The sequence below is a fragment of the Mustela putorius genome, unplaced genomic scaffold, assembly GCF_011764305.1.
Source record: "Mustela putorius furo isolate JIRA1106 unplaced genomic scaffold, ASM1176430v1.1 tig00003983_pilon_pilon_pilon, whole genome shotgun sequence".
NCBI lineage: Eukaryota > Metazoa > Chordata > Mammalia > Carnivora > Mustelidae > Mustela > Mustela putorius.
This window is the reverse complement of record NW_025422123.1, coordinates 10,417,003-10,487,483: the sequence shown is the minus strand read 5'-3', so window position 1 is coordinate 10,487,483 and position 70,481 is coordinate 10,417,003. Positions and strand designations below refer to the sequence as shown.

Below are 70,481 nucleotides of genomic sequence, written 5' to 3'. Positions count from 1 at the left end.
CTCAGGATCTCCGGGCAGGTCAACTTCATCCTTCCGGTTGCTCAGACCAAACGCCTTTGCCATCCCATTGCCCTCGTCCCTTTCTTGCACATCTCCTGGCCAATGTGTCAACAGATCCTGTTGGCTCTACCTTCACAACATAGCAGACTCCAACCATTCCTCTGTCACTTCCAGTCAGGTTCAAGCCACTGTTATTTCTCGCTTGGATTTTTGCAAGAGCCTCCTGACTTTTGCCCTCTTGCTCTTTGGATCACTACAGTTTCCCTGCTCTGCCCTCCGTCTATGCTCAGCAAAGCTGCCAGAATCAGCCTATGAAAACCCAATTCAGACGCCACCCCTCCTCTGCGCAGACTCTCTGAGGGCTCCTGTCTCAGAGTAAAAGTGTCAGGCTTCTTGAGGGCCCCCACAGCCTGCACCATCCAGCTCCCTCCCGACCCCAACCTGTCTCATCTCTTCCATGCTCCCCCTCCCTCTCTGCTCCTCCAACGCCCAAGCATTGCTTCAGCCTCCGTGGCTTTGCAACAGCCTTCCCTCTCTAGAAAGCCTCACAGCTCCCTTCCTCCTTTAGGTCTTTGCTCAAATGCTACCTTTTGAGTGAGGCCTTTCCTGGCAGCCCCATTTGGAATTGCAACCCCACTCTCTGGTACTCTTTATCAGCCTTCCCCACCTAATTTGTCTCCATAGCACTTTTTTTTTCTTTCTAATATGCTATATATTTTTTTCTTTATTATTATTATTTTTAGATTATTTATTTATTTGGGAGAGTGAGCGAGAGAGGCTAAGAGGCAGACACTTAACCAACTGAGCCAGCGGGCGTCCCTGTTTTTCTTACTCAATTTGTTAGTGTTGGTCTCCTACCAATGGAGTGTCAGCTCCAGGAGGGCGGGGACTTTCGTCTGATTCGCTCACAGCTGTATCCCTAGTTCCTAAAGTAGCACCTGACACATAGCAGATAGTCAATCACTATTTGTTGAATGGACAAGACGGGACTAATGACGGAGCCCCTGTGGCATCTATTGTCCTTTTCTAGACCAATGTGGATTTATTAAGCAACATCGTTGACCTATGGCCTTCTAATATATCACATAATTTACTTATTTGTTCTGGATTTCATTCACTGTCGGTCTCCTCCTGTAGAATGTAAGCTCCATGAATGTTTGTTGAATGAATGGATAACCATTTTTCCAGCTACTGACCCATAAAGCTACTTGAGGATCATGGCTCTATTTCTCCATCTTGACCATCAAAGCATCTGAGAGATGTTATCAAGAACTTTGTGAAGTTCCTGCACTTCCCACAATTTCTGCATCTACCAGTATCCAACCCTCTTGGGAGTCAGAAAATCCATTAGTCAGAAATATTCTTTTTTTTTTCTTAAGACTTTATTTATTTATTTGACAGAGAGAGATACAGCAAGAGAGGGAACCCAAGCAGGGGGAGTGAGGGAGGGTGAAGCAGACTCCCTACAGACAGGGAACCTGATGTGGGGCTTGATCCCGGGACCCTGGGATCATGACCTGAGCTAAAGGCAGACACTCAACGACTGAGCCACCCAGGCGCCCCCATTAGTCGGAAATCTTAATAAGAGAAACGCATATTAAAACTAGAGATTCTGTCTATCTGACGGCCCAGCACCAATAAGAACTGAAAGTTGGAAAACACAGAGTTCACCCAAATATAGGGAAACAGACCCTCTCGTATATGAAGATGGGGACATGAATCCGCACAGCTTCTGTGGAGTTGGACAATTTGACAATATCTATCCAAATCAAATGTGCGTAAATTCTCTGCTCGGCAACTCCCTCTCTGAGTATTTATTCTATAGAAATGCATACATATCGCATATGTCAAACATGCAGAAAGTGATATGTATGCAAAGTTATTCATTGTAGACATGACAATGAGAGAGAAGGCCTGGCGGCTGTAGGGGGCCGGTGGGATAAATGACAGGGCGTCCTACTATGGTACTCCCAGGCTGTCGAAAGAACAGGCAGCCCCACTTGCACTGTTGCGTAAAAATCTCCGCAATCTACTGTTAGAGGAAGAGAAACTTCGATAAAATGTGGCAAGTGAAATATGCCACATTTGCCCTTTTTAAAGAGTAGGTAGATGGGTGCGTCATATACATGACTGGAGGCCTTTGAGGAGCGCAGCTGGGGGGCTAGCAGACAGCGGGGAGAGGGGGACTCTGCTCTGTATACTTCTTGGTGCTTTTTGAATCTTATTCTGTGGGTATTTCTTATCTACTTTGCAACACTCTTGTTTTTAATTGGTCTGACACGCTAGTCACGGAGAGCCCCTGCTGGGTCCCTGACACCACCCGGCCACCTCCCTTTCTAAGTGCTCATGAACCATCCCTGTCCCAGTCTGCAAGGATCCTGGCCCAGAACGGCCCTCAGCTGTGAAGTTATAGATTCCAAACCTCTCTTTTTGAAACTCAGAGCCACATTTCCCCTGCACCCAGCCCCGTGCTCTGAGCTTTCTCAGAGGGGAGCAAGAAGACCCAGCAGTCTTATCCAGAAGATTCCCTTGTGCCTGAAATGTTTTACGGTGAGAGCCCCCCTGCATCCCCCAGGAGCAGCTGCTGGGAAGGGCTTCTCTTTCTTCTCCCAATGTGGCCTTGTCTCTGGTCTCTGTCAGAGGGACCCCGACAACACAGCCCGAGGAACACCCCCTTTCTCCACTCCCCATTGCTTAGGCCTGGCCTTGGCCAGGTCTCCACGGGCTCTTCAGTTGCTCCTGGTATCTCACAAAGTTCTGCCTATTTTTGTCTTCCAGGCACTGTGTTCACAGGCTCATGGCCCCGTCTCGGATTTGCCCTTCCCTTCTTTGCTCGAGCCTTCCTAAAACAGCAACGCAGCGCCGAGCTGCCATGCCGCCCACTGATCTTAGCCGCCGCTCCTCTTTCTTCAGCACTGGGACATAGACTACCCTGCGTGTGATTGCACAGTCTGATGTACATTTTGGGGAGCTTCCCAGCCCTCTTGAGACATCTGTCCCTCCAGAGATTCGTGCCATGGAATCCTTCCTATCTTGTCGCTGAGATATTGGCAGGCAGATTTGGAAAATCTTACTACAGGCCCTTAGCAGCTCTTGTCTGGATGGGGCAGGAACCTCCCTGCTTCCGCCTGAGCTTCTCCCAGCCTCTCCCATCCATTCGCAGTGCCCCAACTTTCTTAAAATCCCAGCTCACCAGGCCCCTCCTCTGCCGAAAGCCATTCAAGACCCTACAGGATAGAATCCAAGTAAGCAGCCGGACTTGCAAAGCCCACTACGGTCTGGTTTCTTGTCACATCTCCACCTGCATCCACCTCTACCTCTCTGACTTCTTTCTTGAACTTAATATCTAACTGTGCACACATGCCTGTGCTTCTCCTCCGGCTATTCCATCCACCTAGGTTCCCCTTCCGACTGGTCTTGATAGATGTGCCCCAGACCTTGCTCAGGGATCACCTTTTCCAGCACCACTGCCCCCCCACCCCCTGCTAACTCTGCAGGGGGCTAACTCTGCCCCTCTGGTTTCTCTCTGCATCCCTGGCCTGATCTTAGCTCTTAATGCATGTAGAAAACACTGTTCCTTCTACCTAATGGCCCAGCACTTCCTCCAGAACCCCCACCTTTCAGGTGGCAATGGATCCAGGCCCCAGGAATGAACCAAGGCTCATCTAAGATGTCACGAGCATCCTGTCCGCCCTCCCCCACCCCCAATGCCTGACCCTCACTTTCCCGGTCTCCCTTGCAGCGTTGCCTTTCAGTCCTGGCCAATGAGACATGAAAGGTCCTTTTCTGTGGAGTTTCTGGGAAATACTTTTCTTCCCTGATAAAAATGCAGCCTCATTTTCTCCTGGGCCTTTTTGTTTCCTGCCTTGAATATAATTATAGGAGGCGCTGCAGCCACCATCTTGCAACCCTGAGGTAACACGCATGTGGACAATAAGTTCACGGGTTGAGGAGAGCAGAGCAGAAAGACAGAAAAAGCCTGAGCTTCTGATAACATCACTGAGCTCTTTCACCAAACCTGGAGCCATAGTATGTCCTAGAAAATGCTCTTGTTGGAGTTCTCCATGGCCATATGATAGGCTCTTGAGGACAGGAATAGTGCCTTAGGCCTCTTGATGTTCCCAGAATGTGTTCCTAACACAATGACTCAGGAAATGACGGTTCAAGTGAGTTGGACCGAAGTCCCTTCCCTGACAGTTCTGAATAAGGGGACAGGTTCACTTTTATCCCACATTTCTCAGATCACGGCCATTCTTTCCACCAATCCTTCTTCCTTCATTCTCTTCCCCCAATCGTCTGAGACATGAAATGGTCTCCAGCACCAGGCAGAAACGAGCCAGATGCCTGGCAAGTCTTCACAGTTGAGGGGCCCATGCACTGGGTCCTGCCCTGGGCCAGGGGGACTCCATGGGTCAAGAAAACACCACCTCCATCCTCTCCCTGTCCCCGTGGGTAAGGGCACAGGACACACACTGTCAGCTTAGACCAGGCCTCCAGACCCGGATCCTGACTGCTTTCAGGGCATCTCCTCTTTGCTGTCTTCAGGAAAAGAAGTTCTTCAAAGGCAGAAGCCTGGCCTTCAAGATGGACCCCAGCCTCCGAAAGTGTAGACACACAAAGAGGGCACTGCCTCCGCCATCCCTGACTGCACTGCCCGCTGCCCCTCCCAGGGCCTGGCTCAGGAAAATGCGAAATTCCAGAATGAACTGCCAGCCCTGTGCCTCTGTCTGGCTCTTTATTAGTGGACTCAATGATTTGAGTTACGAAACATCCTTTTTTTTTTTTTTGAACCTTTTTTTCCCCATATACCCACTTTTCTTTATTATTGTCTTTTTTTATTCTTCTTTCTTTCTTTATTTATTTGATTTCTTTTCAGTGTACCAGAATTGATTGTTTATGTACCACACCCAGTGCTCCATGCAATGTGTGCCCTCCATAATACCCACCACCAGGCTCCCCCAACCTCCCACCCCCCGCCTCTTCAAAACCCTCAGGTTGTTTTTCAGAGTCCATAGTCTCTCATGGTTCGTCTCCCCTTCCAATTTCCCCCAACTCCCTTCTCGAAACGTACTTTTTAAACCTAATTGATGCTGGGCGCCTGGGTGGCTCAGTGGATTAAGCTTCTTCCTTCGGCTCAGGTCATGATCTCAGGGTCCTGGGATCCAGTCCCACATTGGGGGGGGGGTGTCTCTGCTCAGCAGGAAGCTTGCTTCCTGCCTGCCTCTCTGCCTACTTGTGATCTCTGTCAAATAAACAAATAAAATCTTAAAACAAACAAACCTAATTGATGCTGAGCACTTAAACTACTGATAGCATTTCATGTTGATTCCCAAGGGCTCCAACTACCTGTACTAAATATTGAACACAGACTCAGTCTTCTGGTAATATATGACAGAGAGCGTCACGCCGCAGCCGCGCACTCTGCTTTGCCCACATTCTCAGCAGGTAACTCACCTGGCCTGGGGCTCCATTTGCTACCCCTCCGCTCTCTCCGAGAAGCCTGCAGATCGATGCCCACCATCCACCCCAGGGGGGATCAGCAACATGCCCACCACTTTGGCTCCCACAGCCCAACCCCGGAGGGGCCTCAGAGCCACTGTGTTTGTCCTCAGACCTGTTTGTCAGTGGCTCTTGTTAGTCATTGCACAATTTAGTCGACTCCGGCTTAACACAATGAAGTATGACTGTGAGAAGAAAGTTTTCCTGTTTTCTTAAAAATCCAAGTTGAATGTTTGGAAGAGTCCCGTAACAGCAAACCACTGAAAACACGGCCATTGAGTTGGAGGTGTAAAAGGCAAACCGCAAAGAGTGGGGCCAGCAGGCCACGTGGTTGTGGTTGCTCAAAATCTAGAAGAATCCTCCCCTTGATTAGTTCTTAAGAGGTGTGATGTTCTCCCTGTACTTTAAACCAAAACTAGAACCCAGAGAAGACAGCGTGTCACAGGATGGTTTGTATGAGAGAAAACATTCAGGGCTCAGGAGGGGCTGGGCCCAGAGGAGGCCTCAGTCATGTATCAAAAGGCTGGCAAATATGAGCGCATCCATTGGTCTCCAGTTAAAATGAGCTATTCGCCCCGTGCATGTCTATGAGCCCTGTGCTAACCAGCCGATTGCAAGTCCTGATGGAGAGAGGTGTTAGGAGGGCTTCCCAGTGCCAAGCGTAAACCCTACAGCAGAGGACTTATCACTCTGAGCCTCCGTGTCCTCATGGGTGATATCCGACCCACTTCAGAAGGCTAGGAAGATTAACTGGGACGGTGAAGTGGTTAGCCTAGTGCCCAGCACATAGGAAGCACTCCAATCACCAGCCAACCAATTAAGCAAGTGAGAAATCTCAGACCTGCTCCTCATGGATCCCTCTCCCACCCCTCCCAATGCCACTCCAGTGACCCCGGAAACCCCATGCGGGCTGCTGCTGAAAACCTCTTGACGAGGTCCTAGGGGGCACCCTCCTCTCTCACAGGAGGACAGTCCACACATCTCTCCCCACCTCAGATTCCATCCTCTTCCAGCAACAAGAAGGGTGTTTTTATTTATTTATTTAAAGATTTTACTTATTTATTTGACAGAGAGAGAGATCACAAGTAGGCAGAGAGGCAGGCAGAGAGAGAGGAAGGGAAGCAGGCTCCCTGCTGAGCAGAGAGCCCGATGCGGGGCTTGAACCCAGGACCCTGGGATCATAACCTGAGCCAAAGGCAGAGGCTTTAACCCACTGAGCCACCCAGGCACCCAAGAGGGGTGTTTTTAAAATGCAAATCTGATCACATCACTCCTTTGCAACGTTCCAGGCTCCTTCCAATAGCTGAGAAGGCACTCTGCACATACGTGCAGGCCCTTGTGTACGCACACGCGCGCAAGCACAGAGAGCACTCCGGCCACACCAGCCACCTGTCAGCTCCTCAGAAATGCACTCTGCCCCCTCCTGCCTCAGGACCTTTGTACATACTGCCTGTACCTAGAACAGTACTTACCTCTTCTCAACCTGGTAAATGCTCCTCACCCTTCAGGCCTCTACTTACATGCCACATTCTTGGGAATACTTTCTCTTTCACTTCTTTAAAAAAATGTTTATTCAGCACCTTCTACGTGCCAGGCTTGTTCTCACTATTGGGGATACAACATGACCATGACAGACAAGAATCCCTGCCCTCATAAAGATGATATTCTAGTGTGAAAGAAAGATAATAAACAATCAGATAAATAATATTTTCAGGCAGTGGTGATAAAGGAATCTGATCAAAAACAAGATTCATTTTATTGCCAGAAGAAATAAAGGGTTAGAAAAAAAATGATTTATATTTTTTTATTTGTTTAAGCAAAAATTAAGATTCACCAGTATATGGAAGGCATTTTTTTGATATATGTCAAACATGTGACACAGAATACACATACATGTATTTGCCTAGAGTAATATACCAATTTGCATTAAAATTTAGTTCTAGAATGTTGTTTTCTGTTGGTGTAGTTTTGAGAAGGTGAGTCTGGTGCGTTCCACGACTCAACAGGTAAAATCCAATACGATGGCATTGCTTCTGTGTATACACACACGAACACACGATACCTGGAAACCAGCTTGCAGAGCCCGTCACAGGTGGCAGACTCACATGTGTACATACGCAAAGATATTATTAACATCACACACACACACACACACACACACACACACACACAGAGTGATGAACACAGAAACCAGGGTCAGGGTGTGAGCACTCCCCCCCACAAAAGCTGGTGCTCCCACCGGAGGTATGATTGCTGAGAGAGATGAGTTCCTCTTCTCTTAAGATGTCATCATTCAGATGATAAGCAGCAGCTGGGGTGGCAAGTGGAGGCCCTAAATCCCCCCCCCCAACAGTTACCCAGCAACCTGATCCCTGGCAAAGGCTGAGGTTAAATTAAAATAAAGAGAGATCAAGGTACATTGTAATTTTGTGGTCACTCTTTTCCCTGGCCTGCACGCAGCCCCCAAGCCCAGTGGCACATTCACAACCCACCCCATCACTGACAGAGCCCACCTCACCCACAACACGCACACACACAGTCCCCACACCTCATGTGATCCCCTCATGGATCCCCCCTGCACTCGCACCCACAAATCACACACTCCTACATCAGCCCATCTCGCACGGCACACAGAAACACAAGGCAGCCACCAGACCTCCCTCCCCCACCCACACATATCCAGTGCCCCTGCCCTGCTCTCTTTCTCCTCACCACTGCCTGCAAGAGGTGACTCACTGCTCTTACACCCAGAGCCAGCCATGCAGGGCAAAGTGGTACCCCCACCCTAGCCCCAAGCCAACATCCAAGTCTCCCCACTGTCCGCTGGCACCTGACCTTGCTGCCGCACTGCCCATAAATACCCAAAGAAAGGCCAAAGTCTTTGGGGACAAGGTCTCTCCTAAGTGGGGCGGGGCAAGTCATAGGATCTGAGGTGACATCAGAGTTCTTGGGACATCAAGAACACAGGGAGGGTTGAACCCTGGGCAGAGCACAGAGCTGACCACCCAGGTCCCTGTGTGCCTGGGACCCATGGGCACAGCTGGTCATGGCAACAATGTCCACGAATAGAGGATAGTGGGGGGGTCCACAGAGGAGAGATCCAGGGAAGTCCCCAGGGAAGGATCAGGAATGATCCTTCAACCCTCACTCCAAGCCTTGGCTCCAGGGGGCCTCTGGGAGTAATAATGCCTAGGAGATCATCAGGAAAGTCATATCAGAGAGCATCTGGAAGGAGACATGGCCAGGACCCTCTCCAAATGCCAAAGGGTCTTCTCTTCTCTCTGATCCCCTGGTTCCAAGGGAGAACCAGGCAGCCAACAAGCTAGAAGGAAAACAGGCACAGAATGGTCCAGGCCTTCCTGGGGGAGGAAACCAGCACTGAGATTCTATGATTCAGTGACCTGGCACAGGGGAACACAGGGGAGGAAGAAAAGGAAGAGTGGCTGCCTTCCTCCAGCCCCAGCCTCTCCTGACCTGCCACCCCAGGCACACAGCCCCTGTCCCAGCCCAGCCTCAGGATCCCTTTACTAACGGCTAAGAACCAGCGGTTTACCTCCCCTCGCAGGGCGGGGGGGTGGGGGCTGGGGAAGACCAAGAACCAACCATGAAGCAGATCGATAGAGAACAGGGCAAAACAGGCCAGGGAACTGCCAGGAGAAACTAAGGGCGGAGTAAGGAAAGACTGCCTGATTGACAAAAGACACTAAAATCCAATTAACAAATAGTGACTGAGTACCAGGTCTGCACTGGGCACTGGGCTAGGTGCTAGAGCCGCCAAGATGTAGGGAATGTGTTCTCTGACCTCAAAGAGCTGAGACTATAATAAAGTAATAATAATAACAGCCAGGACCTGTATCATCTTGGTGATATGTTAAGTCTTGTTTTATGAGTCATCTGATTCTCATAACCAGCCTTCTAAGCTAGAAACTGTTATGCCTCCTGTTTCAAAGATGGCAAAGAAACTGGGGCATAGAAGGGTTAAGCAACCTGCCCAAGACTGTACCACCAAGAAGAGGATCTGAACGAGGCATTCTGGCTCCAGAGTCTGTGCTCTCCTCCATCTTGTCTTCCCCCCATGGACAGCCATCTCACACCCATTCTCCACAGCACCGGAAGCCCCCCATCTCTCCCACCACGCTACCCCCAGCCCAAATCATGGGTCATTACAGATCATCTTCCTTTCACCAAACACACACATAGAGCACCTGCTATTTGCGGGTCCTGTGCTGGTATTGGTCATGTGTCCCTCAACCAGGCCAGGGCCTGACTCCTAGGGGGCTCTGTGTTTGGTGGGTGAGGCCAGCCAGGTGGTCCCACTGTCAATGCAGGGAGACAGCCCTAGACGTGACTCTGGAAACTCAGGTGAAGTAGCCAGCCCCAAGCATGGCAACATCAGGAAGAAGGGTCATTCGTGAAACTTAGAATCTTCTCTGCATCTGGACACCTGGCTGTCTCAGTAGAGCATGCGGCTCTTGATCTCGGGGTGAGTTCAAGTGTTGCACTGCATATGGAGATTGCTTTAAAAAACAAATTTTAAAGAATCCTTGGTGCATCAAAAGATTCTATCAACAGAGTAAAGAGGCCACCCCCCAAATGGGAGAAAATATTTACAAATCATATATCTGATACCCGATAAGAGATTAATACCTGGAATGTGTAGAGCACTCCCAAAACTCAACGAAGAAAATACCCAATTCAAAAACAGGCAAAGAACTTAAAGAGACGACATACAGATGGCCAATAAACACATGAAAAGACGCTCAACTCCACTCCTCATCAGAGAAATGCAAATCAAAAGTAGAATAAGAGACACCTGAGTGGCTCAGTGGGTTAAGTCTCTGCCTTCAGCCCAGGTCATGATCTCAGAGACCTGGGATCGAGCCCCACATCGGGCTCTCTGCTCAGCAGGGAGCCTGCTTCCCCCTCTCTCTCTGCCTGCCTCTCTGCCTACTTGTGATCTCTCTGTCAAATAAGTAAATAAAATCTTAAAAAAAAAAAAAAAAAAAAAAAAAAAAAACAACGTAGAATGAGGTATGCCCTTACACCCATCCAGATGGCCACCATCAAACAACCTGAGAATCACAAGTGCTGACTAGGATGTGGAGAAATTGACACTTGACGGGAACAGAAGATGGTGCAGTCTTTGTGGAAAACAGTTTGGTGCCTCCTCAAAATATGAAAAATGGACTTACCATATGATCCAGCAACTTCGTTTCTGGGCATATGACCCCCAAAGAATTGAAGGTAGGGTTTGAAAAAGGTATGCACAACCTGCGTTCATAGGGAGGACGTGGCAAACATTATTCACACTGGCTACAACGCGGAAGCAATCCAAGGGCCTCTCAGCTGATGAATGGATCAGCCTGAGGTGGTCTATACAAACTATGGAGTATCATTCACCCTTCAAAAGGGAGGAAACTCTACCATTACGCCACAACATGGACGAACCTTGAAGACGTTTTGCTAAGTCCAATAAGCCAGCCACATAACGATGGACACTCCACTGTGAGCTACCTAGAGTAGCCCAATTCACTGAGACAGGAAGTACACGGCGGCCGCCAGGGGCTGGGGTCAGCCGGGGAAAGGGAGTCCGGGAGTCCGTGCCTCATGGGTACAGAGCTGCAGCTGGAAAAGATGAAAAAGCTCTAGAGAAGGATGGTGGGATGCTTGCACAACAATAGGAATGTACTTAATGTCACCGAACTGTGCCCTTTAAAGTGGTTGAGGCAGTAAATTTTATGTTAAGTGCGCTTTACCACAATAAACAAAAATTAAGTAAAAGAATTAGAGGCAAAGTGTAACTCCAAAGCGAGCGAGCCTGAACAGAGAAAGTTCTTTGAGGGAGGGCTGGAGAAGCAGTGTAGTGGGAAGCCGTGTGAGGCCCAGGCTGAGGAGGGCTGGTCGCCCACCAGGGCTCTCTAGGCTTCGGTCACAGAACTTCCTCGCTCCAGGGCTCAGTGTCTTCGTCTATCTAGTGGGATTAATAAAACTTTCTCTGCCAAAACCCTAAAAAATTGTGTGTGCAAAGGGCTTGAGGAAGGATAAGCTGCCAGCCTGTGGTCTTTGAGCCAAATGATAATAGTTAAAAGCCACAGGCAGGAATCTGGGGGAAATCATTAGATTTCAATGCCTGCAAAAAGACAAAAGTCATGAATTGCTCTGTGAACCATGAGTAGGAATGGAGAGTGAACTTGAGTAAAGCCTTCACAGAAAGAGGGACACTCCTGTCCATGGCAGTCTCTCCTGTGAGGTCATCTTGTCCATCCCTCTGCCTCTTCTGGGCCTGTGCTACTGGACAAGCCCCCTCAAGGCCCCCAGGCCCTCCCGTAGGGAACCCCCAGATGCCACAGCCACTTGCAGCCACAGAGCCCAAGGCAGTAACAGACAATGCAACATGGCCAAGCTTGAGGCCACGAGATTGCTGCTGTTTCCCACCCTGGCTCGCACACACTGACATCTGGGACTAGTGTGACCCCATCCTGCTCTTCCTGCGGATTTGTCCTTTTGTGACCGGAGTAGCGCACTTAGCAAAATGTCCTCCAGTTTGATCTACGTTGTGGTGTCTGGTAGAATTTCCTTCCTTTGGAGGGCTGAATAGTCCTCCATTGTATGCACAGACCAAATTTTGCTTATTCCTTCATCCATTCCCAGGCTGGCTAGGGCAAATCATGAAAGCCTTCTGGAGCCTTGACTGAGCCAGTGTGCTGGAGAAACAGCCGGGCCGCAGCCCATCACCCTCTGTGGTAAAAAACACAAACCTTTGATACAACCCAGACCAGGGGTTGAGTCCTGCTCTGCCCCTGCCATGTGTGTGATCTCAGGCAGTTACATAAGCTCTCCAGGCTCCCTTCTCCACTCTGGGAAACGTGGGGGTGAGATCCGTACCCTCTCGCAGGGCTGTTGATAGGATCACAGATGTCTCTCTCTCTCTCTCTCTCTCTCTCTCTATATATATATATATATATATATATATCCTCAGGGCCCAACAAAGGGTGGCCCTTGTTATCAATACTATTACTTACTATTCTGCTTCCCGAGGCTGGAAGGGTGGGACTGAGAGGGAGAATGGAAGGGCTGGGCAGTTCACGGGTGATGCTGGCAAATCTTCCAAGTGTGGGGGACATGCATATGTCTAGTGGTTGAGGATGAGGGACCCCAGGGACCTGCCTAGCCAAGGCCTGACCTCCTGAGGGCCCAAGACCTGCTCTCCCCTCTCATTTGGCTGGAAGACACCCCCCCCACCCCTACTGTGGGAATTCTAAGCCTCGAAAGTTTTTTTGTCTCCCAAACCGCTCTCCTGTCAGAGCTGGGGGTTGAGGGGAGCAGCGCCCTGGACTTTACCCTCCCTTTCAGGCTCACAAGTTCCCTGGGCTGTCTGCCCTTAAAGACACACATGGGCCAAGTCCAGCCAAGAGGGGAGGCAACCCCAAGAGGTATGTTCAAAGGGCCACGATCCTCCTCTTCATGTGTCAGCCCAGCACCGCCCCAGGCCACCCCTCTGTCTTCACCTCCCACCCATCCTCGTACACACTGTCCTCCGGGGCTGTTGGTGATCCAACAGGTAACCATTAACCCCGAGTGAAGGTGCTGGCCCTTTAAGGCTACCCTGGGAAGAAATGACAAAATCACCCCACTGGACTTTGTGCCCTGAGGCTGTGGGGGGGGTGGACAGGAATAAGGCCTGGGAGCTACAAGTAGCCGGCTCAGGCCAGCTGGCAGCCAACAAGTCCCTTTCCTTCTCCCTTCCTCTGATAGGTTAGCCCTGCTCGTGAGAAATGGGACCTCTGCTGTGCACACAAGTGTCCAGGAGGCACACTCTCGCTGAAGAACATCCTCTCTGCCCCAGCTGCTTCTTCATACCCTTCTCTTTCCAACAGGTATCTCAGCCTGGGCCATCTTTTCAATGCCTATCTGCCACTGGGCGAGGAGGAGACCCTGGTAAGAACCACTTTCTCTGTGCCCCACCTCCAGACCAGCCTGGTGAAGGCACTGGCCTCGTGAAGGAAAAGGGACAAAGGGTGACTCTGGGAGGGACCTCAGGGGGGAATCAGAACACTTGCATTCTGTCCCCTTTGGGTTCTGGCCACATCGCCCCATCCGGACCAGACCTCGGGTTCTAGGTCACTGCGGGACCTCAGGAGTATCTCTGCCCATCTCCGAGCCATCATGTTTGGCAGTAGGCGACGGGCCCTCTCATTGCAGGCTGCTGGCTGTGGCTCCTGATGGGGCAGGGCTTGCTGGGGAACAGCCTACATTCTCCCCTTCTCCAAGAACCAGGCCCCAGGCTGGTCACTGGCATATCTTGGACTAACAGAGATGAGCAAGGGCTCTCTTAAACACCTTGACCACATGAATGGTTGTGTAAGAATGCTTTAAGGGCCTCAGGGGCCACCTCCTCAGGGAAGTTTTCTCTGACTGCCCCAACATTTGGCTCCAATGCTGAAGACTGTTCTGGTAAATATCTCACCTCCTGAGGTAAGGAACTATATCACCTCCAACTCTGAGAACCAGAATGAGCACAGCGCCTGGCACATTGAAGGCTCTGGCCGAAGGTCTTTTTAGTGAAAAATGCATGAACATCAATAGTTTTAAAATATCAGCACTGCACACCAAAGGGGCCCCAGCTCTGAGGAAGGATGTGCTGGTTGGGCCAGGACAGGCCCAAGCTCTTAAACTACAAACTTGGGTGACCTTGAGAGATTATCTGACCTTCCTGGCCCTGCTTTGGCCCAGATCCCACAGGCCAGTTGGTTAGTAAGCATCACTTAGGAGTCTACTGTGTGCAGGACACAGGGTTGGGGTGGGGATCAGGGGGTGACACGAGAGAATAAGAAGACCCAGTCTCTGCATTCACAGAGCCTACCTGTGGTTGAAGGCACCCACCTAAAAGAGCAACAGCGAGCAGAAGTCGGGACAAGATAGAGAGGCAGACCAAAGGCAGGAATGAGAAGATGATAAGAGCAGTGTGGAAGCAAGCCCGGCAGGTTTCCTGGAGGAGGTGAGTTCTGAACCGTAGACCCAGGACGTTAATCTCAATCCTCCATTCACCAGTCTATTGGACCAGATGTTGTCACCGGCCTGTGAGGACACAATGGTAAACAGACACTGTCCTCACAGATAAGTGAGGACAGCCTTATGAAGAAGCCAGCATCTTGACTCAGGTGACCACATAATCTGAGATGAGGCCTGATAGATACAGAAACCACGTGCAGAAACAGGAAGTGCATCTCGGAAGGTCAAATGAAGAAATCTTCCGGGAGAATCTGAGCTTCTAAGGAGGCAGGAGACAAAGTTAATGAGAAGGGCAGGAGGAACCTTATAAGGCAACAGGTACCTGACAGATAAACAAGGTTAATGAGGACCTGTTGTTTCTCCAGGTTCTTGGTGACCTCACCTTTGACCAACAATTTCCTGGCACTGGCTCAGGCTGCCAAGCGGGGTAGAGGGGGAGGAAGAGGAGTATAAACAGCAGGTGAGGCCAAAGGTGGTTCTGGAAGGCAAGGGGCACATTCCGAAAAGTCTCCCCAGCCTGAGGCCTGTGGCAGAGCCCAAAGTCCGATAGCGAACCCACACCTGCATTCCAGCCATCCAAAGGGACCATGAGTACCTGAGAACCCACCAGAAAGGATGGCCCCCGGTGCCTGGGAATTCCTCCCCTCCCCAGCTCCCCAAGTGCCCCCTTCTCCAGGAGGCCTTCTGGGTTCAGTGGAAGGAACTGAAGATTTCCATCTGGGCATGACCTCCTTCCCCGTCGGCCTCCTCCTCTTCTCCCTTCTCCTCACTCCCCCTGCCCAGAGTGCCAGTGGGAGAACCTAAGAGGTAGTTGCTGGCTCCAGGCCCACGCTGCCAGTCACAGTCTGTGTGATCTCGGGCAAGTCACCCAGCCTCCCCAAACCTTGGGTTTGTCATCTGGAAGACAGAGCTGCTGACAGGGAAGGCTTTCACAGGGTTTTTAGAAAGAATAAATGAGATAATGTACATGAAATAAAAGTAGACATTACTATTCTAAATGCTGGGTGTTATTCTGGTATCACGCAAACTTCTCATTTACTCAAGAGGAAACAGGTCCAGAAAAGACATGAAAAAAATTGGGGAATGGGGTACTCTCTCTCTCTCTTGCTTCCCCTTCCTCCTTCTATTACTCATCTTAGTCAGCCTGGCCTTCTAAATATGGGCTCCTAAGCTTTAGGGCGCACAGAACCCTTGGAGAACGCAAGAGCAGAGAACTTTCTGTCCCCCAGACACATTCATTGGCCTACCCCCCAAATCTGTGTGAGTGATTTCAGGCAGCTTATTCTTATTTGCCTCAGGCTGGAGGTGCTGTCTCTGTGACAGATGAGAAGGAGAGGCTGCCACAGTCTTCAGGTCATGCTTCCATAGTCACAGCTCCGGGAAAGTGAGAAATGACAAGGGGCAAAGCCCCAACTTCAGGGAGCAAACCTCAGCTAGAGGGTCCCCCAAAGCCCTGGGAAGGAAGTCCTATCTGAGACCCCACCCCTCCAAATAGCTCACCAGCCTCTTCCTACCCCCCCCCCCACATTCCCAATCCACAAAAACCCCTGAGCTAGTTCATTCCATTCTGATCCTTGAAAGTCAAAAAGTCAAACAGAATCTGAGAGGCTATCTGTGCAAACCTCTTTATCTTTCCAGATGAGGAATATAAACAACAAAAGATAGACGGACTTGCTTGAAGTCACCTGGATAATCAGTACAGGAGCCAGGCTGAACTAGCCAACGCCGTCCCCCAGTGTGCGCCAAGAACCTACTGTGTGCTCTGGGCCCTGCTGGTAGGGGTGGGGCCGCCAAGAATTGATGAGCTGCAACTTGATTGGCCAAGCAAGCCTAAAATCCTTGGAATGAGAGCACAAACAGGTTACCAAGCTCCTGATTGTGTAAGAGAGCTTGCAAAATCTCTTCAAGTTAGCAAAGGCAGAACTGGAACGTCGGTCCATCCATCCATCCATCCATTCGTTCATTTGTTCATTTATTCAACAAATATGTATCAAATCCCAAACGCTAGGCATGAGCACGCAGTGGTAAATCACCCAGACCAGGTGCCTGCTCTCCTGGAACTCTAGAGAGGGAGAAAGACAATAAACATGTAAACAAAATTAATTCAGCTAGTGAGGAATACTACGGAGAAAATAAAACATGATGTAATGGTTGGCGTGACTGATATCGTCGAGGGGAGGTGCTCAAGGGAGGCCTCTTGGAGGAGGTGATATTTGAGCTGACTCCTAAAAGATGAGGAGGAGGCATACAGACAAAGGTGTGGAGCTGGAATGTTCTAGAAGGAGGGAACAGCAAGTGCAAAGTCCCTAAGGCAAACATGAAACTGATATGTTCAAGGAACTGAGAGATCAGTGTGTATAGGGGGTGAGAGGGGCCTCCAGGAGGTGGAAGAGGTGGTCAGGAGGCAGGTAAGGAGGGCAGGATTTATGCGGCAAGTGCAGAGGGTTTAAGCAGAGAGGCAGTGTGATCCCACATATGGTGTCAAAGCTCAGCCTGGCTGCTGGGAGGGGCACAAATTGGAGGGACTGGAGGGGAACAAGGAAGCCACAGAACCCAGGAGAGACGGCAGGAAGAGTGGAGCAAGGGGTGGAAATATTTTTGAAGTAGAACAGGCCCCAGGATTGCTGATGGATTTGGATGTGGGGCTCAAGCAAAAGCAGAGATCAAATATGAAAGCCAGGCTGTGGGCCTGAGCGACCATGGGGGTGGCGGTCCCATTTCCAGGTACAGGAAAGTAACAGGTTCCAAGGGAAGCCAAGGGTTACCAGTTGTGTTTCAGGACAAAAGAGCCCAGTGTCCTTTGCTCACAACCTTTTCCATTAATGTCTAGCATAGAAGAGTGTCCACATGACAACAAAAGATAGAGCCTTTTCAAGAATTCAAAGGAGGTTGTAACAGAGGATGGGGAAGCAGAGGCCTGGCTCTGAAAATGGTCAAAATCTCCAGAACTGTATCCATCACAGTAGAATTTCAAAATTATTTTCCTTCTGGGTTTTCTACACAGTGCAGCAGGCAGCCGGGCCATGCGGCCGGGGACAGCGGGGCTGGCAGGGCACCCTCATGTACTGGTGTTCGTGGTTCTCTTGCTCACTCTTTCAGCCCATTTTCATGTTAAACAAATGCAATTGCTGGATTTGGGCATGGTTGCTTTTTCTAAGTCGAGAGTTTCTTTTTATCGGAAAAAACTACCAGCTGGGATCAAATACAAAACCACACTCTCGGTGTCACCTTCTGAGGGAAACCCAGGTATTAGACCCTGCACCCAGAGCTCCCACTGGGGGCCTCCTGGGTTGCGGGGTGACACTGACCATCTCCCCTGTGCCTGTTAGGGCAGACCCCAGAGAAAGGTGACGGATTTCTCATCTAGGGATTCTGGGTGGGAAACCCAGCCTCTTTCTTCCTGTATCCTGTAAGGCTTCACTGGAGCCCCCACCCCCATTAAGCCCTTGGGGTTAAGCCCTTCTCAGCCCTGCCTCAGCCGTGCTTCTCACCTGGGCCTCTGCTAACTCCTGCCACATCCTTCCTCTTTCTCTTCCTCCTAGTAACCACCCTATGGTCCTTGTCTACTTTTTTTTTTTCTTTTAAGATTTTATTTATTTATTTGACAGACAAAGAGAGTGAATAAGAGAAAATAAGCTATGGGGGGGCGCGGAGAGGCAGAGGGAGAAGCAGTGTTCCCACTGAACTCAATGAGGGGCTCGATCCCAGCACCCTGGGGTCATGACCTGAGCCAAAGAAAGATGCTCAACCGACTGAGCCTCCCAGGCGCCCTGGTCCTTACCTACTTCTGACTAGAGGTGTCCGACAGTCTTCCTCATGTGCCTTTCTCGCACTAAGCCACCTCCTCCAGAAAGCCCCCAGTGGTTAAGCCTGATGCCATCATCAACCTGGTAGTACAGTTTCTGGCCTTCCCCCCCCCCCCCTCTGATCTGGATACAGATGTATGATCATCCTAGGGAGAGAGAGAGCAAGAGCGAGAGAGCTTCCCCTTCAGACGGGGGAGATCTTACAGGGCCTCAGAGTGACCAGTGGACATGCCCCAATTCTCTTCTGCAGGAACTGCCCTCCCCCTACATATGGGCTGATTCCTGGTCATTGTCCTGCCTTCCTACTCTCCCTGGTCCCTTCCATTCAGCCAACAAATATTTACTGGATGCCTCCTCTGAGCCAGAGAAGTCCCAGGAGCACACCAGTGAAGGAGGAAGACAAAGCCCCAGGTGTCTGGGGGACTGTTGTTCCAGGTGGAGGGACAGGTTATAAACGGAGACATTGATGGGGGAGGGGTGAGAGGGTAAGTAGAGGCAGAGGGAACAGGTCCCTCCCACAGGGATAGGTGCTAGTCCCTCTCTCAACAAAATGAGCATCTACTATGTGCTGGATCCTGTTCCAAGGAAGGATTTAAGATACATCAGTGAACAAAACAGAGACACTTGCCCCTGTGGTAGTTTAATTCTAGTTGGAGGTGAGGGGAGACCAGCACTGTATCATGCACATAACAAAAGCTTTTTATAATGTGAGGGCATTAAAAAGTGATCAGCATTTAGGAGACAGAGTAAGATGAGAGACAAGAGCGTGGGGGAAATGTTGCCATTTTTAAACAGACAACTCCAGGGAGGCCTCATTTTGCAGGTGGTATTTGAGCAAAAATTTGAAGAAGGTGAGGGAATGAATCCTGTAGACAGCTGGAGAACATTCCAGGCAGAGGGGGAAGGTTGTGCAAAGGCCCTGGTGCAGGAGTATGCCGCATATGTTTGAAGGACAGCAAGGAGGCCTGTGGAAAGGGAGGACCTGAAGACCAAAGTCAGGGAAGAAGCCAGGCTGGGAAGGGAATATGGAGGTCCTTGAGGGCCATGTGAGGGCTTTGGCTTTTACCCTGAGGGAAATCAGGAGCCGCTGCAGGTATCTGAGCCCGAGAAAAATGTGATCTGAGCCACCCTTTCCTCACTAAGGGGCATAATTGTAGAAAGTGATGGAGGAGGAGGCTGCTGCTTGAGGTAATGAGATCAGTGGGTCTCTGAGGAAGAGCATCTAAGCTGGGGTCTGAGGGGCAGAGATTGGGTGCCCCCCCTTCTTCCCCCTCCTCATCCTCGGTCTGTCAACCAGGCCGAGCCTTCTGCTGTCAAACTGCACCTCTCTCTTCTCCCCTCACATCTCCTTTCTGCTCCCTCATCCTCTCTCTCCCTCCCTCTCTCCTCCCACCCCCTTGCTGACCCTCCCTCTCTCCTCATCTCCCTCCTTCTTCTCGCCTCTCCTTGTCTTCAGCCTTGCCCCATGGGGATGAGGGCTTCCCCCTTCCCAGAGTTCCTAGGAAACAATTGTAAAACCACTAGGAAAGGCCACAGCAGGCCCTTGGCAGGAGGGAGGAAGGCAGATTACAGTGTCTGGTCCTGGATGCTCACCCTGTAATCAGCAGGGTGTCTTAGGTGGACAGGGACACTGGGGCAGGCCCTGCCAGGCCAGGACTTCTCATCCCCAGTCCACTCCTTCCCAGCCCCCCACCTCAAGCAAGAGCGGGGAGAGAGAGAGAGAAGGCATCTTGCAGGCTTTCCCTCAGCCCAGTCTTCACACCTTAATAGGGGGAGAAGCGAAAAGAAACTTCCAAGGTTTCCAACACAAACCCTCATGGTGCAGAGGGTGTGACCCAAGGGCAACAGTGCAGCCCCGGGTCTCATAGTCAGATTCAAACCCAGGATGCTGTCCACAGCCCAGACTGTCTCATCCTGTGGCCCAGTCCTCAGGATCAAGCAGCAGGTCAAGGCTTCTCCAGGAGCCCCTGCCTCGGGCAAAGAAGACAGGGCTGGCAGACACTCTCTAAGAGCAGAGCAGGATAGCGGGTTATGGGCTGCTGGCTGCTGTCTCCAAAGGGAAAACTCTCCCATTGACCGTGACCCTAATCCCACACCTCTTAGGGACAGTGGAAATGGCTCAACACAGCAGCTCTCCTGTCCTCTAGGAAAGGAGCCTCACAAGGTCAGCCTCCCGGGTCACCTGTCTGTCCAGGAACAGAACCAGCTCTTCCCGGCTATCAGGTGCCACGCGTGGATGTGGCCTCCAGCACCTGAGTCATCTGTGACTCATCGCCCTCTGCCCTAGGTCCCAAGAGGGTTGGGCTGGGTGGACTCGGCTTGGGAATGGGATAAGACCTGTCCAGTGTCCCTGCTTCAGGCAGGCCTGTCCCTGTCCTCTCTGAATTGAGACAGAAAGTGTCAGACCCCTCATGGAGGACACCCAGGTCAACACACATTTGCTCACAGAGGAGCCAGAGCCCTCCCACCGTCACACACACATGCACGTGCGCACGCACACACACATGTACATACACACACTCCCTTGCAGTGCCTTCTCACTCACACATGTGCTGTGTAGACCCACATCCCCTTGAGTTTCCATCTAGCCCAGAGCACAAGTCTGGGAGTCAGGGTTTACACTTACTTCCCTGTATGACCTCAAGAGAGGATTCTTCCCCTTTCCAGGCCTCAGTTACCTCCTCTGATCTGGGACTCACAGACCTCCAACATCCCTTCTATTCCTAAATCACAAGAGGGATTTTAGGAAGTGACTTCAGACCTGTGGTCAGCCAGTGAAGGAGAGAGTTAGCAGGGTGAAGGTGAGCATGGCTGAGAGAAAGGACACTTCCCTGGTACTCTCCAGATCATATAGCAAGAAAGGCTATAGGCAAACACTGCAGGGAAGGGGATGGTAAAGCCTCTTCCCCAAACCAGTCAACTCAGGGCCTCCAGGGCCCCACTGCAGTCAGCACCCCAAGGAGAAGAGTCACAGAGATAGACTTCCACAGGTCTCCCCCTCAGACTGGGGCTCCCTGTGGACCCGGCTGTGTCTACACCTAAAACTGCGCCCCCCTGAGGCGAGGTTGTATCTGTCCCTCAGACAGGAGCCCTGAGGGCTCCCTGAGGGCTCCCTGAGGGCTCCCTGAGGGCTCCCTGAGGGCTCCCTGAGGGCAGGGTTGTGTCTCCCCACCTCAGACTGGGGTTCCCTGAGACAGAGCTGTTCTTTTCCTCAGACTGAAAGCCCATAGGTCAAGAGCTTTTGGTTTTATCTTTTTTTCCCAAACCAAATCGTCCCCTCCCTGAGTGAGCCTGACTCAGCACCAGGACCTGTTCCCCATCTGCCTGTTTTACCATACGTGAGTCGGACCCCCAAGAGGACAGCACCTACAGAGATAGAGGCAAGAAGTGATATAACAATCTAACAGCCTACCAACTTCCCAACTTTCTCCCATCTTCTCCTCAGATCCTCTCCAGAATGTGGGTCATACCTGGTCCTTATTCCCCAGAGGAAAGGGCAGTGAGTTTCAGAGAGCCCGAGATCTGTCAGGTCACACTGCGGAGGATCCCCAGACCCTCACCCTTTCTGTCACGTCCACCCACCCAGACCCCACAACTACTCCTGGAAAGGACCCCTCCCCCAACCCTCAGGAAGGGGTTAATGAGTTTTAGGGCTGGCAGGGTGGAGGGCAGTTAGGAAAGTTAGGGAGGGAACAGTGTTTCTCCACTTGGCCAGAGCTTCGGTTTCCCAACACAGTATTACTGTGGGGCAGAGACAGGCAGCCAGACGGGCTGGGCACCACCAAGCTGAGGATCTTAGCACTTTCCTCTGTTGCACTGGCTGGGGAACCAGCCCCAGCCCCTGAGAGCCCTCAGTGGGGAGGGGCCTGATCTCTGGAGAGGGTGGGTCGGTGCCCACAGAGGCAGGGCAGGAAGATACGACTACCACCTGGGAGAGTGACCCCTCAAGAGGGAGCTGCCAGCTGGCCTGGCATCCATGAGGTGAAGAAGAGTAGCAGACACCTACCTCCAGGTCTCCAGCTGCCCCTGCCACCTTCTGTCACAGCTTCAAAAATAATGTCCTCCTGACATTTTTGTTTTACCATCATCCCTGTGAAAAATACAACCTTCACTGTGACCCCTGAACACGTATGAACATACATATCCCAAGAGTTTCAAGAAATAATATTTACCCTTACTACACGCAAGCCTGTCGAATATTTTATATTCTCTTTCAAATTTAAGAAAAAGCATAATGCTGCTGCAAACCCTTAATCTGACCTCCTGACCTCCTGACAGATCACAGTTCATGGTTTGGAAAACACTGTCCCAAGGTCAGCAGGCTGGACACATTGCCACTGTACACAGAGGGTCATTGAGGCCCAGGGAGGAACCAGAGCCTGCCCGGGGTCTCAGAGCCCCATCCAGAGCTCAGGTGGCTCCCACCGCAGAATTTCCAGAGCCTGGGGACTTCTTGAGAGCACTGCCTGCAAAAACAAGGCTGAGGGAGAGGATTACCACTAGCAGACCCTCAGAAAAGAGGAGAAGGAGGTCTGCTGAGAAGCAGGCTCTCCTAGGGCTCCCCTAGGTCCTAGCACTTGAGACATCAGGCTTGGGCGTAAGGTTCATTTCCTCCAGAGATGGTCTTAATCATGATGGGGAGGAGAGTCGGAGGTTCCCAGTTGGAGGGGCGATGACACAAAGCCCCTCCCCTCTGGGAGTGCCCAGTCTGAGGAGGAAGACCCTGCCTGCTCTCAGAGAGCTCCTCATTTGTTTCACATCTCTGCCGCAGGCAGAAATTATGGACATATACAGAACAGGGGCCCAAATATAATGTCTACACAGGGAACCTTGCTGGCAAAGCTGCAAGAAGGATGAGGAGGAAGGAGAGAAGGATCAAAGCACCTGGACGGGGGCGCCTGGGTGGCTTAGTCTCTTAAGTGTTCAACTCTTGATTCTGCTCAGGGTCATGAGATCGAGCCCTGAGTTGGACTCTGCACTCAATGAGGCACCTGCTTCAGACTCTCTTTCCCCCCATCCCTCCTCACTCTCTCTCTCTCTCTCTCTCTCACTCGCTCGCTCTCTCTCTCAAATAAATAAATAAGTCTTCAAGGCACCTGATGGAATTGCCTAGGAGGAAAGTCTAGCCACTCCTTTCAGGTAGGCTTGCCAAACTAAGTACAGGATGCTTAACTAGATTTGAACTTCAGACAAATAATGAAAATGTAACTGGGTTTCCTGTATTATTATTTTCAGAGTCTGGCAACCCTGCCTCCAGGATATTTCCTCTTTGTACCTATCAGGGTCGGGGTGAACAGGAGGCACGTGTAGGACTAATAGCAGAAGCTCAGATACCCGGTACCCAGGGCTATGGGGGGGTGCGCAGAAATAAGAGTCCCTAGAACCCCTTCAGTCTCCAGCATACCTCAGACCCACAGACACCCCTAGCTTGAGCAGCCACCTTCCCTCTCTCCCCCAGAAGTGTGGCTGGGATGGAGAAGGCCAGGAAGAGCCTCTGGAATGGGCATGTGGTGGTGGGCAAGGGAGCGAGTGGCTTCCTTCGCTCCTTCTCAGCAACCACACCAGGCCGGTTGAGATAAGAGTCTTCGGGGAAACTTCCTTTTAGGCCAAAATCAACGGCAGGGCCTGGCACCTGTGGGCAGTTTCTCTGAAGTCATGGGGTCTGGGGAGGGTTTACCAGCATCAGGAGGAACTCTTTCCCAATTCATGTCTCTTCTGCCCTCCTTCCTCCCAACAGCCCCCAGCACACAAACCCACAGTTTGGGCTTTTAGCATGGCCACTGGCTTTGCGCAGGGCAGAGGGTATGGCTGGGTGGCCACAGCCAGAAGGAAAGGAGACGAGTCCACCGGCCTCACTGGGAGGGTATTCTCTGAGTTCTCATAACCTCTGTGGGCACAAACATCCCCTCTCCCAGGCCCAGGAGCAGGGCTAAGTGCTGGGTCCCAGATCCTGCCTATCCCCCACTCATGACTAAGAGGAAAGGAAAAGCTGTTTCTGTCTTCCCTTGTGGGTTTCTACACTGGCTATTTCCACACTTCTTACCAACCAAGGGAATAAATCATCTGAGATGCTGAGCCTTTGTTGGGTCCTGTAGATCAGCCTCGAGGAAGCAAGCCCAGAGTTGCACCCCCATCCTCAGAGACTCTATCCCAGTCCTTAGGGACCCTGACAGAGGGATGTGACTAATGCTCAGTCTTTTTCATTCAAGGAGTACTGTAGTTACTGAACCCCTCTTAGGTGGCAATCACTTCATATTGTTACCTAACTTAACCTGCATCAACAGCTGAGAGATAGGTCTTATTATGCCCATTTCACAGATAAAGACAATGAGGCCCAGAAAAGTCAAGTAACTTGCCCCAGGGTCGGACGGCCAGAAATTTCTGCTGATGTGAAAAGTAGAGCCCAGCTCTGTGGGATCCCAAATACTCTCTTCCAACCACCCTGTGCCCAGTGACAGCAGCAACAACTGCTGACCTTTCCTGCACACCTACTCCATGTCAGCCACCGCCTTAGGTCTATCCATGTTTGCCAGATCCTCAGGGTCATGACACCCATTTAACAGCCAGCCACTAAGACTCAGAAAGGTAATTCTGCCCTGAGACACAGTTTAGAAGTGGTCAGGGTTGGAGCTGTCTTTTAGGTTTGGTTTTGGGGCCTTGGCAACACAGAATTAGCAGCCAGGATTTGAACCCAGGCGGTCAGGCCAGGCTGGACCAGAAGTGACCCGGCGTTATCAGTCCTGTGGCCGCCAGACAGAGGGTTATTAATATCCAGGAGGTGCTATTGCAGAAAAATCAGCAGCTCCCAGAGGGCAGCTCTGGGCCATGGGACGACAGCCAGGTCAGCACCCGCGCCCCCACCCCCAGCCCCATGGGGGCTCAGCCTGAGAAGCCGGATCCCTCCGAGGAGCCTCACAGCCCCTGCCCTGGGAGCCCTTACCCAACCAGGCAGCCACCCCGTGACTGGTAGCCGTGACCCCTGTCACACTTGCATGTGTGCGAGCCTGTGGACGTGCTCGTGTGCTAGAAGACCTGTCTTACCCCAGGAGAGAGGATACCTTGAGGGTGTCTGCTGGGGATAGGCCTTCCCCCACAGGATTCCAGCCTCAGCAGGCCCTAAAGGCAGGTCCAAGCACCTTCTCTATTTCTCAAGTTGGATGGAGGGGACTGAGAGTGGGCCACCAGGAGGAAAGCCTTGGGGAGTGAAGCAGAGGGGATTGAGGTTGGAGATGGAGATTCCTGTGTCAGAAGCAAAACCAACCACAAACACCCTCCCTGAATATTTCTCCAGAAGACATCCTCCTGCGGCCTCCCCAGGAAATGGAAGTTTCCAGCTCTCAAAGTCCCAGGGAAAGGCTCCTTCTCCCTGCTCCAGTCCCAGAGGGCTATACCTAAACACAAACCTTCTCCCCCACAAAGATCCTAGAAGAACAGGGCTTCAGTCTTGGCAGGTTTCTGAGGTGGGCCCCCTGAGAGCCTCCTCCACGGGGGGCCCCTCAGATGTAATCTGGGAACAGTCCGAGAGCAGTTAGCCCAGGCAGCCGCACCTCAGGCCTGCAGGTTTTCTGCCCAAAGCCCAGCTGTGTATAGAAGCGTGGACACAAGACCTCGTCTTTCAGACTGGAGACCTTTGGTGTGTTTGGGGAGACACGGAGAAAAGAATGGCCTTGTGTTCTAGTCCTGTTCATTTGTTCCTTAATTTCTCAAATACTCATGGCAGGCCCACTTCACTCCTTGCCCTGGATTCGGAGCCCTATAGGGCATCATCCCTTACCCGGGGGGGCTCTCTCCACACCCCCTCCCCTTAGTGCGACCCCTCTTCCCACTCCTGGGCTCCAGGGCTGGACTCGCCTTGGCTTGCCTCACTTCTCACTGAGAGAGAAAGGATCTCTACTCACAGATTGGTAAAAAAAAAAAAAAAAAAAAAAAAAAAAAAAACCCGGTTGTGGTATTTCAGTTTAAAAATTTTTAAGTGAGGGGGCGCCTGGGTGGCTCAGTCTGTTAAGCAGCAAATTCTTGGTTTCAACTCAGGTCATGGTCTCAGGTCTGTGGGACTGAGAACCCTGTGGGGCTCTGCCCTCAGTACAGAGTCTGCTTGCCCTTCGCCTTCCCCTCTGCCCCACCCTCCCCTTTTTGCAAGCATACGTGCTCTCTCTCTCAAATAAATAGATAAAATCCTAAAAAAAAAAAATTTTTTTTTAAGTGAGAAGGAAAAAACCTAGCCAAATTACACCAAAGTAGGAACTCAGAGAAGAAAAAAACATTGACGTGGGGACTAGACCTACGAACATAATCATAAAGACTGGCTTTGAGCACAATCTCCCTACCAGGTGCTGTACTAGGTACTTTGAGATGTCATCCTCACCTCTTCTCCTCAAGCTCACATGCCGGTGTGATTGTGCCCATTTAAGAGAAGAGAAAGTTAAGGCCCAGAGAGGTGATTTAGGCCGTAGCCAACCCAGGCTTCTGACCTAGATCTGTCAGAAGGCTTGGAGGGGCTCAGGGCAGCACAGACTGGCTCTACAGGGGCACCAGGCAGGGCCCGCAGACCCACACCTCCTCACCTGGGAGACTTCCAGTCCTGGGATGATGGCGTCTGCTGTACACAGGATGGGGAGCAGGGATATGGTCTCCCTGCGGGGAGTCTGAGAAGGTGGTGAATGAGGTTCTCAGACCTCCCCAGCAGAGGGGACAAGCAGGGCCCCAGGGGGGGATCAAGGTTGGCTTCTGTCCCACTTGGAGCGAGACCCAGAGACCATGAGGGGATGCGAGTCAGGGCCCAGACTGGTAAGCTGCGCTCAACTCTTAACAAATGGACGCCTGGGTGGCTCAGTTGGTTGGACGACTGCCTTCGGCTCAGGTCATGATCCCGGAGTCCCGGGATCAAGTCCTGCATTGGGCTCCCAGCTCCATGGGGAGTCTGCTTCTCCCTCTGACCTTCTCCTCACTCATGCTCTCTCTCACTGTCTCTCTCTCAAATAAATAAATAAAATCTTAAAAAAAAAAAAAAAAAAAAGGACAGAGAAGCCTTGAGGGACCTGTCAATGTGTGTTGGGAGAAGAGGGAAGGATGAGGGTGAAGGTCCCAGAAGGGCTCAACAGGCACCCATACCCTGTGATTCCAAACTTCTACCACAGCCAAATGAAGGCACGGGAGTACCTTCCTGAGAGTGGTTTCCATCTTAATCAGCAAAGAAGTGTCTGCCGGTGGGTCTTCTGTCTCCTCCCTCAGACTAGAACCTCTGTGAGGACAGGGCACTACCTGAGGGCAAGGGCCGTATCACTCCCTCAGACTGGGAGTTAACTGAGGGCAGTCCTTTACTTCTTTCACTAACAGACTCTCATCCCTCCATCCAACCACCATCAATACCGAATGCAACCTTTTAAAAGCTATTTCAGATCTCAGGCCTCTTGTCCTGAGGAGACTCAGACCCAGGCCTTCTCCCCTAGGTGTCTCAGCCTGATGGGTCCTTTCCCTTTGAACTACTGCTCCTCTCCATTCTGGCTCTTCCCACTTGTGAATGGCTTCCGTCCCCTCCTCTGCAGATGCTCAGCCAGGCTCCATCTTTGCTTTGCATTTTTCCTTTCCAAGTAGATAATAAATATTTACCGATTCCTTCTTTCCCCTCTCCTATTTCTTGAGTCCTGATGCCTGATGGCCTGTGGATATGGCTGAATTGTCTCTCTCCCAACAATTCTGAGGCCAACCTAGCAGGGCCTCTCAAGAGGATCACCTCCTCCATTCCCCCATCTCTAGGCTGGGATGTGCTACAACCACCCCTAGTAAAGGAGAGGTCACTCCATGCCAAGGAACAGCACATCTGACTGGTATTCCATAAATCCCGGAGGAGGGGAGGGAGATGGAAGGGAAGGGGGGAGGAAGATTCTATTGGCATTTCCTCCAAATTCCTTGTGTTTTTCTCTCTGCCAGTTCTCCTTAACGTCTAGTCTCTCCCCCTCATGCTGTAGATGGGGTCCCTCCCTCCTGGTAAGCCCTTGGTAGAACTGTCTTGCTCTCCTCACTCCAAAACTTTGGACAATACTTTGTCCTGCTTGGGACAGCCCTTGTCCTGAGTCTTCCCACCAGAATTCCTAACAAGATAGACCCCTGGTCTCTGAGTCTGTTATACATATGTCCTTCCTTCCTTGAATCTCGATCTAGCCCCCCAAGACCATCTCACATACCAATAAAACACTATGGGTGGGAAGGGACAAAGGACCAAGTCCTGAGGAAGTGACCATTTAGTTGGATGATATAGTTATGATTGCTTGGTAATACTCACCCCAAAACATCATAGCTTGAAATAGCAACACTCCATGTATTTGCTCATAACTGTGTACATTTAGGCAACGATGGCTTCTCACTCTATGTGTCCTTGGCAAGAGCTGCTCCCCTGGGCCTAGAGAATGCAAAATGGCTTTGCTCCCGTGTCTGGTGTCTCATCTTGGGGTGGATGGAACAGCTGGCAGCTGAGCCTCTCTCTTTCCCTCTGTGGCTCTCTCCCCAGCAGGGTAGTTGGACTTCCTCACAACATGGTGGCTTCCTTCAAGGAGGACAAGATGGAAAACTGCGTTGTCCCTTAAGGCCTTGGCCAAGAAGCCCTAGAACGGCTCTTCTGCCACATTCTTTTTGTCAAAGCAAGTCCTATGACCAGCCCAGATTCAAAGGAGGAAAAACGGACTCTGCTTCTTGATGAGAGGAGCGGCCTGTGTGCACAGGGATGGCAAGAACAGTTGGCAGCCCTGGTCTCATGCAGGCCACCATGATGGTCCTCATATTATGAAACTGATCCAGAATCAGCCAGGTCTGTATGGATCTACCCAGCTTCCTTGTGGGGGTCAGGGGGTGGGGGAAGAGAGGAGGCTGGCATTGTCCTTGGAGAAGCAAGAACTCGCAAGGCCTTCAGGGCTAAGGCCAGGGTCTGTCACTGCTTAGGGAAAAGGGAGGGGGAGTCAGGCTGGGAAGATCAGAGTTGAGAAGGAGCATTGTGTATCTCTGGGGAAAAAAGTGGCCAGGCCAGAGAGAAGGGTGTGAGTCCCACAGAGGGGAGATGATTTGGAACAGCTTGGCACTAGGCCTCGCACCAGGTTGGGGGTTGAGCAGGTCTTATACAACTGGAGGATGCAACATTTTCATTTTATCCTTCTTTTCCCCATGGTCTATTTAAAGACTGTTTCTCTCCTCCAAGGCTGCATGTTGCAATTTCTTTCGTGCTTAGGTTTCGGATCTTCCCCTGACAAGCCCCAGCCCCTGGAGACATCTCTTGCCTCGCCTTGCCTTACCACACTTGGGGACTCTGGATTTCAGCCCTGGGTTTTGGCCACCACCACATCCTCCCCCTGTCCCACTTTTCTTCTGGCTGTTTGTATTCAGTCTAGACGATTCATTTTTACTTGTTGATGATCTGCCCTAGCCTGGGGCAACCACGGTGTGGTGGGACCGAGCACTAGAGTTGGAGTCAGGAAAGCTGGTTTAAATTCTGGCTGGGCCATTTACTGGCTGTGCATAATTTCGGGCACGTTATTCACGCTCTCTGAGCCTCCTGCTTCTCATCAGCAAGCAGAAATCGTGAGCCCCATCTCCAGGGTGGCTAAAAGCGGGAAATCGTGCCTACCACTGGCTTCTGTCCCTAATCCCTGCCATGGACTCATTTCTGTCCTTGCCCAGCCCTGTTCAAGTGTCTCCACCTATCAGTGAGCTCCTCCACCAGACACCGCGGCCAGCCTCTCCTGCCTCCACGGCCTTGGGATGAACCCCTTGGTTGCCTCGGCTTCAATTTCACAATGTGTCATTCAACAAACGTTAACTAAGCATGTGCTATATTCCAGGCACTGTTGTGGGAGCTAGAGGTACAGCAATGAAGGAAACAGACAAAAAATCTTTGCCCTCACACATTGCCTGCATTCTAGTGGGGGCAGGGGTGGGGCATGAGGGGTGAGGGGAGAGACAGACAAAAGGGAAAGTAAATTTTAGAGCTACCTGGTCCAAAACAGTAGCCACTAGCCAATTGTGTATACTGAGCCCTTGAAATGTGGCTGCTCCCAAATGAGATGCACGATTTAAGAACAAAGCACACATCAGATTCGAAGATTTCACTCAGAAGAAAAGGGAAAACTCTCTTTAATAATTTTTACATTGATTAAATGCTGGAAGTTAGGGTTAAGTAAAATATAGTATTAAAATGAATTTCACCATTTCTTTTGACCTTTTGAAATCTGGCTTCTAGAAAATTCCAAATCACCTATGTAGCTCACAGGGCAGTTCTCCTAGACACCACTCTTCTAGGGTGGGTGAGAAGATGGCACATGTTATGGGGAGAAGGGGTGATAAAAGGAGGATCCAAGTGTAGAGTGAGGAAGGGTTGTCAATTGTAAATGAAGTGGTCAAGGTGGCCTCCCTGAGAAGGTAACAAGACTTGAAGGTAAGACAGCCCCCACGTTGCCAGGATTGGAGAAGAGTGCTCTGGGAAGTGGGGACAGCTAGTGCAAAGGCCCTGAGGTGGGAGAGTACCCAAAGTCTGAGGAACAGAGAGGCCACAGTAGCTGTTGTTGAGTGGCCAAGGGGGTTCAGAAGTCATAGAATCAGGAAAGTAGAGGCTGCCCAGATGGTACAGGGCCTTTTCAGGCCATTGTAAGGACTTTTATTTTTTTTTTTCTCTGAGTGAAATAGAGTCTCTGCAGAGTTTTGAGCCAAATGGTGACATGATTTGGCTCACAGTTTCCCAGGCTCACTCTGGCTGTGGTGTGAGAACCAACTTAAAGGGGGTGAGGCTGAAAGAATTAGGGAGCCAGTTCAGAGGCTCCAGCAAATACCCACTTGGGATGAAAAGAGCCCCTATCGCACAGGGCTGTGGTGTGGATTCCGAGTTAACCAATGGAAAGCTCTGTAGGACAGAGACCTGGCCTCCCATCTTCCTCATGCTGTAGTCAGGGGAGGCAGAAGTCGCCACCACCCCCTCAGCACTTCCCCCTGGAGGGAGACCACAGTCTCCTTTTGGCCTCTGTGCCTCCTGCCTGCCACAATGCTGGGGTACTCCTTCGAAAACCCCTCAATTGCTGCTCATCCCTGACAGGCCAGAGGCTCCTGGCATGGCATTGCAAGCTCACTGCGAGCCAGCCCTGCCTCTCCCCTGCCTCCACACCTCACCCCTGCCCACCAGAGTCCCCACTCACACTTTTGCTCATACCGTGCCTTCTGCCTGGGATATCTGCTTCAGCCGTTCCTCCCCTCCCCTCCCTGCTCTATCTTCTCCTACCTGTTCTTCGAGGGGCTACAGAGAAGTAATGTCAGGAGAGGACCCCCAGACTCTGCCACCCCCAATAACCCCCAAGCTGGACAGGTAGCCCCCTCACATGTTATGTATCTTTCTATTCATGGATTTATAGTTTCTATGACTCCTCAGCCACCCACCCTCACCAGACCCTTGAGGAGTCCTCTACCCTAGCGTAGCCCCATAAATATAGTTTGAGGGAATAAAAGAGAGGCAAGAGGAGGTAGATTTGGAAGCTTTGCTTATAAATGCCAAAGACCTAGACAGTGTCTACCCTCGCCAGGACCACGGGAGAGTAGGCTCTCCACAAGAAGGCGGGGCAGGGAGTCCTCTCAGGGGCCACCAGAGCTGCAGGTCTATCTTCCAAGGGCTCAAGGAACTCCAGGACCCACTCTGTAAAATTTAATTACACTCTAGGGTCACAGGGTGCCCGTGAGCACCCCTTGCCACTCCCAGCCTGTTGCAGCCAAGGCCCCATAGCCAACCTTGGCCCTCTCCTGTGCCGCAGGCAACAAGCTCAGACACATGGCCAGTCTCTTCCTCCTCCCAGGGACTAGGCCTGGATCACGCAGTTCCTGAAGGCAGCACTGCTCACTGCAGGCCCTGGCTCCTCTCTAGTGGACTGTTTCTCCCTCCCCCATTGCGGAGCCCCCTCCCCGCACATCATGGCAGAAAGTGGACGGGCCGGCACCTGCTCAGCCAGAATGTAAGTGCTATAACCCCCAGCACAAGAAGGTGGGCCACCCCATCACCTGCACCCCTGGGACCCCTTTCCCAGACCTAAGACAAATGCCATTTTCCCCAAGGGAGGAGGGAAAGGGGGCAGGAGGGAGTCTGGAACAAGGACCCAATGGAGAAGGAGAAACCAGGAGGAGCTTTGAGATCAGAATTAAATTCTTTAATACAAAATGCTTTTTTTAAGATATATCTGTATTTCTTTGTTGTTGTTTAAAAATAAATATGTACTACGGAATATCTCGAAAAACTGTACTAGAGACAAAGATGTGATGTTAATATCTTTTTCCCCCACAATTATTACGGATAAACAGTAGCACCAATAAATAAATGATAACAAATATTAAAATTAAAAAAGGAGAGAGATTTAGTATGTAGAATTCTCTATTTTTTCTTGTTTTGTTTTTACATATAAAAAACAGAATAGCAATGTCTATTTTATCAGAATCACATATATACATAAACATATATATATATATATACACACACACACACACAAACGCAAGTTGCCAAATATATATATAGTATGTAGATGTATACTGAAACCTTATTTCAAAGGAATGTGTGGTGGGGAGCCAAGGGAAATGGGAGGGCAGAGCTGAGTGTTAGCAAAATTAAATATCTGTTCAGGACAACCTAGTGACTGTCACCCATCGGGGAGCTAGAGATTGGAAACATGAATTTTAAAACACAAAGACCAGTACAAGTAAGCGCAAGAGAGAGCAAGAGAGAGAATACATCTCATAAATAGTTGAAATTAAATATTAACCAAGAATACTGAAAAAAACCCTACTCTTTAATTAAATTAACTGTTTTAATTTCTAATTAAAAAGGAATATTAAATAAGTACCGTATATAAAACACTTTCTCTGCCTCCGTGGTGGGCACGTGGATCCTGCCCTGTCTCTCTGTGCCGCGGGAAGGGTGGGGTCTGGGGACAGGGGAGGGGTGAACCACTCACACACACACAGCCAGGTCTCCTGGGGGGACAGAACTAGTGGTTTCAATGGTCTGAGGACATCAGGCCCTCCAGGGCTGCACCAGGGAAGGGGAACTAGGAGAAGGCCAAGGCAGGAGTCCCCTCCTTTGGAGGACAAGCTGCCGCCAGGAGACCCTTTCCCCACCAATGTCTCTCTTCTTTTCGCCAAGACTTCTGCGGGCAGTGCCCTGGGCCTCTAGGGAGCAAGCGAAGAGCCGGTGAAGGTTGCCCAGTCTCCTGAATCTTCCAGGCAGTGCCCCTGGAGGCAAGATGCCTGTGCAGCAGGCGGAGAGGATCCCCAAAGTACAGTAGTGTCCGGAGGCTCCCCAAACTCCTGGTCAGAACCAGTGTCCTCATCCCTGTACCTGCTGTCTGCCCATTTGACTTGGGGCCAGGGCTGGGTTTGTCGGTGTTCCCAAAAGCAGGCCAAAGTTGCCCCCGTGCCCTGGCCACGCACGTTCCTGGGCAGGGAAGGGGACCCTGGCCTTCCTAAGAGTAGGATTGCAAGATCATGCCAGAGTCTCCCCTCCCATCCTCTTCCCTGTTGGGATCTGGGTAGGGGCATTCTCCTTCCAACTCAAGTCCACAGCAGTCAAATACATCCAGTGAAGACACCAATAACATTAGCAATGTTAATTTAAAAAAAGAGAATATATATATTTTATATATATAAAATATATATATTTATTTTTATATATATATAATATATATATATTATATATATATATAAATGTATGTATGTGGGTGGGTGTGTCTACAGGAATCCCAGAAATAAAACTCTCTAATCTTCCGGGCTCGGTGATTTAGCAGCAAGAAAATAAAATGGCGATCCAATTCCAAGAGGGACCGTGCTTGGTCACCTGCCCGGGAATGCTTCTGCCGGAGTCGCGCCCTCCGGACCCAAAGTGCTCTGCGCAGAGTCTCCTCTTCCTTCATGTCAGGTTTCTGGATAAGGATTGTTCTGGTGACGGCGGCGATGGTTGCTGTGGTGGTGGTGGCGGCGTGGTTTCTGTAGTGTTCTGAATCAGGCTTTCCCGGTGAGAGGTCTGGTTCCCGAAACCCTGAGGGAGGCTCCTTCTTCCAGCCCGGCTCACCGCCTGGGCTTGTCACATCTGCGGGAGATGGGAAACAGAGGCTGGGGTCAGGGCCGGCCGTGGGGACGCAGTGGTGAGGCAGGCAGCCTCCCCATCCCAGGAGCTCCGAGTCCCCGGCCAAAGCACCGTGCTGCCTCGAGGAGCCCAGCATAAGGGGAAAGCCAGCCCTTGCGTCCAGGGCACCCCTCTGCCCTCTAGAGCTTATAGTCTAGTTGAGACAGCACAAGGACACAGGGACATGTCATCAGAGGCAACAAATGAATCCACACTCAAAAGTCCCTCCTTGACATTTAAGAGCTGATGGGGACCAGAGTTAGGCTGAGTTAGTCAGCGAAGAGTGCCCACAGAGAGATGTGCTTCGACTCTGCCTCCTCTGTGGGGCTGGCTGGTGGGAGACAGTGGGGAAAGCACCCTGACGGGGGCTAGGGCCAGCTGAAAGGGAGGGGGCGCCGGCGAGGCGCTGAGGGACACATCTCTCTTTACCATGCCCTCCCTCTGGGCCTCATTTCTTGGGCACGCTGGCCACAGCGGGCACCAGGTACCAGGCAGCTGTGTGACTGACACTGGGGAAGACGGGATCATTTCCTGCACTGCTCCTGCCCACCCAGAGGGGATGCCGAGAGCTTTCGTGTCAGGTCCCGACCCCTGGCACTGATGGCCTTTGCCCTTCTCCACTATGAGAGTTTGGAATAGTTCCTGCCCTTCTCAGAGCCCGGTAATGGCATCCTAAGCCCCAACTTGGGGTCCTGAAACCCCCACATATGGGGGAGGTCACTGGAGGTTAGCATAACTTCCATTAGCCCCAGGTCACTTCCCACACCCCATCCCAGACAGTCTCTCTGCAGAATAATCCCCACAGAAATCCTAAAATGATAAAGCCCTCACTTTCCCCAAAGCCCCTAGGGCATGTGGAGACCCCTCACTGGGCCCTAGAGTTAGGCAGAGCCCCAAGGCTAGCACTCACTTTTACTTCCTGTCTTCATGTACCTCCGAGACAGACAGAAGGCTGCACCAAAGCCCCACGGCCTCATCCCCGGTACCCCATGAACATCCACAGCCACAGGAACACGGGGGGGTGGGGAAGGCAGTCACATTTCAAAGACTTTGTTAATGGAGCATCTGGAATGGCTGGGTGGACCCCAACCCTGCACAGGCATCCCCATAGAAGCCCCCCTGAGTGACACTCAGGCTGGCCCTCCCAGCCTTGGAGCAACAGCCAGACTGGTATAAACACCACCAAAGTCTTCAAAAGATTGCCAGCCAACCTGTCACGGCTCTGTGCTCCTGACCTTACCCCCTGAACTCAGCCATGCATTTGCTTACATGCTGGACACTTTCTAGGTCCCCATTGTGCTCCAAGGACAGAGCTACAGTTGCCTGGAAGGCCCCCCCCCCCACCGGCGAACAAAAGCCAGGCCCTCCCATGGGGCGCTCCTGACCCGCCCATCCTGGAGGCATCTGGAACTAATGTGGGCTGTTTGGGGTTGTCATCGTGACAAGAACGTATTACAGGTTAACTCTCCTAGGATCCCAGTTTCAGAGGGCCTCACCCCTGCCCCATGAAAGACACTGAGGGGATGAGAAGCCCAGCAGTACAGACTTCAGAGGGTGGTGGCAAGGCCCCCAAGAGCCTCTGCAATTTGTAGATGGCAGCACCCCCTCAGACCAAGAAAGGCCCTCCGTATTAGTAGCAGGGTAGTAGTAACCACATCAGGACCAACAGCCACCACAGGACACCGCGGGACCACAGGACACGACACTTAGCCTGCGTCCACACCGTCACATGAAGCCACACCAGGCTACCCCCTCAGGCAACCAGGACAACGTCTGAAGAGGCCCCACCAGGCCAGGCCAGCGCCTGCCACCTCCTGCAGGGGCCTCTCGAGCACAGAAGGCAGCAGTCAGTCACCAGGCAGGCAGCTAGAAGCCGAGCAAGCAGCTGGCCCCCTTGGGTGCGTGTGCGCACCATCTCTCTCTCTCTCTCTCTCTCTCCCCATCTCTGTGTGAAGCCCCTCTCTGACTCCCTCGCCCTCTGGGAACCAACCTGCAAGTACGTTCGTTTAACTCAAGCTGCCTCGCCTTGCAACGCGAGTCTGTGTTTTTGCAGGAACATTTACACGTCTGCGGATCTTGTACAAACAAATGTTTTCTCCGCTCTGAGCAAGGCCCACAGGGACTGCAAAAAGGCAAAAGGAAAGACATCTAAGCTAGAGCGTCAGCAGAGAGAGAGAAAAAAAAAAACAAAAAACCATGCAACACCCCCTAACAGTCCGCAGCTGCACCACCCCCCAGCTCACTGGTCCCCCTGCCCTTCCATGCCCTGGAAGGATCCAAGGGCTGCAGCGGAAGACAGAGAGAGCAGCGAAAAGAGGCAGCACTGGCTAGGAAGCCTGCCTGCAGGAAGAGGCAGGCACAGATGGGCAGAGAGTGCAAGGAGAGGGCCCCCGTAAGGGGGGTGCTATCCCCTGGGGACAAATACAAGTCTTGGGCCACAAGACCCCAACAGCTACCACCCCAGAAAGAGCACACCTTGACTCTTCACCTGCTGGGGACAGCAATCCGGGCCACCCTCCCTGTGCCAGGGATCGGGCCTGGGCCCCTCCACCAAAGGCAGGCTGAAGGAGGGCACCATGGCAGGCCAAGCCTAGAGGCAGCATCCACAGCCAGGCCACCAGTGGCCGAAGGGCCCACCACAGCCTCCAACCCAGAGGAAGAGCCTCCAAACCTACAAGGAGGTTCCCGTGGGTGCCGTGGGTTGGCCGCATTACAGGGCTCCCCTCCAGAAGCCCCAGGTCCACAAGGATGGGCTGCCGTGCAGTGCCTGACCCCACCCGGCTTCTCTTTCAGCTGACGACAGGCTGCCTCGTGTCATTCGCGCCCCTTCCTTGCGCCACGTCTGCCCACCCCACCACCCTCAGCTTCCAGACAAGTGTGCAAGCCCAAGAGCAGTGGAAACCAGTTGAGTGAGAAGGCACCCGTGCCTGGCACCTGTGCCAAATGGGCCCGCCACCAGTGCCCAGTGGGTGAGGGAAAGGCGGTGCCCAGCCAAGCCAGAGTTCCCCTCCCCCCGAATCCTCCGGGACCACTCTGCCCGCCTGCCCACCCATCCGAACCCTGGACCAGCCACGCCACCACCAAGTCTAGCCACTGGTGCCAATTAGTGGAGTGAGAGTGAGAGAGAGCCACTGCGGGGAGAGGCGGAGGAGAGCTGGGGGGAGGCCGGGGGGGCAAGGTTAGGGGTCCCGCCGGCAGGAGTCTGACTGGGGGCCGGGGAGGCTCCAGGCAATGAGACAGCGGAGGCACCACGTACACGCTCCAGGGTTTATACCGGGATTTCTTGCGCTTTCTTTTTTGCCCCTTTCCCTTTCCTCGAATTGATTTTCTGGAAAATAAAAAAACAGAGACAGACAAAGAGAGAGCAAGGGGGAAGGGGAAAGGAAAAGAAGCAACAAGGAGGGCAGGGTTTGGGACGCACTCCCTGGAACAAAGCATCGGAGGCCAGCAGGCTCCAGGAAAGGGCCTGCATATGCACACACACACACACACACACACACACACGCGCGCGCGCGCACACGCAGGCTGGGCAGCAGGCATGCCATGGCTCCTTCTTCTCCCTTTGGCCTCCCTGGGGAGGCCAGTCCAGCCTCCAGCAATGCTCTGTTTTGGGAGCAGAGGCTGGGTGGAGGACACAGGACCCAAAGGCCTGGATACTCGTGGCAGCTCCTGGTCCCAGGCAAGGACCTGTCGGCAGGCTCTGGGGCCAGCAACCCTGGGCAGGTTTGACCCTGAAGGTCGGGCAGGGGGCTATAAAAGGTACGCCAGAGTTTGGAGAGACTGACTTGATGGGGGTAGGAGTCAGGGCCCAGGCTGTGCTCCAGGTACCTTCTGCCTTCATTTCCAAGTGCACTAGCAAAGGGGTCCCTCAGGGCCCTGCCTCCGCAGATCCTGGTGTGGGAGAGCAGCTACCCTGGGAGCTGGCACAGACCCAGGGGCGGCACGTGAAAGGCGCCAGCCTGCCCAGCTATAACCTGGGCCGAGAGGCGGGGATGGGTGTCCTCAGAGCCCCAGGCAGGCGGTAGGGTGGGGTGGGAGTTAGGGAGGCACAGGAGGAGGGGCCTGGGCGTTACTTGGCAGGAAGTCCTCTCCCCAGCCTGTCAAAGCCTGCTACACCATCTCACCAGACTCTCTTCCGAGCCCAGGCGAGCCCCCCACTCTCCCTGTGGGCAAAGCAGACATTTGGGAAATGGGCAAGGGGGGGCAGGCTGAAGCCTGTTCCCCTCAAGGGAACCAGCACTCTCCACACCTGCCAGGCCAGAGGGTGCCCAGAGTGTCTGCCATGGGGGAAGAAATGAGGGGGAAGGGACTGAGGCGAGGGGCAGAACAGCTCCCCTAGAAGAAAGCACTGGGAAGGCAAGAGATCTATACACACAAATACACACTCATTCTCCTCTCTCTCTCTCTCTCTCTCCTTCTCTGAGCCTAGTCTCCGAAATCACTGCTCTGGGAGCAACAGCAATCCTGGAAGTTGGGGACTCAGGGAAGAGGGAAGGGGTTGAGGCCCCAGAGTTCCGGAATCCCCAGAGTTTTAGGGGCAGACGGGATGGTGAGGGAGGGGAGGAAAGGGCACAGTTGCTCTCTCTCATTCTCTTTCCCTGCAGGCTAGTCCCCTTTGCTCACCAGGTCTCAAAGGCCCACTGCCCCCAGACTTGCCCTCCTGCTCCATCCTGACCCAGCCCTCCACACAGAACAACTAGAAGACTCAGAAAATGACCAACTGTCAACTCATTTCTCTCTGGCCAGGGAGGGCTGAGTGGCTCTGACCCACCCTCCTCCTACAGGGCATCACCCAGAAAACATCTCAGCCGGCCCCCAAGTCCAATCACACCACCAGAGCAACCACTGTGAGAGGCCGTCCCCTCTGACACACAGAAGCTGGCCTCTTTGCTACCTGCTCCCTCTCCCCGCTGTGCGTGATGGGAGACTAGAGCAGGCCGGGGAAGCCGAGTCCACATGGCCCCCCAGCACACCAAAACTGCAAGTCCCAGCCAGGAAGAACCTGGAGACCTGGAACGTGTGGTCTCTCCTACAGGAAGCTCCAGGCTCCAGACTGGGGTTTTGCCCCTAATCCTAGAGCCATAATCCTCGAGTTTGCTCCAACCCCCTCCTGCCACCACAGGTCTTTGTGAGGCCAACTCCCTGACCCGGTGAAGCCATCAGACCCCCTGAGAGAGGAAGCCAAGAGCCCCAACCAAGATAACCGGCCAAGGAGAGGGAGAGGAGCTAAAGTCATGGCCACTTACTTTTCTTGCCTTGCTCTATCTTTCTTTGGTCTGCAGTGGGCAGAGAAAAAGAAAAGAACAAAACAGAGAAGGATTCAGACGGTGAAGCTGACAAAGGTAGTAACATATTATTCATGACACATCAATGCAGTTTTAATCCCTTTACATAACTCAAACCTTCCAACAACATTATGAGAGACATCCTATGGTTGTGCCCATTTGACAGATGTAGAGACTGAGGCACCATGGAGTAAAATTAAAATGCCCAAGTTTCCACAGTTGCAATGGAGAAACGTCTAACAAGTGGAACATGCTTAGCCCTCCCACTGTCTGCTGAACGAGCCAATCCATGCCTCTGTCCTCACCTGCATTCACATTTGCTGTGCTGTAGGAAACTCATCTCCCCTATGTGCTGGCCTTGATGAGGTTTGATCCGCATAATCTAGAGGGAAAGGAAGCAGATCACAGAGTCAGTGACCCAGCCAGCCATACCCAGATGGGACACCCCGTGGCTCTTGCCACTTAGCACCAAGGGGTTCTACAGAGCAGGGGTGGGGGCAGAGGGAGGAGGGACCTGGGGCTCTACCAGAAAGAGCCTCAGGCCCACCCCCACTCCCCTGACTCCCCGGACCCTGCTGACCTCAAGGAGCCCCCGCTCTTCCTGGGGGCAGGCGTGGCTGCACGGGTTGGCCAGGCTGGGAATGTGAGTCCTGGGTTCTTGCCAGTCCCCGCCCCTCCCCTCCTGTTAGCCCCTCTAGGCCTCACCCTGACCCTTAGTTGCTACCCAAGAGCTACCTTCCCTGGGGTCTCAGAGCTCCCTCCCACCCTGTCCGGCCTGAGATGTGCCCTGTCCCTGGGCAGCAGCAAACGATGTCCTTTGAACACTCTCCATTTGCCAGGCTCATCCAGCACCCCAAACAGAGCCCCCAAGGAGAGGTGCCCTCTTCCTCCAAGAGAAGAGGAGAGGGGTACCTGTCACAGGTATAAGCCCCTCCTGAGCCCAGGGCAAAGGTCAGGGGGGAGGAGGAGGCAGCAGGGACTTATGGGGAACCCCAAACCAGAAAATGCAGGCATCTTTTAACGCAAACGGGCAAGACTCCCCACACCTTGCTGTAACTGACTTAGGGACAGGAGCTGAGCAAGGCAAGTCTGGCTCTCCTCTCAAGAGCTGCCCAGGAGGGACGCCTGGGTGGCTCAGTTGGTTAAGCAGCTGCCTTCGGCTCAGGTCATGATCCCAGCGTCCTGGGATCGAGTCCCACATCGGGCTCCTTGCTCTGCAGGGAGCCTGCTTCTCCCTCTGACTCTGTCTTCCACTCTGTCTGCCTGTGCTCGCTCTCGCTCGCTCTCTGACAAATAAATAAATAAAATCTTTAAAAAAAAAAAAAAAAAAAAAGAGCTGCCCAGGAAAAGGCCAGGGAGCACCTGTTCCAAAGTCTAACCCCTGCTGCCTCCTGCCCCCTGTCCCACCCCCACCCCCACTCCCCACAGATGCCCACCTGCATAGTGATGTTGAACTCCTCAGTGGGCACGCACTCCAGGCCCTCATCATTACAACAGCCCCCACACCGCATCAGGGGCACGCAGGATGGCTTGAAGATGTACTCGATCTCGTCAGGGTACTCCTGGAAGATGTCCACCAGGGTCTCAATGGGACGGCAGTAGCTGCGCTGGTAGACATCCATGAACTTCACCACTGCATGGGATGGGGTGACATGTGAGCCCCGCTGGTCACACAGGAGATGGCCGGCCCCTATCTCCCCCGAGCTTCAGAGGGCAACCCCATGGGGTTCCTGTACCCCTACTGGGGTACCAGCTCTTCCCACACTCTAGCTGAAGTCCCTCCAGTTGTGTGCCTGACATCCTTCCCTAAGCTTTCCACCATGGGCACTGATGATTCCAAAGTGATCACACAAGGCTGTCGGGGTTCTGAGGAAGATGGTCTGCCATATCTGACCCACTGCCTCGCCATGACCACCAAGCCAATTCGTGGGCCAACCTTGACGCCAGGGCACAGTCTGAGGGCGAGTATACTTGTCAGGGTTGGAGGGGAGGGGTGATCTAAATTTTCCATGAAAGGAGGAAGAGCCAGCTTGGCAAACCTACTCCCCATTTCCCTACAACTTCTGCCACACAAACCACCATACCAACAACCACTGAACGAGGACTTATCATAAGGTGGGCATTGTGTGCTGTCATCCCTGGTTTTCATGGCAAATAGTATGAGGTTCCAGTAGAAACCCCATTTTACAAAGGGGGACCTGGAGGTTCGGAGGGGCTGAGGAACTTGCCCCAGGCCCACACTTCCGAACAGCTCTGATCAAAGCCTTCCCAGGACAAATTATGCGGAAGCATGGTGGGGGGAGCACTTTGCCACCTGCCAGACCCCTCCCCAGACACCGGCTGGGGAGGCAGTGAGCATCAGCACAGGGGTCAGGCCTGCCTGGAATCAGCAGGTGGCAGCCGGTGGGCACTCTGCAGGCCTAGCCAGCCCCGATAACCCCGCCCGCCCCAGAGGGCAAACTGCTTGCATCATGGAAAAAACGGTGCTGCTGCCGTTGCAGCCGCAGAGCACTTCTAGAAGCTGATCTGGAGGGAGAGCAGGGTAAAGACAGCTTCCCAGGCTGGCCATGGAGCCTGCGGTGCACTGGAGCATGAAGGGGTAATTCTAGGCCACAGGGGCGGGGTCCTGGAGAACAGATATACTCAGGACCTGGAATGATGGCTCCCAGTTGTGGCCCAGCCTGTCACTCTCCATCACACACACACACACACACACACACACACACACCCTACTACCACAAAGTAATCCTTTCCCTGAAATGCTCCCCCCGCTACCCCACACGGGAGGAAGAAGTGGCATCCAGGCTGTGAAGAAGTCCCGGCTCTGGCCATGACTTGGTGTGTGACCTTGGGCCAGTCCCTCCCCTCTCTGGCCCTCAGACTGCACATCCGTGTAAGTGGGCTGGGCAGATCCTTAAAGACACTGAAACTGAGACTGAAAATGTGGGGGTTTGTATCCCATTTCCAGCCCCGAGAACAGGTGCTCTTTCTCAGCCCAGATAACACAAGGCTTGGAACCTTACCCCCAAGTCATCTGAAGCACAACCCCCTGGCCTGCCTTTCCCCAGGGACTGTGGCTGAGCCTCCTCATCCCTTCAGAGGGTAAAGGAAGATGAACCTGGGTGTTATCTATATAACAGGGAGGTTGAGAACTGGGGGAGCTGAAGGGCAGGGAGGGGAGGGCCACAGGAGTGCAAATAGCAAGGGAGGAGGAAGGGGCTCCCAGCCAGTCCCTGGCCCTGTCTGAGATCTACTACCCCTCTGCAGACAACAGACACAGAATTCTCCTCCAACCTCAAAAGGGTTAAGGTCAAGAACCATCAGAACGAGTACAGATGAGATCAGGGATCTGAAGAAGCCCTTTTCTAAGCCAAGTCCATATCAAAGAAGATGACTAATCAAGAAATCCTGACCTAGGCGTGCCTGGTGGCTCAGTGGGTTAAGCCTCTGCCTTCAGCTCAGGTCATGATAGCAGGGTCCTGGGATCGAGCCCTTGCACTGGGCTCTCTGCTGGGCGGGGAGCCAGCTTCTCCCCCACCTGACCCCCATCTGCTTCTCTGCCTACTTGTGATCTCTGTCAAATAAATTAATAAAATCTTAGGGAAAAAAAAAAAAAAGGAAGAAAGAAATCTTGACCTGACACTTCATCATGGTTTGGAACAGAGATGGCCCAGGCTTTGTGGCCCCAACCAGAACAGGAAGAAAGCAGGAAGGTCTGCTCTGGACTGTGGCAGCTGGTAGCTGAGGGTAAAAAGTCACAGACTAGGGATTCCTTGGAAAAGCTCCCTGGAATCCTCAAGGGCCACAGGAGAGAGGTCGAGGGAGCAACTTCACCCATCCCCTTCAGACCCCAGCCACCACCCCCAAAGAAAGCCGGCCAACTTCTGCCCAGGCCATGGACATGCATCAACTCCCACAATAAGCTTTCTTGCTTTTCCTTACTTCTTGAAGACAATCTTGTCCCCAGGAAACAAAGACCATTTGTCTTGCCTCTCCCAGAACACAGAGACCACCGGGAGGCTGATGGGGGGTGGGTGCCCACTGGCAGCCAGGAGCCTCTGGGGGCCACAGGCTGTGGAGTGGCTGGGAAGCCAGGCCCTGGGCCAAGGAAAGAGCTCCTGAGTGAAGAGGGAGATGGAACTAGCTGGACATCACCCCTGCCCAGGGAGTGCCAACACCACCCCTGGCCACCACCCTGGGCCACAGTGGGTTTGGGGCTGGAGAACTGGCCGGGAGGAAGACCTGGGGGGCCTTCCCACCTCAGAGGTGGGGAGTTGGGGGAGTGGCATCAGGCACTTCTCTCCCCAGGCTGGAGCAGAGGCCACATTCAGTGAGGGGGGAGAGCCAGGGCTTCCCTAGAGAAATGGGAGGATCCCTACTCCAAACCACAGGAACAAAAGGCAGGCTGACTCTTAGTTGGGCAGGGGGCGGGGCACCTGGGAGCTATAGCCAGCCCTCTGCTGGCCCAGGAGGGAAGTTCACAGCACCCAAACCTATCCCACCCAGAGGGCAGAGGGAGACAGCAGGGCCTTCTTTCCACCCCCAAAGGAATACAGGCTGTGGGGGCGGGGGTTCTCAGAAAGTTGGGCCCTCTGGACCTCCAGCTCATGCACAGCCAATCTGCTGGACAGCCAGGGGCACAGCCCACTCCACACAGACCCCACAGGTATGACAAGGCTGGGCTGGATGAGACATGACATAGTCTATCCATCCTCCCCTCCGGGCAGGTGGGACAAGGGACACCTCCTGCGACACCTGGGATCTTTGAACACTGTCTTTCTGACCTGTGCTCACTGCTCCCTCTCCAAATAAAATTTTACTGGAAAGACCAGAAGGAAAAGACAGCAAGTTCTATTTCTAACAGAGACCTGAGTAGGAAAGAGAGTCCTCCTAAATGAAGGGTGACTCTCACGGTGCTCCCCTCTTCCCTTCTTGATCCCCATTTCTACACCCCTTCCCCCGACCCATGGCCACAGACTTGAAAGAAAGGGATCGGGCCTCCCCACCCCTCCCCTGGGGAGAGGGATACCCCTCCAAGGGCCAGAGGGACTCACCTTCGTGGGGTTTGTGCTCTCCTTCTGCCATGGGTGCAGCCTGGGACCACTGAGGACAAAACAAAGAGCAAGGCACGGGCATGAGCAGGGATGGAGAGGCCCAGCCACATGCCTGACCAGCAGCCTCTAGCTTCTCTGAGGCTTCTGAGAAGAACAAGGCACCTGCCCGGCTCCCCAGAGCAGAGAGCATGCCCACTGTCCCCTGTGAGTTCCAGTTCGGACAGAAGAGAAAGAATGACCCACTATGGGGGGCATGGGGGAGGGCAGAGAACTGGAAACACAGGAGGAAAATACCAGAATGCTGTGCTGCCTGGGCCCCCACCCCTTCCCCACATTTCCCTCCCCGCCCCTCACTGGCCCACTGCTGAGTTCAGTGAATATTCTCAGCCCCCCTGACTCCCTGGTCCAAAGCCACGGGTAAGTAGTAAGGTCAAACAGGAGGACAAATTTGGAATGGAGCAGGAAGGAAGGACTGGGGGCGAGAAAAACAACATGGTGACCTTCTCCTGCTGACATGACAAATACCAGGGTGAGCTGGTGCTGGGGAAGGAGGAGGGTGCAGAGGAACGAAGGGCGCCAACCACCCTCCCCCATCCAAACTCCTCTGCTCTCCGGAGTTTTCAGCAAACCTTCTCAGGTATATTCAGCAAAGCCACAGGTTGCCTAGAAGGGAAAACCAGGGAGGAAGCCCTGGGGGAGGGCAGAGCCCCATTTCTCCCAGCACACAGACCTCCGGCAGTCAGAATGTACCTCCAAAGCCCGGAGCCTCACACTCCCACCTTGTTCCCTGGTTTCTTCTCCCTCTCACACTGAGGGGGGTTGGGGTCCAGAGTCCCTCTCACCTAGCTCGGCACTTTTCCTCCAATGCAACCAGCAAAGTCTTTATGCCTTAGCACTGCCCAGCCCCTAGGGGGCCCCCTGCACTACCCAGCCTTGAGGCCTCCCCTAGCCCTAGCCATCCCTCCCTACCCCCACCAGATCATTCCTCCCCTCCCCAGAAGCTGTGAAGGTCAACATGCCCAACCATGTGGACCTGACAGCTCTGAGAAGGCAAAGGCTTCTCCCCACCCTTCCAGAGGGCCTCCGATTCTCACCAGCTGCCCACCCCACCTGCCCTTCTTTGGGGACGTATCCCAAGCAGCAGAGACGTACACCAGCCTGTGGAACTGCAGACCCTACTGACAAACTGTCTCCTTCCCACACACCCCCAATGCACCCTGGATCTCCGAGTCTTTCCCCAGGGGCAAGGTCAGATAACAGTTTCCAGGATCCCAGCTGGGCAGCCTCCCACAACAGCTCCCTCAGGGACCCCCAGGGTCTCCACCTTAGCTCCTGGCCCATCTCCGGGATACCCCCTGGTTTCCTTCTGCCCACATTCTCCCTGTGCCCTCCACTCCTCCTGGGCCCCCAGGAGGAAGGGGGACAGAAATTTAACCCCCTCCAAGGCCAGGGGGCACTGGGAGGGGCTGTTCTGGGCAGGGAGGGGCCAGGTGCCCTTCTCTGGGGGCCTCTGAAGGTCACACTGTGGCCAGGCCGCCACTCCTCCCCCTCTCCCTCCCCCCCAACTAGGAGGCCTAGAGCCAAGGCCTTTGTGCCAGGGTCTGAGGCACCCAGGGTGCAGCAGGGACCCCAGCCCATTTCTTTCTCTCTGCCTCTCTCCAAGGGGAGTCTCTGTGACCCAGGAAGGTGTAAGGGAAAAGTGTCAAGGACCCCTTAGGTGGTTCTGAGAAGCGAGTTGGGTGGGCAAGTTTTAGAGTTCCAAAAAACCACCTGCTCCTGCTTGGACACCCCATTTCACCAGGACAAAGTGTGTTTGCAAGGCTAGAAGAGCTCCTTCCAAAAGGGGTGGGGGGCGGGGGGGAAGCTGGTCCCACAATGCCCATGTTACAGCAAATTTTAACCCATTTTCCCAAAAAGTGTAAAGTGGGGTAATGACACTCTTTTCATTCCTACCTTAGGCCACCCCCATAAAAGCTAAAGCACAGCTCGGAAGTGTGGGGGAGGGGAGCAAAGCAGACTGTCACCAAGTGGGGACTTTAGGTAGTCTGACAAAGCACCAGGGTGGACCCCTGCAACCTGACCTCTGACAGCGATCATTCTGTCCCTGGCCTCTGGGGTCGGAGAGGGGTTACATGGGTCTTCTCAGCAGAGGGGAGTAAAAAATAGAAGGGTGGCAGGGGTTTCTCTCCGCGTCAGGGAGGAAATGGGGAAAGGGCATCAAGAAATCCGTCCCAGCACAGGAAGGGACTAGGGGCTGGGGACAGTGGAAAAGACGTATGGGGTGGCTCTCCGCGTCCCCCGGCTAGGGATACCTCGAGAGGTCACCTTCCCGCGGAGGGCCGGTGGGGGGAGGGGCGCCGCTCGCCGCCCGGGTCTCCCCGCTCGGGGCCGCCGAGGCTCGGGGAACACGCGGCCGGCCAGGCCCGGGCTGATGTAATCGGCTCCGCGCCGCGCGCGCCCGGCCGGGCGGGGGAGGGCGGGCACCGAGCTGGACGCGAGCGGGAACGGGCGGGGGTGCCTCCGCGCAGGTGGCCCGGCGGAGACCGGGGGTCCCCTCGGCAATCCACCCCGAAACTTTTCTCAAACTCGTGGCGAGGGCCTAAGAGATCGAGCGCCAATGACAGCAAGCCCCCTCTCTCTCGCCCGCGCCCTGCCCCCTCCACGCTCTCTGCCCTCCCTCGGTCCAAGGTCCGGGCACCCCCCTGTCCACTGGGCTCCGGCTCCCGCCCCCGCTGCCCGGACTTCCAGTTTGTCCGGGACCAGCGGCCAGGAGCAAACTTCAGCTGCCCGCGGCAGCGCAAGCCCAGCCCCCTCGGCCTCCTCCTCTGGCTCCCGCCCTCCGCTGGTCGGCCCAGATCGTACGTGCGGTGACTCTGGTGGGTGGGCAGGGCCCGCGTGGGCGGTGAGATTCTATCCCGGTGCCCTCCCACCTAGCGCGCGCCCCCTCCCCCTAAATGTACGAGGATCGAGGGGGAAGCCACGCGCCCAGTGCCCAAGGACCCGCGTGGGGTACGGAGCCCCCACGCGCGCGCTCGCACGCACGTCCCCAGCCGGGAGAGGCGCTCGCAGCGGCCCGCGACGCCTGGTGGGCACGGCCGCTTACCTTGGCATGGTGGAGGTAGAGCAGCAAGGCAAGGCTCCAATGCACCCAAGAGAGCAGAAAGTTCATGGTTTCGGAGGCCCGGCCGGAGCCGGCGCGGCTCGCGCTCCCTCTCCGGCTCGGGCTGCGGGGCGGCCCGCTCTCTTCGGCGCCTAGGCGGTCTCCTCTTCCTCCTGAAGCCGAGGCCCGGGCCAGGGCCTGGGGCGCGCGCGCGGCTGGAGCACTGTCTGCGCACACAGCCGCCTCACCCGTCCATGAGCCCGGCTTCCGAGCTCCAAGTCGCCACCGCGGCCCCCTCTCCTCCTTCTCTTCTTCTTCCTCCTCCCCCTCCTCCGACTGCGGCTCCTCCCGGCCCGAGCTAGCACTTCTCCCGGTTCCGCTCGGCTCGGCTGCCCCGGCACGGACCACGGCTCCTCCGGAGCGGGAACAACCCAGAAGTTGGACGAAAAGTTTCACTGCAACGCCGCGAACCCCGACCCCCTCCACCCCGCCTCCAGGCGCGGGCTCCGGCTCTTGCCCGCGGCTCGTCGCCGCGTCCACCCTCGGCCGCCCGCCGGGGAGGAGGTGGGAGTTGGGGCGGGGGGCGGTGTCTGTCTGTCTGTCCGTCAGCGCTGCTGGTCCGATGCGGGATCCCGAGGGGGAGGGCTCACGCCGCGCTCTGGCGGTCACCCCCAAAAGCAGGTCACTCACTTTGACCCTGTCCCTGTCGTTGCTCGCTTCGCCCGCGCGCGCTCTCTGACCCCGTCTCTCTCTCTCTTCCTCGACTTCTCTTCTGGAGCTCTTGCTACCTCTTTCTTCTCTCTGCAGGTTTCCAAAATCCGAAGTGATTGGGGGAAGTAAAGGAGCGATCTCCCCAAACGGTCGGCCCGATTTTAGCGGGGAATGGGAAGCAAAAAATAAATTAAAACGGGAAAGAATGTGGATTTTTAAATTGCTGAAGAAAAAAAGAGGAGGGTAAACCCTGGAAAAATGAATATCAAATTCCAGTGCGGAGACCCCTGGCCGGTGACCCCGCCGGTTCGTCCGCCTCGCCGCTGCGCCTCGCGACCCAGCGCCGCTGCCGCCGGTTGCACTCGCCCCCCGCGCCGCGGCCTCCTTGCAGCCTGCCCCAAGCCTCTGCGCTCCCTACCACTAGCGGCCGCTTAAAATAGGCTAAGCCCCGCCTTTGGCACGCCCTGGGGCGGGGTCAGGCCCAGTGTCTTAGCCTCTTGGACCGCTCCGCACGCCCCTTGGGCCTTCCCGGGGGACGTGTAGCAAAGCCTGCCCCCCCCCCCCGGCCAGTGAAGGGGAAGCTCGACCCCCACCTAGGTCCACAGCCTGAAAATTGCCCAGCCCCGCTTTGCCCAGACACACACACGCCCGCGCCGTTTTGGGGGGAAGGGTACAGGGAAGTGAGGTTATGTGCGGACAGGGCTAGGGAGCTATTCCTTCTTTACTGGGAATATTGGAGGGAGGGGGGGGCTCTGGGCGGGCAGACCAGGGCGTGACCCCTGGTCTTCTCCCCACTCCAGCACTCTCAGTCCGCCCCCCCACACACACACAACACACACTCACACTGACACACACACGCGTCCTCGCTCTCACTCAGACGCCGCTTTCCCAAGTTCACCCAGCTTCCCTGTGGTAGCCGAGCGCCCCCTAGTGACTACTGCCTGCACACCCCCAGCTCGGGCTCAAGAGGGAATGGACTCTGGGAAGAGGGTGGAGGGAGACTAACCCCGATCCCATTTCTGACCTCCCAAACAGAGGCATGTTTGGGACTCGAATCGACCCACGGGCAGAGAGCCCGATGCTGGGCACAGGAGGCATGACGTATCCGTGTGGACAATGTGCCTATCTGGCCTGCTGACATCAGAGTGAGCTACAGCCAAAGGACTGGGGTGACTGGGGTCCTTTGGGAAGTGTCCAGGGAAGCTTCCTTGGGGGAAATTATTTGGCACCAGGTTTGTAAGACTGAAAATGGGAAGCCGTGTGGTTCTGGGTTAGTCAGTGGCCCAGAGGGAAGAGGACCTGTTGGAGCCCACGTATGCACTGTGGAGTCTGGCAGAGCCCAAAGGGAGAGGCAGCCCGGCAGACAGAAGCCCTTGTTCCTGCTCTACCCCCACCCCCCAGATGTTGCCAGGGAACTGAGGCCAGGGGGCTGGTGGGGGCGGATGGAGGCCAGGGCCTGAGTGATGATTCAAACCTACTCACCAACACTAAGGAACGTCTGTAGGCCAGCTGCCCAGAGCTCCCAGGAGGCTGGGGGCCAAAGCTTCTTTCTATCAGCCCCAGCCCAGCCTCTCAGCTCATCTTCTGAACAGAATTGGGGTTCCTCCTCAGGACTTCTAGACCCCCCAGTGTCCCTTGCCCACTTCTACTGACTGGGAGCCTCTCTCCTCTTTCCCCCAATTCCCCCCACCCCACACTGGCTCCCTTCAAAGCCCCCTTTTCCCCAACTCCTCTGGTCTTCCCTAAGTGCTCCCCGAGGCCCCCACCCCACCCTTGGATATAGGAACCAGCCTGGAAAAATTCCTGGTTGGGCTTTGACCCAGCAGCTCCCAGGTTCCCCCAGGGAACAAAGAGGGGGCTCTGATACCTGAGGGAAGAGAGGGACCAACCAGTCTCATTTTTCATCCAGATCCAGCCAGGGCCTGGCCCAGGGCTGATGTAGCCTCTGTGGGTGTCTGGGCCGAGAGCGGGAATGCCGCAATTTCCCCCAAATTGACCCAAACAATCCAGGAAGGTTACTCAGCCAACCCCTTGCCTCGGCACATGGCCCTGCGGTTGGGTGAGGGTGCTAGGTCACCTCTTTAGGAGCCCAGTTCCACAAGAGTGGCGTCCTGAGGCTCCTATGAGCAGAGGGGCTGCCCACCCCACCCCATTCTACCCTTTGCATCACCCATGCCTCCAGTCCTGCCTGTACCACCTGACAAGCTCCCCAGCAGCAAGGACAAGGTCTTTTTCCAGTTACTAAACGTTTATTTGCTGGCTCAGGGGGCCCTCCTCCCAGGCAAGCCTTCTTACCTAGGCTCCATGCTCCAAGCTGCTGCATGGGAGATGGAAGGAAAGCCATTAAACCTCCTCCTTCCAACCTGGTCCGCATGTAGCACCACCAGAGCCCAAGATGTGGGTACTTTGGTAAGGCCCCCCCCATCCCTGCCCTGGAGCAGGCAGAGCAAGGACTGAGGCTCCCAGCAGCAGGAGCAGGGGTTCACGCTGGCCCCCTCCACTGCATCCCTCCTCAATTCAGCCTTGCTTGACCCCCAAGAGGCCAAAAGAGGAGATCTTAGTAAAAGATCCTGAAGTTGAGAGGAGAGTGGAGGGGTTCCAAGGAAAGGTGGCTGTCAATTGCCGCTATAACCCCAGGGCTTTCCCCAACCTGAACCAAACAACCCCCTCGGTGGTGTTAAGTAAGGTGTGTCTTGGCTACCTACTCAGCTACCCCCTCTGTGTGCTTGGCCCAGAGCCAAGGGAAGGAGGGAGCAGAATTGCATCCTGGCCTGAGAGACTTTGGAGCATCTTGCTCTGCCCCCACTCCTACCCCTCATTTCAGAGACAAGCTGTTGGCAACTCCACCGAGGATAGTTGCTTCTGGACACTATCGCCCAGTGTGGTGTCACCGGCTTTCCCAACAATACACTATCCTGACAGATAACACCCAGCCAATGCCCATATTGCCATCAAACTGAGAGCCCAACACACCTGGGTCTTCCAGAAAGGGGACAGAAAGCACGTGGAATCGGGAACACCAATCAACAATCACAAGACCACATTGTGTCTCTCTAGTACCCTCTCCTCCCACAGACTTAATCCCCCGGACAGGGGTCATGGTCCCCTCCAAGGGCATCCTCAACCCCACTCGGAGGACTCAGGACCAGGGCCCCCTCAGCTTAGGGCTCGGAAGCAGTTCTACAGGAGCCAAGGAAGGGGAAGGTGTTCCAGGTGAGGGGGAAGTGGGGAGAAGGTGGGGGTGGGGGGTAAGGAGCGGGAAAGGTAGCCAGGAGCCAGCCATGGCCCCAGACAAAGGAAGTAGTAACAGGCCCAAGGCGCAATAGTTGTTCCTTGTCCTAATGACCTATCACTTGGATGTTCAGGGAAGCCCTTGCCTGTGTGGGTGTGGGCAGTTAACCTCCAAACCCATGGAGGAAGGGACAGAGCCCCTCCAAAGAATGGCTCATTCTTGCCATTGTCTTAGCATTTCTCCAGGTGGTTTTGCCTTGGAGAAGAATGATCTCCTACCTCACACAGTCCCCTGACTCCCCAGGCACCTAGCTGGACACAGATCTGATCCACTGGAAAGGCAGGAATACAAACCTCACTGAATTGGTGGAGAGAGAATTGGGTTGGCTCCCTTCAATTCGCTGTCCCTGGCTGCTGGTCTATCTCTCCCTACTCTGTCTCTGTCTCTCTCTGGTGCCAACACTTCCCCACCTCCCGCCCCCCACCCCCGGTCTCTCCCTCAAGGAAGAAGGGCCTCTTTTTCCTCCTGCCAGCTTCCAGTCCCCATCTGGATCTGGATCTTTGACTTGGGATAATGATGGGCAAAGATGCTGATTGGTAATGAGACTAGAGGCTGACTCCCCCAGAGAAGCCCGGCAGGAAAAGGGGAGGGAAGAGGAATGGCGAACAAGCAGGAGAAGGGGCAGACGGGCAGGGCAGGGCAGGGTCGCTGTCTGCGGGAGCCAACCCTAGTCCTTTATCAGCTGAGTCTCTGCCTGGCCCTTACAGACCTCTGTTTAATCCCCTAAAGCCGAGCTGTCTCCCTGGATTGCTTCTCCCTGACAGCCCCAGACATGCTCACTTCTTGAGACCCCCAGTCTTGGCTACCCCTCAAAGTCTGACCACCCCCCTGCCCATTGCTGCCCCTGGTCACACACACCCACTCAGTCTTGGAGGGAGTCCCTGTCCTGGGAAGAGGTGGTAGCTAGGGTCCTAGAGCTGTATTCTCCCTTCAGACCTGGGCCCTGCCTGGGAGCTGAGCCTCGTTCCAGCCGTGGATCTTTCCCGAGGCCCAGCAGGCACCAGGCACCGTGCCAACGCTGTAGGAGATATAGGACAGTGAACACTATGGGGGCTTTGGATCCAAATGGACCCAAGTGGCATTCCTGGCTGCCACTCTTTAGCTGAGTGACCTGGGGCAAGTGACTCAACCTCTCTGACCCCCCTGATTCCCTTGTCTGTAAGATAGGAGTGAAAATGCCGCCCATGGACAGGTATACACACAGCCACAGGTGAGGTGGGAAAGCGGCCCAAAGAGAGGCCCAAGGTGCTATGAGGGTACCAAGGCAGAGCAGTCAGACTGGCTGGGATGGGCCTCAAGAAGGGTTTGCTGCAGGAGGTAGCACGGGACATTTATACCATAAGCAAGTATTAAACTCAGCCCAGGAGCCTTGTGTTGGCTCGGCCCAGGGGCTGCCACAATGTGGAAGGGGCTCTCTGTCCAGAGGAACCAAACAGTAAACAGAAAATGGAAGCTCTGAGGGGGGGGCACATGATTGCTGGTGGTAGAGGAAGGTTTCCTAGAGGAGATGGCACATGAGCATAGAGGGAAGAGAGGCGGTTTTGCCCACTGCATGGAAAGGGATTTTAAAAAACAGGCAGGGGAAGTAAGGTCTGGAGGATTCTGAGGCCCACCACACCTCTGGGGGTGATAGAGACTCTGAGGTTAGGCAGGACCGGGGATTAGGGCTTCTACAGAAACATTCCCAGTCAAAGCCCACAGGGACAATGCTACTCCCTCAGGGGGTGAGCCCCACGTGGGTTTCCCCGCCCTCTGGGACAGGATGTCTCTGCCAGAGAATTTAAACAAACAAGCAGACACCAGACGTAGGTCCAGCTTGCTGGTGAGCACCACTATTGTTTGCAGGGAAGCAGAGAGGCAGAGGACAGAGGACACCAGCCTATGACAAGCACAGGGCCACTCAGCTGCAGCAGGGCACAAAGTAGAAAGAAGTTTTCTTTAGCTTTATCCCCTCCCTAGCCCCCAACAGGTGCCCAGAGGTCTGGTCTCCCATCTGTCCATCACAGACAAGTGGAAACCTGGAAACAGCACTGGGAGGTTGCGGGGGAGGAGGAGTCAAGGCTGCTGCATGCCATGTGACCTTGGCCAAGTCAGTCCCCTTTTTGGACCTCAGAATCCTCCTAGATAAGAGCAGGAGGTTACACCCCCTAAACTTTAAGGCTCTGTAACCCTCCATCAAACACTCCAGCTGAGATCACTGATAGGAAATGTCACATCTTCCGGGGGTCTGTGTATTTCAAAAGGCTTCTGGAGAGGACAATGCTTAACTCAAAGATGGATGAAAACAGGGGCCCTGGCACCAAGTGGGGGAGGGGAGATGTGGTTCCAGGGAATCCCTCAAATCCCAGCAGGTCAGAACAGCTTTCTCTCTTACCTAGGGGACCAGAACCTCTGTCCTTTTTAAAAAGACAGTGGCAGGGTACCTGGGTGGCTCAGTGGGTTGGGCCTCTGCTTTCTACTCGGGTTGTGGTCTCAGGGTCTGGGATCGAGTTCCGCATCGGGCTCCCTGCTCAGCGGGGAGCCTGCTTCCCTCTCTCTCTCTCTGCCTGCCTCTCTGCCTACTTGTGGTCTCTCTCAAATAAATAAAAAAGCTTTAAAAAAATAAAAAATAAAAAGACACTGGCCTAGTGAATCCTCATTGTGAAAAGCCCTCACCAGCTACCCTGCCCCATCCCTACACCCCCATGGTGTGATGGAAAAAGCCGGACAGTCTGGACTCCATCTTGGTTCACCACTTCCAAGCCAGGAGACTTGGACAAATCTCATCATTTGCCTGATCCTTGATTTCCTCATCTGTAAAATAGGAGTTGGGGTGCTTTACCACCCAGAGTTGTGAGAAGATAAATGGAGGCTATGAATATAAGCAAAGCTCTAGTGGACATTGTCATATGCATGTTACTACCCTTCCCTTTCTCTGTCCCTGCCCCCAGGAGTGAGTAAACTCTCAAGAGAATGCCAACTCACTACCATCTCGATAAAGGCAAACAGAAGGATTAGAGAAATAGGTTTATCCCATCCCTCTGTAAAAACAAAAACAAACACAACAAAAACAAAAACAAGGGATGCCTGGGTGGCTCAGCAGGTTAAGGGTTAAGCGTCTGCCTTCTTTCTGCTCAGGTCATGATCCTAGGGTCCTGGGATCCAGTCCCACATTGGGCTCCCTGCCCAGCAGGGCGCCTGATTCTCCCTCTGCCTGCTGCTCCCCCTGCTTATGCTCAATCTCTCTGTAACTTTAAAAAAAAAAAAAATTAAAAACAAAAACAAAAGGGAAGATGGAGGGAAGGAAGGGAGGGAGGAAGGAAAGAAGAGAGGAGGGAAGGAATCACAGTGCTTGCATAGATGACTAGGGCTGGAGGATATGTGGCCTGGGCCCTTCTTTAGCCTTTCTTCAGAGCCATTGCATCACCAGGTTGTCACTGAGTTGGCTACACTGTAGGTTCCTTCAGGGAAATCCTAGGGCGGAAAAAAAGAGGCAGGTACCCAAGAGCCCCCTGCCTCTTAGCAAGAAGTGACCCTTCCCACCTCCCTCAGGGACCCTCTGAGCCTGGACCAATAGCTTGGCCCATGATCCAGCCCCCCCCTCCCCGTGTGGTTCACAAAGATAAAGCCGGTTAATGATTGGTCCCCTGAGAGGAGTCACCCCACCATCCTGCCTGCCTTCCCAGACCTAGAAGTGCAGGGCCTACCACAGGGAGTGGTCCCCACAGCTCCCAGGAGCAGCTTGGCCTAACAGCCTCAAGAAAATCAGCAAAGCAGACAATGAGTCAAGAGGTCTCCATGTCAGGAGAACATCAGACCTGGTTCCTAGGAGCCTAGGGAGGCCCGAAGAGGCTGGGCAGGTGGGGGAGGTAGGCACCACACACCCGGTTTTATCTGCCATATTGATTGGAGTTTCTCTTGAGATTTCTTCTGAAGAAAACACTCCACGACTAAAGAAGTTTGAAAATACCATCCCTGGCCAGATGAGCAGAATGAGGCCCAGAGCTGTCCGAAGCCCTATACCTCCCTGGAGGCAAGACCCAAACTCAGATCTCTTGAACTCACAGCTCGGTGCCCCTTCTATTTCTCCAAAGGCTAGTGAATCCCTTCACTGGGGCACAGCACTGAGCCAGATGCCTTTGGGGGAAGTAGGGCTTCTGCCCCCAGGAGTTGACTGGCTCACTGGGAAGCCAGGCAGTGCCGGGGAGGGGGGCTGGCTGAGGTGTCGCATGTATCTGTAGCAGGTCAGCTGCTGGGCCCAGGACTTCATCCTTTGCTTCTCCTTCCCACGTGGAGAGGTCTCAGCAATCCCTCATTCCAGGCCGTGCCCTGCTGAGGGCACAGCTTGTATGAACCATGACCTCCTGGGGTCCCCTGGAGAGGTCGCCCTGCCTATATCTCCCTGGATGTCAGCCCATTCCGTTGGACCTCTATCCTTCCAAAACACAGCTAGAAGCATCAGGAGAGGTGAGGTAGGCCAGGTTCCGGACTGTCGTGTCTGCTGCCAGTGTCCCCAAGTCCCAGGACCTGGCCCCCGTCAACTCCACGGGGACTGGTCTCCACCACCCCACTGAGAGTGATGGTCAAAATATTGAGCACCCATTATGGTTCACATAAAGCTGGGGGCAGAGGCCAGACCACCATAAACACCACAGGTTCTGGACTGTGGGGAGACCCAGGGGACTCAGGAAGAGACTGGGGTGACCAGAGAGGCACACAGAGGGCTGAGGGGGTAATGGGGACCAGGTGCTGGAATAGTAGCTGTTTACCAATCAGGTGGCCTTGCTGGGGCACGCCAGCTGAATGTCGGCCCTGCCCCAGTCTGCTCTCAACTCTAGGTTGGAATGTCGAGTTCCCAGCTGAGAACAAGGTCTGTCTGGGGCCCTGGTCTTCATGCCTCCATGTCTCCTCCGCTCCTGAGAAAACCAAGGACTCCCCACCTCTCCATACATATATATAGTCCATCCCACATAGCAGGGGCCTCACGGCTCTCAGGTTCCGGCCACTGTTGAAAAAATGGCAAACACAGGGGATGCCTGAGGGTGGCTCAGTCAGTCAAGCGTCTGCCTTTGGCTCAGGTCGTGGTCCCAGGGTCCTGGGATCAAGCCCCCCATCAGGCTCTCTGCTTAGCAAAGAACCTGCTTCTCCCTCTGCCTGCCTCTCCCTGTGCTTGTGCGCTCTCTCTCTCTGACAAATAAATAAGTCAATTAAGTCTTTTTTTTTTTTTTTAATGGCAGATGCAGGGACACCTGAGTGGCTCAGTGGGTTAAAACCTCTGCTTTTGGCTCAGGTCATGATCCCAGGGTCCTGGGATCAAGCCCCACATCAGGCTCTCTGCTCCGCGGAGAGCCTGCTTCCTCCTCTCTCTCCCTGCCTGCCTCTCTTGCCTACTTGTGACCTCTGTCTGTCAAATAAATAAATAAAATCATTTTTTTAAAAAATGGCAGACGCAGCCAGTCCCAGCCCTGGACTGGAATCCCAACCCCAAGTGCCCAAATCACAGAGGGTTCTGAGAAACCAAAACATTTTCCTTTTCTCCTCACTCTTTCTTCAAGTATCTTCATCCCTCTCCCAACCTCTCTCCATCCCTCCTGTCTGTCCCATTGTCCCAGGGAACCTCCTGGACAGTCGTGTTGGCTGAGTGTTCCTCTCTGCCTGTCTCAAGCGTCAGCTTCTCGGAGCCTCCTGTGAGGTTACTGTGGGGGGGGCAGCAGGCTGGGCAGTGGGGGACGAGCTAAGGGCAAAGATGGTCTTCACATCTCCTCAATTCCCCCTGGCCTCCAGGGACTAAGGGAGATCCTGCAAGAGGGAGATTTCTGAGGAGATGGGTCACACTCTTGCTCACCTGAGGGCCAGAGGAGTTGAGACACGAGTACAGTGAGGGGTGCCAAACCCCTCCCCCAAGCCAGCATGACCTGGGGCTTGAAAGAGGACAGAGGGGGGCACAGTGAGTCTTACACTCAGGGGAGCTGTTCCTCCCACACAGTGTGACCCTCTCCCTGACCATGTATCCACCAAAACCTCCTCCTCTGCGAAGCTCCTCAGTTCTCCAGCCTGAAGGCCATAGGGACTAATCAAACACATACACACACACACACACACACACACACGCCACTGCCGCCACCGTGCCGCCAACGCTGCTGCTGCCACCCGTGACAGGGCCCCACAGAGAAGAAAGGAGTGTTTCCAGAAACCCAGCAGTTCCAGGCAAGCTGACCTGGGTCATGGCGCCCTCAGCTGCAGAGGCTGGGCGCCCCCTGATCACCCTCTCCCAACACCACCGCAAGATTTACCTTGAAAACCCCTCACACAAATAGCGTCTCCAAAGCCTTGCCCTTAAGCATGCTGCTTCTTGAGCAGCAACGCAGATATTCATGTGTGGAGCTGTGGCTAGGGGCCTGGGCACCTGAGTTCAAAACCAGGGAGTGTCACAGCCTTTGCTGTGTGACCTGGAGCAAGGCACTGCCCATCTCTGGTCTCAATGTCCTCTCAACAGAGTGAAGGGGTGACTGATTTCTGAAGCCCAGATAGGGCTCCCAGACTGTGGCCAGGGCGGATGGGGTGGAAACAGTAAGGCTGAGGGGTGTGGGCTTGGCCTGTGGCCTGTGGGACTGGAAGGTATGGAGGGAGGACCAGGGAGCCTGGCCTGGGACCACCTTTTAGAGATGTTATAAAGATTACAGGACAGAGGTGGGCAGGGAGACAGACAGCAAACTCTTCAGTCCATTGTCTCATCCCCAGCCCCAGTTTGCCTGTTGCAATCAACCAGAACAGCTGGGATTACCACAAGAAGGATTTAAGTTACCAAAGTAGAGGCCCACCAAACTCGTCTTCGCTGGGGGATTTATGGGATGATAGCAGTGGTATGTCTGTCTAGAGAATTCTAGGCCCATTCCTAGCTGGGATGAAATGTTGGGGAGTGGGAGAGAAAGGAGGACAGACAGGGTGTCAACTTCTAGGTCCCCTCCCCCTGCTTTGGGAGGTGGGTGGGATACCCATACCTCCAATCTGAGAGCTGAAGTGGGGGAAGGAATTTGTTAGGGGTGTGGTGGGGCTGGGAGCAGGGCAGTGAGGGAATGGAATGAGAAGGCTGTCAAGTGGCAAAGAGAGCGTTTGTGGGAAAAGGAGAGAAAGACCCTCCCCTGGTGGGAGGGGATGAGGGGGAGCCTCAGCCCCGGGGGTCCGTGCCCCACTCCAGGCACCATACCACCTCACTGGGGCAGGTCCTGTGCCTCCGCTGTGATGTCAGCTTAGCTAGAGGAGCCTGGAGCCATACTTTGAGACGTAGAGATGATACACACCTAGCCTGGACCCAGGCAGGCCCTGGGGCGTCCACAGGACAGACTGTGAGGACAAGTGCCCTTCCCTCCCCCAAGGCCTGGTTGCAGAGGCCAGGCCTGCTTTTCCCCTGGGTGTCACCCCCAGCCCTCACCTGGGGCCAGCTGGTAAAGTCCAAAAGGGTCTTCCCTTGCTCTACTCCTAGCCTGGCACTTGGGCAGATTGGATAATTCTGTGACTCATTCCTCCTCTGTCCCACACCCAGGTATCTCTGGGTCTCCTAGGGGAATGGAGGCGAAAAACCACCCAGGAAAGAGGGCCCTTCCTTTGTATGGCAGTGAGGACCAGGGAAGGGAAAGGGATGAACTGGAGGGTAGGGCCAAGCCCCCCAATGACCTCATTCAAATAATGGACAATTTGAGGTGGGCCTGGGGTTTACTGATGGGGGCCCAGTGAGGAGAGGCCCCGCTCTGTAAATGCTTTATGCATGTGTATTACCAGGAAGCGGGGCTGGCCCTGCCCAGTTCCCTTGGGAGGCCCACGTCTCCAGCACCCAGTCTTCTAGCTGGGAAGGCTCCCATCCTCCCAGGCTCTCCCCACATTAACGCTCTCCCCCTTCTCTGTCTGTCCTACCCAACCAGGAGTTGACGATTTCTCCCACCATCTTACTGGGTTCTGTCCTCACAAAGCCACCTGGGGACACACTCCTCACCCCTCTGCCCCTCCTGGCCTATAGCTCCTCAGGGCCCCCCTGGCTATCTGAGGAGTGGTGTCCCCACTTCCCCAGAGCTGGCAGGGGCAGCCCCTCTGAAGCTTCCCAAAAGGAAGGTGGGAGGTGGAAAGGGGCCGTCCTGCTAGGCTGGCTGGATTGAGACTAGGGAGCATACAAGGAAGGACAGAGGTGGGGGGCCTTGAGCTCCTTTCTCCTGAGCTGACAGCACAAACTCACTGGGCCCCTTCCAGAGGGGGATTTAATGAAACTGTTGTCTGACGACACCTTCCAGACATTCTTGGAAGGCCAGGGTCCCCTCCTCAATCAGGACCCCTCCTAGGTACCTTACCCAGTGCCACCCCAAGCCTCTAGAGGGCGTGGGAGAGCAGTGCTGAACTTCCCAGCCCCTGGGGCATACCAAAGTGGCTCTACCAACAGGCCTCTGGGATCTGGCGGCTGCCCCCAACCACACTGCCCCTGGGAGCCGGGGCACCATGCGGGAAAACAGCAACCAAGCAGGAAAGTATGGGCTGGGCCTAAGGGGGGGTCTTGGAGGAGGCAGGGCCCAACTGGGCTGTGGGGCACTCTGAACAAGGGGGGTTCAGTGGGAAGAGTGGAAAGATGATCTGAGACCTAGCTGAGCTTATCCTGCTCTTCTGTGGGGACAGAAGGAAAGCGGTGGCCTGAGCCCTGTGTTTTCCTGCCTGGCCTTGGAATAAAGAGGGGCTTCTGGGCCCATACAGTAAAGCTGAAGAGCCTCCCAACCCCTTGCAGGGTCAGAACTAGGGTAAGGTGAGTGTGGACACAAAAGGCCCTGTTGGCCCTGACAGTGAGCGCCTCCTTAACCACTGCACCCCATCACCCCACTCTCCACCCCCCCCCCGTCCTTCCTGGCCCTGCCCTCTGAGTCATGCTGGGGACTAAAGCTGCAGGAATACTGGGGGCAGAGGTGGCACAGCAGAGCAGAGGGGTTATTTTTTCACACGGGACCCCTCAAAGGAAGGAACTAGCCCATAACTCAGCTAGAGGGGAGGGGAGCAAAGAATGAGGAGAGAAACAGCTGTCTGTCACCTGAGCCTGGGCCCCTGTGTGTGTCTGTCTGTGTGTATTTGTGCAATCAAACTGGGTCTGATGATTTCTAGCTCTGTGTCCTTCCTTGAGCAAGTTACCCAATCTCTCTGAGCCTCTGTTTTCTTAACTTGTGATAATAATACCTGCACCTATATTGATACCTAGTAGGGTTGGAGTAAAGATTAAATGAGGTAATATATGGAAAGGGGGTGTCTGCTGTCTGCACACCAGAAGAACCAAATACATGTTGACTGTTATTCCCATTGGTATCAATAACATGATCATGTGTGGCCCCAGCTTTGCAGACTTATTCCCGCTGCCTCCCTACACATGCATCCCACTCTAAACCGAGAGGGCTTTGGACAGAACACACTTATTTCCACATCCTCACCTAGGCATCACCAGCCATCAAATTTCACTTCTCAACATAAGACTCCCCGGACCGTTCAGTGGTCTCAAAACTCCTATAGCATTAGCTGTCTATTCCTCACAAGCCAGTTTCAGATTGTTGGTCAGTCAATACATTGAACTTTGCAAGGGAGTGTGTGTGTGTGTGTGTGTGTGTGTGTTTTCTCTCTCTCCAAGTGCACTAATATAGGAAGAACTATATTTTTCTGTGATCTCACCCTCCAGCCTAAGAACTAATACAGGGCTGCAGGTGTAGACGCCCATATATAGACTGTCTGTGAATGGTGTTGGATGGTACGAACGGTGAATGTTGCCTTTCGTTATCCTACTGTGTGCCTTACATTTCCTCGTTAACTCCCACATTCACCCCGTGGGATAGATTATGCTTGTAAAATTACGGCTTAGAGAATTTAAGTAACTTGCCCAAGATCATCCAACAAATAAACAAGAAAGCTGGGATTTAAACTCAAGTCTATCTGGTTCCAGAGCCCGCACTCTTAATCACTATGGTTTCAATAGCAGAATGAACCAAAAACCAGAATTTCCTTTCTGTGATCAAAGATGGAAATAAAAAGAAAGCAAGGTGATATCAGAACTTTAATCAAATGCTTTCAGGATTTCAAATCAGAGTCCACTGGCGTCAGGTCCCAACACTCAGATCATAGTGAAGCCAGAGAGCCCCAGTCATCACAGAAAAAGGCACCTAAGGTTAAAATAAAACCTATCCCAGGAGCCTGGGTGGCTCAGTCTATTAAGTGTCTGCCTTCGGCTCAGGTCATGATCCCAAGGTCCTGGGATCCAGCCCCTCATCAGGCTCCCTGAGCAGGGAGCCTGCTTCTCCCTCTCCTTCTGCCTCTCCTCACTGCCCATGTTTTCTCTCTCTCTCAAATAAATAAATAAAGTCTTTTTTAAAAACACACAATTCATTCCGGAGTGAGTCAGAAAAATTGCCTACCTTGATCGATTGTTCAATTACCAGAATGTTCCAGTTGATCCTAGTTCTCTTTCAGCTGCTCATAGGAGAAACTTCCATTTCTTTTCCCTCTCTTTGTTGATCAACAACTCAGCATCAACAACGTTTAATCATCAGTATTTGCTGGTCAGTCGGCAAAGATCAAATGCAGTAACCACCAGAAGACCGCTCACTGGCTGATTTTCACACATGGTTCATCAGTCCCCAGCTTTTATAATAAAATCTGGCCATGGGGAATACTTCCCCTTTAGGCCGCCATCTTCCTTTAGTCATTCTGGGGCTAAATTGACTTGACATGTCTACCCTACATTCCTCTCCCTGTGACTTAATTTTCTTACCCAGAAAATGAGCATAACAAGACTAGCGACCCCACAGGGCGATGGCAAGGATCTAACGAGGGGATGTGTTTAAAGCCCAGTGGCTGGCATGGACTGAGTGCGTAATACACAGTTAGGGCTATCGGTGATGTCATTTCCAGCAAGGGAGAGATGCCCAGATTCCTGACCCCACTTTGGCTTCAGAGAAGCTGCTTCTCCTAGCACCCCTTCCCTCTGGCCTACTAGGAGGCCCGTCCCAGAGAATCAGCCTTCTGCATTCTCTTGCCCCTCCAGTCATACCTCAGCCCCCAGAGACGCCAAACCCCATGGTCAAGAAGGTAGTGATACCTCATCTGGTTCAGTTTTCGTTTTCGTTTTTGTTTTTTGTTTTTGTTTCTGAAAGGGAAGGCAGAATCTTCTACAGCCTCAAAGGCTTGCTCTAAAAATCATACACCGTTTGCTTCCTTTTGTGAAGTGACCTCAGATTTCATTGTACACCAAACAAGGAAATCAATCTCATAACTTGGTGCCACACCCAGTTTGGGACCCAAAAGAAAAAAAAAAAATGTGTTGTTATTACCTGCTTAACTTTGCTCACTTCCCTAGTTCACACATCTTGGCACTAAAGAACCTCTGGCTATTTCCACATACTCGTCAGCTCCTAAAGGTGAAGTCTTGACATCACTAAGGAAATTTTTTAATGTAATAAAGGCTCTGAAGGGAGCTCAGTTGTTTATTTGTTGATTAATACATGTAGGAAATATTTATATACTTTCAGGGGTGCCTAGGTGGCTCAATGGGTCAAGAGTCCAGATCTTGGTTTCAGCTCAGGTCACAATCTCGAGGTTGTGGGATTGAGCCCCACGTTGGGCTCTGTGCTCAGTGCGGAGTCTGCTTCAGATTTCTCTCTCTCTCTTTTAGTATGATTACATAGAATTGGGGGAGGGGGCGCCTGGGTGGTTCAGTGGGTTAAGCCTCTGCCTTCAGCCCAGGTCATGATTTTAGGTCTTGGGATCGAGCCCCGCATAAGGCTCCCTGCTCAGCGGGGAGCCTATTTCTCCCTCTCCCTCAGCTCTACCCCCTGCTTGTGCTTACTCTCTCACACACTCTCTCTTTATCGAATAAAAAAAAAAAGAAGAAGAAGAAGAATTGGCAATAATAAAAACCTTCAATAATGGATTAAGGGACTTCCAGGAAAAGGTAGCCTGAATACTTGTGTCCACTTAGCTTTTTTCTAAAATGCCACTAAAGCAAAGTTAAGGGCTTTTTATGTTTTCTTTCATTTTGATTTTGTTTTTTAAGGTATATACCCACAAGGACAGGAAGAATTGGTGAGAAGATAATACCAATAAACTTTTGAAAGCTAGAAAGCAGGCAGAAGAGTGATAAAGAGGGGACAGGTGGTAGGGAAAACCATAACCACTTGATTTCCAGAAGGCTCAGGAAGTAGTTATGCCAGTTTCCTCTGGAAGTGGGAGTGAAAGGGATTTAGTAAATAAAGAGGACTAGTCAAAAGATTTTTTTTAAAAGCAGTCAGATCTTGGGGTGCCTGGGTGGGAGGGACAATAACAAAAGGGCATAAAAATATGAATGAATATACAATAAAATTAAAGGATCAGATCAGGTAATAATATACAAATAATAGGAAAATATCCAAATAGTATGAGAATCAGAAAAACTAAGGGAAAGATATCATTAATGATGTAATCTAAGAAAATTTCTGAGACCTGGAGAACTGAGAGCGCAGGGCAATGAATGATCATTTTTAAAAGTATTACTTTTAAATTTATTACTTTAAATTTGTTCAATACTAATTGTTCAATACTAATTCAATAATTCAATACTAATTCAAAAACTGTTCAATACCAGTATAGGCAAATACAATTGATTTTTTTATATCTATCTTGTATATTGCAACCTTACTAAATCCATTTATTATTTCTAGTAGCTTCTTTGTATATTCCATCAGATTTTCTACACAGGTGGTCCTGTCATCAGCAAATAATGACAATTTTACTTCTTCCTTTCCTATATGAATGATAAGAATGCCTTGTATTTCTTTTTCTTACCTTACTGCACTGGTTAGAGTTTCTGGTACAATGTTGAAAAGACACAGTTAAGAGTAAGCATCCTTATCTTGCCCCTGATCTTAGAAGGGAAACACTCTTCTCTTTTACCATCATCAGTTTTCTTTCATAGAGTTTCATTATCTAGTTGTGGAAGATCCTTTCTATTCCTGACTTGCTGAGGTTCTTTGATGAGGAAAGAATATTAAATTTTGTCAAATACTTTTTCTACATCTATTAAGATGATCCTTTTCTATCTTTCTAAATATGATTCATTACATTGCTTGATTTTTTAATGGAACCAACCTTGCATTCCTAGGATAAATCCCATTTGGTCATGGTGTATTATCAAGGAGGGAGAGAAACAGTGAGATTCAATTTACAAATATTTTTGCATCAATGCTTATGAGAATTTTTTGTTTTGTTTTGTTTTGTTTAAGTTTAAGTAGCCTCCACACCCAACATGGGCTTGAACTCGTCACCCTGAGATCAGGAGTTGCATGCTCTACTGACTGAGCCAGCCAAGTACCCCTCATGAGACATATTGATCTATGTTTTTCTTTCTCCGTAATATCTTCATCTAGTTTGGGTATTGAGTAATGTTGTTTTCTTTGTGGGAAAGCTTTAAGTACAAATCCAGTTCTAAAAATACATATAGGCCTATTCCAGTTATCTATTTCTTCTTGAGTAAACTTCTGTAGTCTGTGTCTTTTAAGGGATTTGTTTATTTCATCTAAGTTATGGAAATTATTGGAGTAAAATTGTTCATAGTATTTTCTTATAGTCTTTTCAGTATCTGTATAATCTGTAGTAAAGGCACCCTTTTCATTCTTGCTATTAGTATACTGTGTGTTTTCCCTTTTTTCCTGATCAATCTGGCTACAGGTTTATCAATCTATTGATCTTAAAAAAACAGCTTTTAATTTCACTAATGTTTTTCTGCTCTCTACTTCTTTAATTTTCTTTATCTTTCTTCTGCTTACTTTGTGCTTAATTTGCTCTAGTTAAAGATTTTCAAATTTATTAAAAGTTTAAAACTGTGAACCAAAAAAATAGAGGGACAATTTTTCATCTATTTTGTGCTCTGAAAGAACCTTTCCATTTAAAAACTCTTGGTAAGTATAAAAACACATTCAATTATTCATTCATCAAATATTTATTGAGCACCTGCTATGTGTTGGGCATTATGCTAGGCATTGGATATAGAATAGTGAATAAAACAAAGTTAATGCCCTTGCTGAAGTTACTTCTAGTGGGAAGACACAGGCAATAAATAAGTAGACATAAACATATATACCGGGTGGAAATAAATCCTATGCAGAAAAATAAAGCAAGGTGAAGGAAGAGACACTGGGATGGGGTCAGTAAAAGGCTCTCTGTACAAAGACCTGAAGGAAATAAGGGAGAGGGCCTTGGAAATGTCAGAGGAAGAGCACTCCAGACTGAGAGAGCAGTAAATGCAAAGTCCCTATCTTTAGAACATGCTTGCCTTTTAAGGGAAAGTAAGAATGTCTAAATGGAAGGGGAGAGAGGTCACTAGGGGTCTGATCGTAGTCCTATAGACTGCTATAGAAACTTCATATTGAATTCTGAGTGTGGTAGGGAGAATTTAAGATGGCCTCCCAGCATTCCCCAACTCTCTGTGTAATCCTGGGACTGTAAACATGACCCCTTGCACTCCTCTGATTAGCTTGTGTTATATGGCGCACTTGACTCTAGACATGGGAGTTTATCCCAATGGACTGGACCTATCACATGAACCACAGAGAGCCTTCTCAACAAGAAAAAGCAAGTAACCCAATTCAAAAATGGGCAAGAGACTTGATGAGACATTTCTCCAAAAAAGACATGAGAAGATGCTTTACCACACTAATCATTACGGGCATGCAAATCAAAGTTACGATAAGATACCACTTCACAGGGATGCCTGGGGGGCTCAGTTGGTTGGACGACTGCCTTCGGCTCAGGTCATGATCCTGGAGTCCCGGGATCGAGTCCTGCATCAGGTTCCCAGCTCCACAGGGAGTCTGCTTCTCTCTCTGACCTTCTCCTCGCTCATGCTCTCTCTCACTGTCTCTCTCTCAAATAAATAAATAAAATCTTTAAAAAAAAAAAAAGATACCACTTCACTTCCATCAGGATGGCTATTATCAAAAAGGAAATTTTCTGTAACAAAAAATAAGTGTTGGCAAGGATGTAAAGAAATTGGAACCCTTGTGCATTGCTGGTAGGAATATAGAATGGTGCCGTCACTGTAGAAAACAGTATGGAGGCTCCTCAAAAAATTAAAAATAATTATCATATGATCCAGCAATCCCATTTCTGATTATATATGTGAAATAATTGAAGCAGGATCTCTAAAAAATATTTGTACACTCATGTTCATACCAGCGTTATTCCTAATAGCTGAAACATGAAAGCAACCCAAGGATCAATCAATAAATGAATGGATAAGCAAAATATGGTCCATACATACAATGAGAGAGGAAATTCTGTAATATGCCGCAATATGGAAGACACTTGAGGACATTGTACTAAATGAAATAAACCAGGCATACAAAGATAAATGCAGTGTGATTCCACTTACACCAAGTACTTAGAATAGTCAAAGTCATAGAGACAGAAAGTACTGTGGTGGTTACCAGGGGTCAGGGGAGGGGACAATAGAGTGTTAGTGTTTAATGGGAATAGAGTTCCAGTTTTATAAGATGAAAAGAGTTCTGGGAATGGATGGTGGTGATGGTTGCACAACGGGATGAATGTATTTAATACAGCTGAGCTCTATACACTTAAAATGCTTAAGATAGCAAATTTTATGTTAGGTATATTTTACCACAATTGAAAAAGTTGGAAAAGAAAAAAAAAAAAAGCAAAGAGTTTTCTTTGGCTGGTCAAAGAAGAGGAAGTCAGAGATTTAAAGCATTAAGAAGGGGTTGACATGCCCTTGCTGCTGCAACATGGAGGGGGCCATGTGGTGAGGAGTACAGGCAGCCTTCAGGAGCTTTGTCCCCACCCCAGATAAAAATCAGTGCAGCCAACAATTTGGTTTCAGCCTTGTGATACCCTAAGCAGAGAACCCAGCTCTACCATGGCAGACTTCTGACCTTCAGAACTGTTGGCTAATAAATGGATATTGTTTTGTGGTGCTAAGCATGTGGCTCTATTGTACAACAGACAAATAATGTGCCCAGTATCATGGGAAACCATAGGCCTATGTAGTCTCTTTCATGAATTTTGCTTTAATGTCACCCCAGTTAGAGAGCAAATTTCCTGAAGGCATACACTCGACAGTCTACATGTCCTTACATAAGACTGGACCAGGTACCTCATGGGCATCCAGGAACTGAATGGGTCAGATATTTTGATCAAAGGCAATCTATTTGGGAAAATCATCTAGACCCTTCTACTAGCCACTTTGAATAACTGTTGGTATTTATAGAAGTTCTTTAAGAAAAAACAGACTCAGTATCTGCGTGGCTTGTCTATAGTCTTGCGTTCTTCTGCAATGAATGACTTATCAAAGGCAGCATGTTGAAATAGAGCACACCTTCTATCCAGAGTTCCAACAGACTTGCCCTTCCACTGCCAGTAACACCAGCATCACCCAGTACTCAAGCTTTGTACCCCAGACTCACACCCAATTCCTCCCTCTCCCATCTCCCCCAGAGCCAGAGTCCTGGAGATTCATTTTCTGAAATGCCTCTCCTCAAATCCAAACTTGGTCCCACCACTATCAGCCTAACCGAGGCCTCTTCAGCTCTCGCCTGCACCATCCCTTCTTTCTTGCCTCCAATCTTCCTTGGTCGCTGCCAACCTGGCTAATCTCCCCAAAGAAATCCTCAGCACAGGTAAGCCCTTTCTCTGAAACCTCCACAGGCTCCTCTCTGGTCACTCAGGTGAGCTGGGTGTCCCACACCAGGCTGTGAGCATCTTGAGAGGAAGGGCTGTATGTTGGGCTTCTTTGTAGCATCACTGGTGTTCCATGCCTGTATGAGGTTACCGATGATAATGGTCATGACCATGAGAATTCACAGGCTTCCCTTTTTTTTTTAGATCAGAGAGGACCAGCCTGAGTTGTCATCCTCCTGGACTCCAAAGACTTAGTCAGGGGTGCCTGGGTAGCTCAGTCAGTTAAGTGTCTACCTTTGGCTCACATCATGATCCCAGGGTCCTGGGATCAAGTCCAGCATCAGGCTCCCTGCCTCCCTCTCCCTCTCCCATCCCCCCACCCCCACACCTGCTTGTGGTCTCTGGCTCTATCTCGCTATCAAATAAATAAATAAAACCTTAAAGAAAAGAGAGAGAGACTTATCAGAAGCAAAGGAAAGCTGTGAAGCCAATCTTTTCTCTTCTATAAACTTGATACCACCTGAGAATCCTGGCCAGCCAGTCCCCCCATCCCAGTTACCTGTTTATCAATATCAGCTATCAGATCTTTTAAAGGGGTTCCCATCCCAAAGCTATTTGCAATTTAACAAGGAGCCAAATGTTAATTAGTGGAGTTTCAAGTATCAGCTGGTGGGTGGAGTGCAATGTTTGGATGTTTCGACAGGGATACAGAGCTTTGTTCCTACATCCAAAAACACACCCCCGCCCATGTGGTAGGACTGATGTTAATAAACGAATGGCTTCAAACATGTGTACCTCCCCCTACAGCTGGGAACAGAATGGGAATCCATAAAATGGGCAGGATCCAGAGAAGGATGCTGGAAGGAACCCCCAGTGAGATGATGGAGAGGGAATGCATGAGATGCCCAGTGCCCTGGAGAATTTAACGGAATAAAAGAAAAGCTCCTCCGTATCTTCCCCAACTGAAACCCTTCACCTATACCCCCAAGGTCGGAAGGGGAGTGTCACTCAGTCTAGAAGCACGGGGAAGGCTACTGTAGCCTTGGTCATTTTTTATGCCCCTCACCTCAATACCAACTTTCCACCCCCCACTGGATGATGGAGAAGGCATTTTCTAGATCCAGCAGCCTCTCCCTACCCTGTCTACCCCATTCCCCTACTCAAGCCCAGAAGAGAGGACCCCTTTGGAATACTTTCCTCCCCATAATTGTATCCCATGGTTTCCCTGGGCTCAGAGAGGGGAAGCCTGTGTGTGTGTGCGCGCGTGTATGTGTGTGTGTGTGTAAATGGGAAGGGGGGGATAATGGAAAAGGAGGAAGGGAGGAAGATGTGCACAGCTGGGGGACTGGCCCTCTGGCATCCTGGGGGAGTCTTCCTCCTTAATTGCTTGAGTTCTACAGCTGTCATCGCTAACGAGAAATTAAAAAGCACCCTGACCCCTGCCCCCACCCCTGCCCCCGTGCCTCACAAGTGCTCTCTCAGCACGTTGCTCTTGGAGCAGCACCCAGTGGAGGATACTGTAGCGATGGGCCGCCTGGCCTGATGGCTTCTGGCCCCCAGATGGGGAGGCAGGAGGCTACAGGGGGTGGTCGGGGGGAGGGAGGTTGGAGTGGGCCCCAGCTTCTCTACTCTGCTCTGCTCCAGCCTCTGGCTTTCAGACCGGCCCTGACATCTTATATATCCTGCTTCTGAATCCCCACAGCTCTTGTGGAACCTCAGGCCCAGATGTGGGGTGTGGGAATAGGGTCCCCGGAAGTGCGGATTGAAGACCCTGTTATCAGAATGGACTTCCCTGCAGCTCCTCTCCGCCACCTACCCTACCCCTCCACCCACGAGGACCACTGAATTCTCCCGAGCAAAATTCTAATGTCTCTCCATTGCATTTCTCACAGGCACTGCCCCCACAACAGTTCTCCCTGTGGGGGGGACAGTCAAAT

At 52.4% G+C, this 70,481-nt stretch overlaps 1 protein-coding gene and 1 long non-coding RNA gene across 2 annotated transcripts; one reads left to right on the top strand and one right to left on the bottom strand.

The window, feature by feature from the left end:
• The first annotated feature begins 13,169 nt into the window (after positions 1–13,169).
• LOC123389528 lies at positions 13,170–16,663 on the top strand. The gene is made up of 3 exons (XR_006604142.1): positions 13,170–14,497; positions 14,877–14,971; positions 16,150–16,663. It is a non-coding gene; the product is annotated as an uncharacterized LOC123389528 (long non-coding RNA).
• Positions 16,664–32,463: 15,800 nt separating this feature from the next.
• VEGFA (vascular endothelial growth factor A) lies at positions 32,464–58,096 on the bottom strand. Its single transcript, XM_004740321.3, has 9 exons — positions 58,088–58,096; positions 47,892–49,013; positions 44,789–44,837; positions 41,171–41,367; positions 40,040–40,116; positions 39,696–39,725; positions 37,706–37,777; positions 36,440–36,571; positions 32,464–34,413 (listed from the first exon to the last, which is right to left on the bottom strand). The coding sequence occupies exons 1-9, from the start codon at positions 58,094–58,096 to the stop codon at positions 34,392–34,394; spliced, it is 1,710 nt and encodes a 569-aa protein (XP_004740378.1). The 3' UTR covers positions 32,464–34,391.
• Between the last annotated feature and the right edge of the window lie 12,385 nt (positions 58,097–70,481).

Excerpts from the sequence above, each read along its gene's own strand:
- VEGFA (XM_004740321.3), bottom strand. Across the intron at positions 40,117-41,170 it reads AGTTCAACATCACTATGCAG|ATTATGCGGATCAAACCTCA; the intron begins GTGGGCATCTGT and ends CTTTCCCTCTAG. Across the intron at positions 39,726-40,039 it reads CACAGCAAATGTGAATGCAG|ACCAAAGAAAGATAGAGCAA; the intron begins GTGAGGACAGAG and ends TGCCCACTGCAG.